The 72,089-nt window shown below is 34.4% G+C and overlaps 2 protein-coding genes and 3 pseudogenes across 6 annotated transcripts; 2 read left to right on the top strand and 3 right to left on the bottom strand.

Moving 5' to 3' along the window:
* The first annotated feature begins 7,820 nt into the window (after positions 1-7,820).
* LOC115987591 (acyl carrier protein 1, mitochondrial-like) lies at positions 7,821-20,054 on the top strand. 5 transcript variants are annotated; one of them, XM_031111174.1, is made up of 2 exons: positions 7,821-8,065; positions 20,010-20,054. In XM_031111174.1, exons 1-2 carry the CDS (start codon positions 7,859-7,861, stop codon positions 20,037-20,039), a joined length of 237 nt encoding a protein of 78 aa, XP_030967034.1. In that variant the 5' UTR covers positions 7,821-7,858; the 3' UTR covers positions 20,040-20,054. The 5 variants fall into 5 exon arrangements, with proteins under 5 accessions (XP_030967034.1, XP_030967036.1, XP_030967037.1 ...); XM_031111176.1 differs by lacking the exon at positions 20,010-20,054 and adding an exon at positions 12,824-12,850; XM_031111177.1 differs by lacking the exon at positions 20,010-20,054 and adding an exon at positions 11,670-12,027.
* An 844-nt stretch (positions 20,055-20,898) lies between these two features.
* LOC115984917 (F-box/kelch-repeat protein At3g06240-like) lies at positions 20,899-22,806 on the top strand. The gene is made up of 4 exons (XM_031107901.1): positions 20,899-20,915; positions 21,663-21,828; positions 22,120-22,413; positions 22,519-22,806. Exons 1-4 carry the CDS (start codon positions 20,899-20,901, stop codon positions 22,804-22,806), a joined length of 765 nt encoding a protein of 254 aa, XP_030963761.1.
* A 2,520-nt stretch (positions 22,807-25,326) lies between these two features.
* On the bottom strand, positions 25,327-25,958 carry LOC115984916 (annotated as a pseudogene).
* Positions 25,959-48,996: 23,038 nt separating this feature from the next.
* On the bottom strand, positions 48,997-52,879 carry LOC115983528 (annotated as a pseudogene).
* Positions 52,880-65,821: 12,942 nt separating this feature from the next.
* LOC115987673 lies at positions 65,822-66,645 on the bottom strand (annotated as a pseudogene).
* Positions 66,646-72,089: the final 5,444 nt, after the last annotated feature.

Here is a 72,089-nt window from a genome sequence, read left to right as displayed (position 1 = left end):
GGAGTTCTCCGACGGGTCCATCGCCTAGAATTTCGTGGGTTTTGATCCATTTTTGGTGGAGCTTGAAGCTAGCGGCTGTCGCAAGGAGGTGACGGTGCTGCGAGGCACTTTGGTTGAAGCCGACGGCCGTCGCGAGGAGGTGGGTTTGATCTATTTTTTCTAGTTTTTTGGTTGATTGAGGGTGTGGGTTGGTGGGTTTTGATCTTGATTGGCTTGGCTTTTTTGGTGGCGGTGCTGCGAGGCACTTTGGTTGAGGCCAACAGCCGTCACGAGGAGGTGGGTTTTGATCCATTTTTTCTAGTTTTTTGGTTGATTGTGGGTGTGGGTTGGTGGGTTTTGATCTTGATTGGCTTGGCTTTTCTGATGGCGGTGCTGCGAGGCACTTTGGTTGAGGCCGACAACCGTCGCAAGGAGGTGGGTTTTGATCCATTTTTTCTAGTTTTTTGGTTGATTGTGGGTGTGGGTTGGTGGGTTTTGATCTTGATCGGCTTGGCTTTTCTAGTTCATTGGTGGGTTTTGATGATCTTGCCACCGATTGGGTGGGTGATGATTTGATGGGTGGTGATGATGGTGGTGACGGTGGTTGGGTGGTGATGACGGTGGTGATGGTAGCTGTAGGTCTGTGAGAGAGAGAGGGGTAGTGAGGGAGTGAATAATAAAAAATTGTAAAATAATGAATATTTTATTGAATAAACGTATAGAATAGATAAACTGATGTGAGTGTTTTGTAAAAGTGAATGTGTAAAATAGAAAAAGTAGGTTTTTCCGTGTAAAATAGATAGAAAATATAAACGAACTGATGAGGATGCTCTTAGGCCAATGTCTTGGTTGCCTGTATGGTAAAACCGGCTTTATTATTTACTACTCGTTAAGGGATCCCACAATGAAGTTCTAGTGAATATTGTATACTTGTATATATAAGAGATTTTATAGGAAATTTGTATAGAATTTACTAATTTAAATTTTAGCAATTCCACAAGTTGGAGTAATCTTCTACCATCTCTATTTCAAAACTCAAGTCAAAAAAAAAAAAAAAAAAAAATCTAATGCGTTCATATTCCCTAATTTTTTTTATTTTAACTTTCTCACAGTCCAAAAAAAAAAAGAACCCAGTTTAATAGTAATGGATGAATGTGTTAGAATAGCAAGCAGTGACCACCTGATGCATTTTGATTAAAAAAAACAAAACACAAGATGAGAAATAACCTAGAAATGGGAAGAAAATGAGAAACAAAAAATAAATTGTGGGTTCTAAACAAGAGACCAAATTAGGTTGTAGTTGTCGACCATGCTTAGGCAATGCCATGGTTGTTGAAATCTCGATTTGGATCATACGCTCTTACGATTTTATGATCTTACCTGCCCAAAACGATCCGAATCTTTTAAAGATCTTTAGTAGGATCGCTACGATCATTCAGGATCATACAATTCTAAACGATCTTGATTTTTTGTAATCTTCTTTAACTTGACAAAAGGCTTAATTGAATTCAAATGAAAAATAACATCCCAATAGACTCAGTTTTGCTATTCTAAGATAAAGAGATATATATGGCTTTTCAAAAAATAAAAAATAAAATAAAATAAAATAAAGAGATATATAGAGTGTCAGTTTAAATGAGAAATAACATTCCAATAAAATGTAACGTTTTGACCTTTTTGGCATCTTTAAATGATGCTTACAAATAGATGTAATAATGTATTGTAAATACATCAAATGAATGCAAATTTTGAAACATAGAAAATACTTTTCAAAAAATAATTCATTTTCTGAAAATTATTAAAATAAGTACTTACTCTACAACATTTTCATAATAAATTATAAGTGGCTAGTTGTTATTAGTTTTAATTTAAATATATTACTTAAATTATTTTTTTGTCCCACCAATAATAATTTGTAATAACTTGCTATTTAAGATTTGTTGTGAAAGTGTTGTGTACGTAGCATTTCTCAAACATCAATGTTAAATTTCAATGAGTAATTTACCAAAGTTTTCAAATAGATGTTGTGGGGCCCAATAATCTATGGGCCAGGCCCATTTGCTCGTGGAGAGTCCGAAGGCCCAAGCCGAGGAGAGCTATGGCCCAAGCCCGATAACATAGAGCACAAGACTGTTTTGGAATACAGCCGAGGACAGTTCAGTCCTCGGCAGATCCAAAATCCCACCGGAATAAAGGGGTAAAACTGGCATAGGACTAAACTTGAAAAGAGACCTAAAATATCTTGGGAAAGTTACCCTTATGACCCTTCCCAGATAAGACTTTTCACCTAGCAGAGCCGTATTCTTCAGTTTTATCAATCATCCCCAACAATTCTGGGATTAGACTGATGGGACAAATATCAGTCTTGTAAAGATTGACCCTACACGTGGACAAAGGACAGTTAACGCAGACGAGTATAAAAGAAGAAAGTAAGTAAATCTAAAGGGGGATCCCATCCCACCTCCAAGAAAGAAAGACTACATGGGTGAGAACATCTCAACAACACCTGACTTCACCGAAAAAGTCCATCGTTGGGTAACCGGGGTAAGACCTTAATGGTCCTCGGATCAACTCCGAGGAGTCCCATCCCATAGGGTGCGACGCCGTAGGGCTTAAATGTTCAAGCCCAACTCCTTTTTTCTACATGAATTCCTCTAAAACCAAGACCGGGCATCGCCCCGTGACCAACGGCTAGTTTTTCAAGCCCACTCTCTACAAATCATATTGTGAGGGATCTTTCATGTGCGAGTCCAACATCCTTATTGGGCCTCAAAAGAACCGTGTCCCTACAATTGGCGCCGTCTGTGGGAAAAGCTTGCGCGTTGGCGCAGGTGGCGGTGGAGTCGATTCTCTAGCAAGCAGAGGTTCGTGAGGTTTCCTACGTCTCCGGCAACACACCGCTGTTGCTCCGACATAAACTTCTGCTAGGGGCTACGCCTTGCGGTGCCAACGGCGCGGGCAGCTCTAGGGGCTTTTGGCCACAAACCAGCTCTCCCCGCCTTGGTCTAGGGGCTTACATTCGAAACATAAACGAAAGTAAAGAAAAAAGAAATCCTACAAGTTTTGGACAGAACCAAGGCCTTGCATGGTCCTCGGACTCAAGCCTATGGGGAAACCAAGTACAAAAAAGAAATCCTACAAGTTTTGGACAGAACCAAGGCCTTGCATGGTCCTCGGACTCAAGCCTATGGGGAAACCAAGTACAAAAAAGAAATCCTACAAGTTTTGGACAGAACCAATGCCTTGCATGGTCCTCGGACTCAAGCCTATGGGAAAACCAAGTACAAAAAGGAAATCCTACAAGTTTTGGACAGAACCAAGGCCTTGCATGGTCCTCGGACTCAAGCCTATGGGGAAACCAAGTACAAAAAATAAAAATTACAAGTTTTGGACAGAACCAAGGCCTTGCATGGTCCTCGGACTCAAGCCTATGGGGAAACCAAGTACAAAAAAAATCCTACAAGTTTTGGACAGAACCAAGGCCTTGCATGGTCCTCGGACTCAAGCCTATGGGGAAACCAAGTACAAAAAAGAAATCCTACAAGTTTTGGACAGAACCAAGGCCTTGCATGGTCCTCGGACTCAAGCCTATGGGGAAACCAAGTACAAAAAGAAATCCTACAAGTTTTGGACAGAACCAAGGCCTTGCATGGTCCTCGGACTCAAGCCTATGGGGAAACCAAGTACAAAAAAAAATTACAAGTTTTGGACAGAACCAAGGCCTTGCATGGTCCTCGGACTCAAGCCTATGGGGAAACCAAGTACAAAAAATAAAAATTACAAGTTTTGGACAGAACCAAGGCTTTGCATGGTCCTCGGACTCAAGCCTATGGGGAAACCAAGTACCTACAAGTTTTGGACAGAACCAAGGCCTTGCATGGTCCACTCAAGCCTATGGGGAAACCAAGTCAAAAAAAAAATACCTACAAGTTTTGGACAGAACCAAGGCCTTGCATGGTCCTCGACTCAAGCCTATGGGGAAACCAAGTACAAAAAGGAAATCCTACAAGTTTTGGACAGAACCAAGGCCTTGCATGGTCCTCGGACTCAAGCCTGTGGGGAAACCAAGTACAAAAAGGAAATCCTACAAGTTTTGGACAGAACCAAGGCCTTGCATGGTCCTCGGACTCAAGCCTGTGGGGAAACCAAGTACAAAAAGGAAATCCTACAAGTTTTGGACAGAACCAAGGCCTTGCATGGTCCTCGGACTCAAGCCTATGGGGAAACCAAGTACGAAAAGGAAATCTACCCTCGGAGCCCCAGTACCAAAGGGGCTGATGTGATACGGTGCAATATATTACCCTAAAGCACAATCAAAGTCCCTCGCTACTCGGCTACCCTCTCGGACATTGGTCTAGCATGCATCGCGCAGCACTCAGCGATTATCCCGGTTAGTTCCAAGAGTTTAATTTATTGAGGATTACCATTGTTATACTTGATAATATTTGTGAGTTTAAACCAGTAGGAATCTGTGTTAAGGCATTTTTCTGCCCGGAATATCATTAAGGGCAAGCTTACATTTAATATTCATGCACAAAGTAGTTGTTACGGAGAAGAAAAGTATGTATAAAGAAATAGACACATATTTTATAAAGACAAAGGAACAGTACAGTGTACAATGAAAAGCTGAAACAAGCTTACATTGAAGCTAACTACGTAAGTAAAGAAAAATACAAGAGAGTGAAGATAAAGCCGAGGAGGTAGCACAGAGGAGAAGTTGGCTACTGCCTCGAGACCTTATTCCTCCTCAATGCTTTTGCACGCCCATAACTCAGGCAGCAAAAGAACCCGACTTAAGCCTCACACTGCTGAGGGAAAGATGCAGGGAGCCGGAAACTGAGGAGCCTTCACCAAAAATTTGCCTACGACAAGGCAGAGGCGCTGGGGGCGGAGAATCTTTCTTCTGACACACCAAAATTCTGGCATGAACAGAACCTGCTTCGGATTTTGACTTAAAGAGGGAGAAACACCCTTTCCCCTCTGTCAAACTGGAATATTCTCTTGAATTTATGCCTCCTTTGCCCGTACCTCACTATCTGGAGTCTCAAGAGGACACGACGCCTTTGTGGCGGAGAGAGTTCCTTTGCCCCAACCCTCGCCTCAAACATGATGTACTAGGAGAGGAGACTGAAGGATTTGTGCGAAAGTAAAGCAACTTTCTCTCCTATTTATTTAAAAGATAAGGTGGTGGCATTTAATTCACGCAGCGTCCCAAGGAACGCTACAGACAAAACGTCTCCGGCTCGATTTCCAATGCCGTCTGCAACCCTGAGATTAAAGGAGCCTCGTGAAGGCGCACCTCGAACACTGGGACGCCAAAAAGTACCGCGTGACCTAAGACTACGGAAATGCCCCCTAATTTGTGGGCCCAGTAAATTCGCGGCCCAGGCCCGTTCAGCATAGGGGCCCAAGGACAGAACCAAGGCCTTGCATGGGCCTCGGACTCAAGCCTATGGGGGAAACCAAGTAAAAAAAAAAAAAACAGAGAAAAATTACAAGTGTTGGACAGTACCAAGGCCTTGCATGGTCCTCAGACTCAAGCCTATGGGGAAACCAAGTACAAAAAATAAAAATTACAAGTTTTGGACAGAACCAAGGCCTTGCATGGTCCTCGGACTCAAGCCTAGGGGGAAACCAAGTACAAAAAATAAAAATTACAAGTTTTGGACAGAACCAAGGCCTTGCATAGTCCTCGGACTCAAGCCTATGGGGAAACCAAGTACAAAAAATAAAAATTACAAGTTTTGGACAGAACCAAGGCCTTGCATGGTCCTCGGACTCAAGCCTATGGGGAAACCAAGTACAAAAAATAAACCTTACAAATTTTGGACAGAACCAAGGCCTTGCATGGTCCTCGGACTCAAGCCTATGGGGGAAACCAAGTAAAAAAAAAAAAAAAAAAAACAGAGAAAAATTACAAGTGTTGGACAGTACCAAGGCCTTGCATGGTCCTCGGACTCAAGCCTATGGGGAAACCAACTGCTCGGATAGGGAAGGTCCTCGGCCCAAATACTTTAAAATTTTAAGGCCAATAAGAGTATTAGGATGATGGCGGGACGCTCCGCTATTCGGCAGCCTAAGGGGGCTGTTCATTTTTGCGGGTGATATGCCTTCGAATAATTACTTCCTACACCACGTAGAATATCCAGTTCTAATCTCGGATCTCGGAGAGGCAAAAGGGTCTCTATACGAAAGTGATGGCCTCCTACTTGCCTTCTTATAGGGAGGGCAAAATGGAAGGTATTAAATTCGTTCTGGTTTCCAAAAGAATCTGAAAAACAAAAGGTGCGTCCGTTCCACTTCCCCACCTCATCAGATGAGCCGTCGGACGTAAATAAGTCTCGTAAAGGGAAGTCATTAAAGGCGCATCTTGGACAGCCAAACGGCAGGAGCGGGTCACGAGCAAATTAAAGGGAGCGCCTTGTAAGCCGATATATCTTCTGGGCAGGTGGAGAAACCGTCAGCATTAATGGAGGGCTGAATTAAAGGAGCAGTAATAAAGGCTCAGCATTGCCAAAACCCCCCTTTCCAACCGGGAGGTTGGATAGCCGGGTTTTGAGGGGCTATTGTGGGGCCCAATAATCTATGGGTCAGGCCCATTTGCTCGTGGAGAGTTCGAAGGCCCAAGCCGAGGAGAGCTATGGCCCAAGCCCGATAACATAGAGCACAAGACTGTTTTGGAATACAGCCGAGGACAGTTCAGTCCTCGACAGATCCAAAATCCCACCGGAATAAAGGGGTAAAACTGGCATAGGACTAAACTTGAAAAGAGACCTAAAATATCTTGGGAAAGTTACCCTTATGACCCTTCCCAGATAAGACTTTTCACCTAGTAGAGCCGTATTCTTCAGCTTTATCAATCATCCCCAACAATTCTAGGATTAGACTGATGGGACAAATATCAGTCTTGTAAAGATTGACCCTACACGTGGACAAAGGACAGTTAACGCAGACGAGTATAAAAGAAGAAAGTAAGTAAATCTAAAGGGGGATCCCATCCCACCTCCAAGAAAGAAAGACTACATGGGTGAGAACATCTCAACAACACCTGACTTCACCGAAAAAGTCCATCGTTGGGTAACCGGGGTAAGACCTTAATGGTCCTCGGATCAACTCCGAGGAGTCCCATCCCATAGGGTGCGACGCCGTAGGGCTTAAATGTTCAAGCCCAACTCCTTTTTTCTACATGAATTCCTCTAAAACCAAGACCGGGCATCGCCCCGTGACCAACGGCTAGTTTTTCAAGCCCACTCTCTACAAATCATATTGTGAGGGATCTTTCATGTGCGAGTCCAACATCCTTATTGGGCCTCAAAAGAATCGTGTCCCTACAGATGTATTTTTTTTAATATAAAAAAAATAGTAATTTAGAAACAAAGTTATTTATTTATTAGATAAATTGCAAATCACACCTATAAAGTTTGGAGGTTTTTGGATTTTAGACTTTGAAATTTTAAAATTTGGATTCTACCTCCTAAAGTTTGAGATTATTTGGAATTTACACCCTAATGTCTCAGAATTTAGATTTTACCTTTTAAATTTTAGTAGTTTATGGATTTTATTCCCTAGAATTTGGGATGTTTGAATTTTATACTCTAAAGTTTCAAAATTTAAGGGAAACTTTAGGGGATAAAATCCAAATTTTGAAACATTAAAATATAAAATCTAAAAAGTCTCAAATTTCAGAGGATAAAATTCAAATTATGAAATTACAATGTATAAAATCCAAAAAATCCTAAACGTGTAATTTGTAATTTATAAACAAAGGTGTCACGTGCGTATCACGTGCTCCTAAGTTACTCTTTTTTAACAACGCTGGTTCAGAGTTCTCATCCAAGTGAGTGAGTTCAATGCTACCGAGAGAGAGAGAAAGAGAGAGATGGCACTGAGAGCAGCCATACGTCGCCACGTACGAGTCCCAGTCAAAACCCTAACCCTAACCGGACGGAAATCGCAGCCATGGGGTCCGAACGGTGCTTCTCTCCGGTTCCTCTCATCGCACGGTGACGATCATCTCTCCAAAGACGAGGTCATCGAAAGAGTCCTCTCCGTCATCAAGAGCTTCCCCAAAGTCGATCCCTCTCAGGTCAGCCCCTCATTTTCCCTTTTCCATTTTCTCGAGAAAATTCCTGTTTGGTTCGCGACCAAGCAATTTTTTTACGTGTCTGATTTTGCTCCTCAAATCAATAAACTTTTTTTTTTTTTTTTTTTTTTTGTGTATAACAAGCTGAAAAACATGTATCGATTAGCTTAATTCCTTTGCTAAAAGTGTCTGTTTGGTTGCTGAGAAAATGTGAGGAAGTGAAAATGGCTGTTGACTGAATCTAATAGTACTGTTATGGTTTAGCTGAGTTGGATTTACGGATATTAGATCAACAATTTAGACATAAATTTTTATTTATTTTCCTAGTAACCAAACATAAGTAGCATTGCTTGATGGCTGTTATATGTTTGTAATTGCATTGAGGATATTGATCTATCTAAGATCTGCTTACAAATGTTAAAAAAACAGGATCTTTTTTTTTTTTTTTGGGTGATTGTTCAGCATGTGTTTTCTTTGCCAAAATCAGTTTCTAGATGTGGTTGATATGAGACCAAGTTTTTTAGAGCCAGTGGGAGTGTCCTTTGTTCTTTCGTTTGAACTAACCAATTCGTGTTGTGTGGCTAATTATAAGCGGAACGGAGAAAAAAGAGAAAAAAAGGAAAAGTGTTTGGTTCCGGTTTTAATGTCAATGTATTTTTCTAAACAGATGTAGAAGTAAATTTTGCTTAACTGATGATATTTGTATAATGGTTCGTGTTTTATTGTTTGGAATGATGTGTCATAACTGTTTTAACATCCCATACAATGTAGAAATGCTAGGTCAGTATTTGACCAGACCAACATTTTAGTAAAGTTATGGGTTTCATTGTGGAGGAGTTGCTTCATATGGTTTTTCATTCTAAAAAGCCCAATTTTGGAGAGAGTTTACAATTTTTCTTTTTGGAGTCTGCATAAGGTTTGTATCCTGTATGGCACTGTCAAATGCGTAAGCAAAAAATATACTACTGTACGACTTTCTGATTTCTTGTTATTTTTGGGGTCCAATTGATTGAGATTTTATGGGAAGATATAAAATTCATTGGTATATATCACTGTTCTCTTTGCGTCTTTTTTTTTTTTTTTTGATGAGTAAAAAACTTCATTGAGTTATATAAGAAGAGATACAATGGAAAAAAAAGAAAAAGAAAAAAAGGCACACAGGTAGTGTGCTAAAGAATCAGTAGAAAATATAAACTAACTAGCAATGAAACCATAAAAATCATGTTAAGAATCAAAAGTAGAAACTCCTGAAGCATTTGCCCACTCAAACTGAGTCTGAAAGAAAGAAAGCTTCAAATCGTTAACGATCTTCCATTCCCTTCAAAGGTAGCATTCCTTTCCCTCCAAATACCCCAAATGAGGCAATGATGGATCATACTCCAAATCACCGTACTTCTGTGTCTGTTGAAATTATTGGACCACCTAGCTAGGAGCTCCACCTCCAGAACACCATGCAGCATGACCCAATGTACCTCAAATAGTGAACACACCATATTCCATAGCTCCTGAGCTGTAGGGCAGTGTAGGAGTAAGTGATCAATAGCCTCCCCATTCCACTTACGCATACAGCATCAATCTACCACAACCGCTTGCCGCCTCCTCAAATTATCAACAGTAAAATTTTTTCCCCAACACTGCAGTCCAAATGAAGAAACTAACCTCGGTAGGAACTTTTGTTGTCCACAATTGCTTCCATGGAAAAGATAGTGGATTAGTGGGTTGTAATGCCCTATAATAATTTAGCCACCCTATTCCATTTCAAAAGAGATGGAATTATCAGGTCCATAAAAGAGGAAACCAGCTCTAACTGTTAATCTTGAACCAGTCAAGAAACTGATGTTCCAAATGTAACTATACTCTGAATAATATAAAAGGTCAACCACTGAAGCATCCTTGTTACGAGCAATACTGTGCAATTCTGGGAGACCATTTTTCAGAGGAAGTCCCTCACACCAACAATCATGCCCAAATTTAATGAAGGAGCCATCCCCCACCTTAAAAGTAACAAAATGATGAAAATCATCTCACCCATACTCTTTGCATCTTTTAAATCTTGGAGGCTATGAATATGTGTGATCTAGATCATTCTAGCCTTTCAAGGCATATGGAAAGACAAACAAGCATAAATCTTGAACGGCATGAAGCCATGAGTGGCCAGGTTGAGATCATAGTTGGGTGCATCACATGCTAGCATTTGGGTGGTTTGGTCTCATTGCCCCTTGCATTGTAGTGCACGAATGTTGGATGCAGGGGTTGCCCTTTTTTCTCCTCTGTTTCTTTCTTTTGGCATGATATGCCAAGTTTTGTCTCCCGTTTTGCTCATCTTATTGAAAAATCTTTACCATTGCTTATTTATTTATTTATTTTCAAGTATCTTTACCATTGCTTATAGAATGGCATTCCCTAGTTAATTGAAAGAAATCCCAAACAGCACTTCATTCTTCCTGGCTTCATGGCTCTCATTAAGCCTACTGCTACTTTGCCCCCTCAATAAATTTGACAAGAACTCTTTACAGATGGCCTTTCTTCTCCCTCTTCTTTGGGTTGCTTTATTTCATAATTAAAGCCTTATTTCAGCTCATTATGCAAGATGCTTTTCATCTACTCATTGTTGACACGCTTTTTAGAGCTATCGTTATTTCCTAGAAAAATATATGTATTGCCATTAGTTGTATATTGGTTATGGGTTGTTCTGTTTTTATTTTATTTTATTTTTTTTTAATCTTATTCTCTTAGAAATTCTTTCCATTACAAAGTTTAAAACAATAAGAGAGGCAGCGAAATTACTATATAAAACTGCTTGGTAAAATAATTGTCAATTCTTCAGCACCTGATCCTTTGTACTGCCTCCTATGCCCATTTAATTTGTAAAGTAAGCCACAATATTTTGGCTTGCCTACATCATCAATTGTGAAAAATTATTTATTAAATCTTGCGACGCCAGATTTTCACACTAACATGGTTTTGAACTTGAAGATTGTGTTGCTTTAAGCATAGACTTCATTGTATTCTGTCCCAGAAAGCATGATGTCACTGTTGAAGCTACAACTAAGTGGGATTAAATTTAGAGGATATTTTAGTCAGCATTGTCCTGTCCCACACCTTAGCTACCTCCAAACCCCCCCCCCCCCCCCCCTTTTCTCTTTATTTCAAGTTTTCCTTTTTTTCTACCTACCCAAAATTCACTCTTCACAGACTACTACAATTTTTTTCATGTTTACTCTGTAAATGCTGATTCCTAGACCCAAGCAATTGACACCACTATTCATCGTTCAAACGTTGGGTTGCTTTGTCGTTATGCAATATACTTCAATGGTGTTATTCATTGGCTCGGTTTCTTTGACAACGGCCGCATAAACGAACTCGGGCAGAATTGTGATAGGGAGATAATTCTATCCTTTGACATGAGTCATGAGGTGTTTCGAATAATGAGGTTGCCAGATGAGGTGTTTCAAAAACTAAAGTACCCCGTGGACAGTGTTTCAAGTATGCGGAGGAACAAAGTTTTTTCTGTGTTCAATGATTGCCTTGCATTTGTTGTTTATGAGGAGTATACTATGACTATGACAGAGAAATACTTTGATACATGGGTGATGCGTGAATACGGGGTTGAGGATTCTTGGACCAAACAACTTGTTGTAGGACCCTTGTTAGGAATTGGCAGGCCCTTACATTTTTCCAAGAATGGAGTGCTTCTTGTTGGTGACGATGGCACAGTAGTCTTGTATAACATTGGTTCTAAAGAAATTATGAAACTTCAAATTCCAGAGTTTCCAAATTCACTCATCCCAATACAAGCTATGGTTTATGTTGAGAGCCTAGTTTCACTCACAGGTGCCTGAGGCCCTGAGCTCCTAATTATTTACATCAAATATAATTTTTCAGTGAGTTATGTGTGATTTAGAGATGATATCATATGGATGATGTATTTGTTAAATTTTAATTCTATATTCCTCTTCAATCTCTGTCATCTGTTGATGGATCCGTAAATTGTTGATTTTTTATGCATTGGAATTGTGATAGAATTTTTGGGGAGGTCTGGTTATTAATCTATGAGTAGTTTTTTCTGCAATAACATCTCAGCTATTGTTTGCTTTGGTGTCTGGTTGTTTAAGGGAAATTCACACAGACTTGGTCACTTGAGGGTCCGTACCACTTGCTAATTTGATAAATTAAGTTTCCTTTACTTTGGTGGAACCATATTTACTGTAGGTAGATGACTTTATTATAGTTTTTGTGGTCTCTTAGCATTTCAATGCTATAAAATTTCCTAGATGGGTTATTTAACCTCAGTGATTGCTAGTTTTTGTGAAATTGTTCATGTTGTTGAGCTTTTTACTTACACATTTAGAAAGATAGTTTTTCATGTTCTGGTATTCATCATGATGTGCTTCTTTTAGCCAAGCCACAGGTTTGTGTTCTGTTCAACCTTTATAGTTAGGCTGGGGATTCACTTAATGAATTGTGTGGTTATTACACTGTACCAAGAGCATTCTATCACTTTCTTGACATAATTATTTTTTCTTCTCAATCCCCTTAGCATGATGTTCCTTATTATCCTTGTCCATTGCATGCCCAAAATTCCAAATAAGAATAATCCACATTTTTCATTCCATTCCATTCTTTTCTTTCTCCTAGGAATCATATCCCAAATTTTAGGGTTTTAGGCCCGGTTGTGATTAAGTTAATCAATTCTTTTTTTGATGGGAAGTTAAACAATTATTTGGCAAGTGATTAATTAGATTTATTAATGGTGGGCAGGTTACGGGTTAATGCAAAGTGGAGGTTTTTTTACTGATTGTTTTCTGTACTCATAAGTTAGGCTATTTAGTTATTCCACTCATGTTTTGTTATACCCATCTTCCTCATCTTATAGGTTATGCCTTGCTTAGGAAGAATAATGCGGAGACAACATATTAAAATTGATGTTCGCTGTCATTGTAGTTGTTTTTTGACTTCACGTTTCAAATTCGTCTGTAATATTATTTGGCGTAATGGTTGTCATACATCTTAAAATTGTTTTATTTATTAAAAAAGAAGAAGAAGAAGTTTTTAGCATACTACTATATCGTGAGAGAGAAAAAAAATAGTTTGAAATTATCTAAAATTTGCGGTGATTCTAATAATATATATATATATATATATAAATCTAAAAAGGAACTGTTTTAGTTCTTAAAAAAATTGTTTTATTTTTAAATTTGAATTTGACAAAAAAACATCGAAAATGGAGAAATCTGCTTTTTAAAATTTAGGAATTTTTTAAAATAGTAATTTTACATGTCTAGCCTTATTATTTAAACTTCTTAAACCAGTGAATTTGAGGATATTTTAGGCATCAAAAAATAGGAATCTAAACCGGAAAAACCTCTTAAATAGTACTCATGAGCCACGTTCAAATTGTCATGATCCAACTTTTTAATGGAATATCATTGAATGCATTGTTTGTCAAGTAAAAAGATAAAAATTAAAAAAAAAATCCTCATTAAATTAAACAAATAATAACAATGACTTTTTAAATAAATGGTAAGATAATACTTTTATTTATAAATTGTGTAAAGAACTTTATTTTGGTACATTTCCAAATGGAATAGATAGATATAGAAGTATAGGTAGAAATAGATATAAATTAGATCTTTTTATTTATTTATTTTGGGTTTAGTATTATAATTTTCCATTCCTTCATTTCTTTTAACACAATGCAAAATCCATATTAACCACTGATTGCTCTTGAAAAGGAAAGAAGTGAATACACCAAACCAAATCAACAAAGAAAATTATATTTTATCACCCTAAACTATATCTTAGATTACATTTTGCACCCTTAACTTTTTGAATGCACATCTTATATCCTAAATTATGTCCCTTATTACATTTTGCACCTTAATGTTAAGTTTTCTGTTATGTTAGACAGAAATTTCAAGCATGTGACTCCACTTAGGCTTGCCTAAGTGGCACAGAAAAAAAAGACCAAATGCCCCTCTTCCCAATCATGAATCAAAGAAAAAAAAAATTTATTTCTTCACTTCTTACCCATCTCTCCTCTCTTGCGTTGCAGCTTCTCCTCTGTCTTGGCCAACAACTCTTCTCACTCTCACAAAAATAAAATAAAATAAAATAATAGAACCCTAAATAGTAAGTACCCAAAACAAAAGCATCCAGGGCACCACCTCTCTTCTCTGACAGGTTGATAAGTTTCAACCTATTTTACATGTGGGTTTAGTTTCTCTTGTCTTCTACACAAGCTTGGCTCTTTTTGGGTTATGTGTCGTTAGATCCCATAGCTTAATGGATTGAATTAGCATACTTCCGTTCATATTTTTAAACGCTAGTTTTCCATGTATTTTTTTGCTTTCTCTGTGCAAGTTCCAAGATTCTATGTGCAAGTTTTTGCTTCAAAAGATTTGAAGAAAAAAATATCAATATAAAATTTAATAACATTTGATAATATGAATTTTGGAAATTTTGGGATTGGGATGAAGAAATGAGTTGGGAATAGGGGCATTTGGTCTTTTTATTTTGTACCATTTAAAGAAGACTCACAAATCATGTGCTTCAGTGCTTGAGATTTCCATCCAACATAATAGCAAACTTAATGTTGAGGTGCAGAATGTAATAAGGGTCATAGTTTAAAGTGCAAAATGTGCATTTGAAAAGTTTAGGATGTAAAGTGTAATCTAAGGTATAGTTTAGAGTGGTAAAGTTTAATTTTCCTAAGTCAACATGTATCTAAATATAAACACAATCACATTGGTGGTAATGATTCCTCTTCTACATTTGAATTTAGAATCATCAATGTAGAAAAGAAATGTAAACTTTCAAACCAAATCAAGTAATAAGCTAAAATATAACCAAAAAAATAAAGATAACAACCTAGCCAAACGTACCCCAAACCCTCACAGTCTCATCTTTACTCCCTGAATAGCGTATTGAACTCCAATGACAACAATAATTGACTTTTTAATTTTTAACTTTTTTTTTTGACTTTTTCACATTTCTCACTTTTAGATCATACAATAATTGCAAGGGATCTAATCATCTAAATCCAAGCAAATTTAGGTTTCGTAAACTCAAAAATTAAAAAAAAAAAATGTAAAAAAATACTTTGAGTTGGTTCATTATTCTATCATATCAAAATTTCACAATATTTTTCAATAAATAAAAACTTACCATAGATTAACGATTATATTGACACTCACTATAACTAAAAAGAGCTTGTGAAAATATTGTAAAACATTGTTGTGCATATAGACTTTCTCAACTAGAATAACTTTGATTCCATAATAATATTTCCTACAAATTGAGGGTCATCAAATAGCCCATGACCCATGGGTTGGCCCAATAGCCCGCTAGCCCACCAGGCTAATGGACGGCCCGACCCGGTAATATTGAAGCCCGTGGGCAGCCCAGTAACCCAATGGGACAGGCTATGGGTTGGTTTCTTTACCCATGGGCGCCCGGTGGGCCGGCCCGTTAGCCTAGCTCGTTAGCCCAGCCCCTTAGCCCGACCCGTTGCCCAAAATTTATAACAAAATAATTTGGAGGTTGGGTGGGTGAGGGATTGAACTTTAGACATAAAAACTTTAAGACCACACATCTAACCACTAAATATTTGGAATGATTGTGATACAATATGCATAATAAATATATATATTTTGGTATTAGTCTAGTAGTTTTGATTTTTAAAACAAAGTTACTAAGATGACTATTGCCCTATCTCTATGCCTCTGGAAAGAAAGTCATTTTTTCCTTTGATAAATTCCAATTCTTTCCTTACAAGTTACAATCATAGTAGAAATTTCTTTAAAAAAAAAAAAGGCTTACCGTTGGTTGGAAGAAATTCTTTCCTTAATGAGTTGATATTTGATTCTTCATATATTTCCTTAAAGAATTGATATTTTATTCCTCAAATATTTCCTTTAAGAATTGATATTTGATTCTTTAAATATTTAAATATTTGAAGAATCAAATATTGTTCAAACGGTAATCAAATATATATATATATATATATATTTTTTTTTTGGTTCAAGTAATCCAATCTATAAATACCTAAGCCATTTCTCTCATTTTACTCACAAAAAATCTCTCAAATTCAAACTCTCCCTAGACTATTCTCAATTTTTCATCTCTTATTATTTTTGCCCTTTTATAGTTATATACTCTATAGAATAATAGTATTATATTTTTAATAGTTATATTTATACAATTACAAGTATCAAATAATCAAATTCTTCAAGTTGGAGGCTTGGAACTTGAAGGCTTGAGCATCCAATTGCATTTGAAAATCAACTTCTCCAAATTGGAGTGGAACTGTGGAAGCTATTTGTCTCAAAATTCGATTGATTGGGTAACATCTTTTCATAACTTTTATTATATACTTGCTGTCTTATTATTTGTATACATTATTTTTGTTAGTTTTCAAAATTTTAAAATGAATCATAGAAATGATCACATCATATTAGATGATTTAGATGAGCAAGGGAAACATTTTGAGTCAATTGGTTCCCCCACATCCCCAGTTTCCCCTACATCTAATGTACCAACCAATAATAATACTACACTCGGCTCAAATCCAAGTTTTACTAATAAAAAATTAAAAAGTGAAGTTTGGAAAATTTTTGATAGGGTAGAGAGGATAAAACAAGATGGAACAAAAGAAATTAAAGCTATATGTAGCAAATGTGGTGATGAGTTGGCTGGTGGCCCAAGTGCGGGGACTAACCATTTAAAACGTCATATGTTAAATAGTTGTAGGAGAAAAAATCAAATGGATATTAGAGATTTTCAACAATTAGGAAAAGATAAGGAGGGAAATTTAACTACATTTATTTACACTGATGCAAATGCACGGAATGAAGTGGTAGAATATCTTGTTAGAGCTGAACACCCATTTACATTTGTTGAAAAACATGATTTTACAGGAATGGTGCAACGTGGTTTTACTCCACAATATAAAGGATTTTCTGCATCCACCGCAAAAAGAGATATTATGAAGAGTTTTAAATTTTATAAAGAAAAATTAAAAAGTATTTTGCATGCACATAGTGGTAGATTTTGTTTAACTTCTGACCCGTGGACATCAAGAAATAAATTAGGCTTTCTCTCTTTAACTATTCATTATATTGATTCTAATTGGAATTTAAATAAAAGAATAATATCATTTAAAATGTTGGAATCTCCACACACGGGATATAACATTGCAAATCTTATTAGTGAGGAACTTCAATATTGGGGGATTACTGATAAAATATTTTCAATAACACTTGATAATGCAACAAATAATGATACGGCGGAGATGTTTTTAAAAGAAAAATTGAACTTACCTTTACATGGTACATTATTTCGAATACGTTGTTGTGCACATATTTTAAATATAATTGTTCAAGATGGTTTATCAAATTTATCCTCATCTGTTGAAAAAATAAAAGATATTGTTCGTAATATTAATAGTTCTCAAGCAAGATATGAATTGTATATAAAATGTTGTATGGAATTGAAAAGAAACAAAAAAAAATATAAATATCGATGTGCCTCATAGGTGGAATGCTACTTATCTTCTTTTAGATTCAGCAATAAAATATAAAGATGTTTTAAATTTATATTATTCTCATCTTTCTCAAAATTCACGTTGTCCTCTAGAAAAAATTGAAGAACATGATTGGATGTTAGCAGAACTTGTAAGAGACTTTTTAAAGGTTTTTGATGATTCAACAAAAATTTTTTGTGGTGTATATTATCCAACATCTTGTAGAGTTATAATTCAATTAACTAACATTTGTGCAAAATTTTCAAAATTTTATGGGCACACTTTTGGAATATTTGATGAAACGTTAGATTTAATGAGACAAAAATTTGACAAATATTGGGGAGATATTCCTTTGATTTTTGGAATGGCTATTATTCTTGATCCTAGATTTAAGATTGAAGAGTTGAATGTTTTTTTAGAAATAATTTATAATGATGAAGTTGAAAAAATTCAAAAGACCATACAATCATTTCAAAATTCAATGACACAATTATTTGATTATTATGGAAATGCGTATAAAAATTATTGGTGCCCAAACACAAAACACAAGAAGCTCTTTGTCCTCTACTAGTTTTCTAGGTGACCAAGAAGAACAAAATGCTTATCACATGGTTAAAAGAAGAAGAGAACAAGCATCTTCAGTAACATCAGGTGGGTTATCGGAATTTCAACGTTATTTAAATCAACCTTTACTTGAAATTGATGAAGAAGGATCATTTGATTTATTGGGTTGGTGGAAAACAAATCAAAGTAAGTATCCCATACTTTCCATTATGGCTCGTGAAATATTATCAGTTCCTGTTTCCACGGTAGCATCGGAAGCATCTTTTTCTGCAGGTGGTAGAGTTGTATCTGACAAGAGATGTGGTCTTAGTCCCGAGACTGTTGAGGCACTTGTGTGCTTAAAGGATTGGAACTTAGCAGACACAAGACGACAAGAAGCAGAACAAGAAGCAGAATTAGCAGAGGCATTTGAGCGATTGAAGTTAGAAAGGCCTGAGTGGATGCCAAGAAGTCCACCACATGACCAACAATCCACCACTTCAAGATAATGCTTGGCAAATAGTTATAAAATTTATGTAACAAGTTTTTCAATTTTTTTCTTAGATAAAATTTTTGATGTTTCAACACAAATAGATTGGGAATTGCAAATGATAGACAAGTGTGTGGGTGCCAACCTAGTTGGGATGTACACATTTTGTAGTGATGCAACTATTTTCAATCTAATATATTCATGAAAATTTCAATGTACTTATTTATTCTTATCCATACAAGTTAATTAATCTTATTTTAGTACCTTTTTAAGAGGTATGTCTTAGTATTTTTTTTTAATAGAATCTTTTCAGTAGATTTAATTGTTCAATTTGATAGTTTGTAATAATATATAATTATAATTATTTTGGTTAAATTTTTATGACCCCATTGAAGACCTGTTAAAAATGCCCATGGGTAGCCCATTAAACCCATCTCACTAGCCCAGCCCGTTAAAGCCCAAGTGGGCATTGCCCATGGGTAGGGCCATGGGCTAGGTTTTTCCATCCAGCCCGGCCCGACCCAGCCCATTGACTAGTCAACAGCCCATTAAGCCCAGCCCATTAGACCCATGGGCTAAGTAAAAACGGGCCGGGTCGGCCCGGCCCGGCCCATTGACGAGGCCTACTACAAATTAATCTAACTATATTCCCCCCTCCCCCCCCCCCCCCCCCCCCCCCCAACAAAAAAAAAAAAAAAACTTACTTTGTCATTATGAGGATGATTTAAGCCAAATATTTACTGGTATGTTCTGCTTGAGATAATTTATTTTACTGGTTTATATAATTTTGAAAATAAGCTAGATAAAAAGAACAATTATATATTTTTTTTAAAGGGTGAAATTTCCAAATGGTTGTCTAACAAATTAAATTTAAAAATAAGATTTAAAAATAAGGGAATAGTTTTTCCTTTATAGAAACAAAATAAGGGATTTAAATGAAAATACAACTAAAATTTTAAGTTGAATTATTCTCAAATAAATTTTGAAATGTATGGTTTAAAAAAAAAGATGAAATGGTTTTTGTGTGATGAATATGTAGAGTAAAAGATGGGTTCAAGTCACATCTAGTGTAACTTTATATAAGTTACACATTTTTTTCTAGCCATTGATTTTTATTAAATTTAATTGTAAAAAATACCAATAGCCAAAGTCATAAATTTCTAGAAATTAATGAATAAAAGCAATATCCCTCTACAGTTTTAGGGGCTATGGTCATAAAACATGCATAAATATAGATGCTCTTTTAGTATAATGCATTTTTAAATTAGGTTTACGTGGTCAAATCAAATATAGGGTAAACATAACATTAAAAATGAATCGATAGAGACCAAAGGGTGCGTAAACCTATTTTTAATGTGATGATATTAAAGAATGTTATTTGGGCCTTGCAGATCAATTATTTGGGCCATGGGCTAAACTAGGCCCAATACGTACTCCTTCAGGGTGAAAACCTCCTCGAAAGACCCATACCTCGAACAACAGACCAAAGGGCGCGTCATCATGGGTCCAATGGTAAATTACTGTGGACCCCATCCGAAGTAAATATCTACACCAAGCAAGCAAAGTCAACGTGTTTCCCGACCTTCTGAGGAAGAATTTCGAAACTTACGGGATTATCTAAGGACGCCTTCTAAAGCTTCTTGATAGATTTACAATAATTTGTCTGATACATTTGCATTTAATGTTAGATAACTAATTAGAATAAGACAAAGAGCCCCAAAAGTCTCCATTTATCATATTGTGGAGAAAGGAAGAGCCCGATGGGACAGCCCAACCATATAAGGACAGCTCATGCTAGAGCTTATGCTAAAGAAGAAAATAGGTCAAATGAAGGAAATGATAAGAATGAAGGAATTGATAAGAATGAAGGAGGAGTAGGGGGAATATAAAAGGGAGGAAACTAATATAAAGAGGGGATTTCTTGGAAAAACAAGAGGGAGAAACTTTGTAAAAAAACCGTTTCAACAAACCTTATAAATAAATATTTCTATGTTATTTTATTCTCAAAGATGCATAGTTCCTGTTCAAATTTTTCAATGTGGATTATTGTTAACCCATAATCCAAATTAATTGTGATCCTAAGCCCAGGTTGAAGCAAATTTGTGCTGCCACAGTTCCTAAAAGGACTTTTTTTTAAAAAAATATTACCATAATCAATTCTCGCTAATATGAATATTTTAAATATTACCCTATATATATATATATATATATACACGCACACAGCACACATGGAACACATATTACATGCAAGTTTTTCTTCTCTTTAAAAATATAAACATAATGACTAGAATTTTAAGGTATTGTTTTGAATATTTCTCATCATTTTTATTACTTTCTAGCACCATGTCTCTAATTTTTGATACCTATCTTATTTATATGTTTTAGCCCAAAATAAAGAGTCAATTTTTTTTTTTTTTGGTTGAGAAACAGAAACTAAAGAGTCTAACTTGACTAAATTTTACTTTTGACCCAAAAATTGAATTTTAGGGCCAAAAAAAAAAAAAACTTAAAAAAAGAACCCAATTATTCCAACTCAAATCCAACCAAAGTTAACAGCACCACACTGCGAAATCAACATGAAAAAATTTGAGAAATGATATGTTCACAATATTTTTACAACAAATCTTAAGTGATAGGTTGTTATTGTTGGAGCAAAAAAATAATCTTAGTATTAGGTTCAAATTTGAACCAATAACAACTATCCATTTATAATTTGTTGTAAAAATGTTGTGGACGTAACATCTCTCAATTTTCTCAAAAAAAAAAAAATAAAAAATAAAGAAACGTGTGCGAATAAAAATACCGAGTGCCAAACGGACTAGGAAGCAAAGGAGTATATATTAGGAATAGGGATTTCAATCAAACACTAGTAGTAGTCAATCAAAAATAATGTCGAGTTCGATGAGTTCGAAGTGGAGGTGGGGGCGAAGGTCGAGAAGGTCCAGATTAAGGTTAAGCTCCAATGATAATAATTTATATTTACCGGAGGAGTTGTTGGAAGAGATCCTGTCATGGCTTCCAGTTAAATCATTATTTCGTTTCAGGTGCGTTCAAAAGTCATGGTCTACTCTTTTCCGAAACCCAACTCTCATTGCCAAACACCTTCTTCACCATCAAACAAAAACAGAAAATCCAAGTATTTTGGTCATGAGCTCTGATTCAATAAGATATGGCTTCTCCCTGCACCCTTATCCTGATGATGATAATGCTGTACGCATTGTGGACTGTTCAAAGGACTTGGGCTTGGCCGCACTTCGTCGACCTATAGATGTCAACCTGTTTGGTTGCATCAATGGTATTATATATTTGCATTGGTGGTCCCCTGGCTTCCTACCTTACCTTCGGCGGTGGCTACTCCAGTGTATTTGCCTTATGGAATCCAGCAATCAGAGAACGTAAGATCATTCGTTGTCCCCCACTTCCTCAGCGTCCTTTTCTTCCACCATGTAACGTTACAAAGCTTTTGCATTTGGTTATGATCAATATTCTAATGACTACAAGGTGGTTAGAATTGTCACTTACAACAAGAATTCTCCACCTACCCAAAATTCACTCTTCACAGATGTTTACTCCCTAAATGCTGATTCCTGGACCCAAGTAATTGACACCACTATTCATCGTTCAAACGTTAGGTTGCTTCCTTACCGTGCAATGTACTTCAATGGTGTTACTCATTGGCTCGGTTTCTTTGACAACGGCCACATAAACGAACTCGGGCAGAATTGTGATTGTGAGATAATTCTATCCTTCGAGATGAGTCGTGAGGTGTTTCGAATAATGAAGTTGCCAGATGAGGTGTTTTGAAAACTAAAGTACCCTGTGGACAGTGTTTCAAGTATGCAGAGGAACAAAGTTTTTTCTGTGTTCAATAATTGCCTGTCTTTTGTTGTTTATGAGGAGGATACTATGACAGAGAAATACTTTGATATATGGGTGATGCGTGAATACGGGGTTGAGGATTCTTGGACCAAACAACTTGTTGTAGGACCCTTGTTAGGAATTCACAGGCCCCTACAATTTTCCAAGAATGGAATGCTTCTTCTTGTTGGTGACGATGGCGCAATAGTCTTGCATAACATTGGTTCTAAAGAAATTAGGAATCTTCAAATTCCAGAGTTTCTGAAATCATTCATCGGAAAAGAAGCTACGGTGTATGTTGAGAGCCTAGTTTCACTCAAGGGTGCCTGAGCTCCTAATTATTTATATCAAAAATAATTTTTCAATAAGTTATGTGTAATTTAGAGATGATATCATATGGATGATGTATTTGTTAAATTTTAATTCTATATTCCTCTTCAATCTCTGTAATTTGTTTATGGATCAGTAAATTGTTGATTTGTTATGCATTGGAATTGTAATAGAATTTTGGGGGAGGTCTGATTATTAATCTATGTAGAGTGAGAGCTGGTTAAGGGTTTGAGCAGATTTTTCTGCAATAACATCTCAGCTTTGGTTTGGTTTGGTGTCTATTTGTTTTAGGGAAATTCACAGACTTGGTCACTTTAGGATAGGGAGGGTCCGTACCACTGGGTAATGTGACAAACTAAGTTTCATATAATTTGATGGAAACTATGGTTATTGTAAGTAGATGAATGTTTATAGAGAAAATTTCGAGAGGGTATTTCACCTTATTCTAGGATTTGTGATATGATTTCTTCCAAGCTTCATAAAATCTTTATTTGGTCTTTATTTCTTGTACTAGTAGCAGTGATTTTGATTTGCCTGATTCTTACTATTATTAATTTTTACTTCCCATATATGATACACGCTCTCTGTTTTGCCAATGTTATTCATGGATATGAAATTCCTTGGTAATTTTTCTTTAGGTCCTAATCTTATCTTTTTTCATATACTCATCTAATCACATTTCAATTCATTTTAATTCTTAGAGGGTCAGTTGTAATAACTCAAGCTGGTAACTCCATAACCAAGAGAAATAGAGAAATATTATTGTTATTTCTTTGTCTTTGCCAACTTAATGATTGAAAATCGTTGGTTGTAAAATTGTAAAACCAGTTATAGCTTTACAGGAAGCTCACAATTTCATTTTTACTTCTTGTCGTGTCAATGGGGACATAAGGTTGTAATTAACTCAAAAAATGTGGATTTCAGCTAGCTTAACTAGTAAAGTCTCCGATGGTTGTATAAGAGATTTGGGATTCATTCCCATTTACACCAAAAACTGATTGGTGTCTTGGTCTGATGATAAGGAGCTATCAATATATTATGCACTCAATATATCCATCTTCTTTCTCACAATGAGAATACCTCGTATAACTTTGGGATCTGTACATTAAATGTTATAAGAATGAGAATCAGAGAATACATATATCCTTTTTCTCACAGTGTGCATACCCCATAAAACTTTGGGATCTATACATCAAACAATATAAGAATGAGAATACATACATCCCGTGTAGAGGAAAATCATTGCAACTTGAGGGATGACAATATCTAAAACTTTAAGCCTTGGAAGGGTGAATTGACAATGTTACAAGCTCCTCAAGTGAAGTAGTCACATGCACTTAACTGTTCTGATTTTTGAGTGAGGAAGGGCTATGCTCTTGAACTAGAAGGGGAGAGAAGATCTGTCTGAGAGGAGACAAAATTGTAAATTGGAGCAGAAAAGTCACCTTTTTAACACATACCTAACATAATGGAAATATTCTTTCAAAATAAAGGATAGACCCAAACAATTGTATTGCATATAATCACTTTTAGAACAAGAATTTGTAGTTTAGTTCATTGAGGATATGAATTTTCTAAAATTTACCAAATGGTACATAAATCCTTTAGCAACCAACCAAAAAGTGGGGCAAAGCTACAAAAGAGGACAACGAGGACCTCACAAACACGATATAATTCATAAGACATTTAATATGGGACAAAGAAGTTGGAGCTTAGGTCCACAACATGTATCAAACTGCACATCCTCCTGACTATGGTTGTGACTGTGTTGCAAATGCATTGCCAGACTTAAGATTGACATCAACCATGTCTTCTTGATTGGTCAAAAAAAGTGTTTCCATTCCAGGTAAGGCTGCTGCAATCTTTCTAAAAAGTTCCTGACAAGGGATTGATAACGAAAAATAAGTTGCATGACTATGAGGTTTTTAGAAATACAAAAACAATAAGATATTTTGCTATCATTGTGTTAATTAGATTATGGCAACATAAATAATTGATCAGACATGAAATATTTTAGGAGACCAGAAACTCAGCTAAGCATGAAATAGCTGTTGTAACCATCGAGTATGTATAACTCTTGTCATCTAGATATTCTCCTTTACTCAGAAGAGACCAATAAAAGAATTTTACCCTTTGAAAGAGAAAAATAGCAGAATCATTGATGGTCAGATCATTAGCATGATTCACTAAACCTTTTCCTTTCTAAAAATGAAGTCTGTAGTGTTTGGAGTGAGCCCAAACAAAATCATGTGCATTTACATTTTATCAACAAGCCTTTAACATTTGTATATTTTGCTATCCAAGTAGAGGAAACTAATTGCTTACCTTAATATTAAAGTTGACCTTGGTACTAGTTTCAATAGACAAAACATTCAAGTCGTGATTGGTTTGGCTTCTCCTTCCTCTATAGAAACTTGCCTGCCTATACCATTCACATGATGCCAACGTCATAAGCTCAAAAGATTGCACCAGAGATCAACATGGTGAGTCATTATGAGATTCACTAATAATGTTCTGTGATCACCTTGCCTTAGAATCATCAAGATAATTCTACTAAATATGAGATGCAAAACCCCAAATAGCCAAAAGCATAGCAATTTCCTTGATGCCATTCATCTTATCATGGAAGACTATCATGAAAGCAATAGGAGTAATAGCCAAAGAAGCAGTACTGATAGAGATGATACAATTACAAATTAAGTCCACAATAGTACAACACCAACAGAACAAACCTGCCAAGCCACAGTTGTCCAAACTAAGGTCATAACATAAGAAACTCTTCCTCCACCAAAACCTACCATTTCCATACAAAAAGTCTTCCATTTCCCACAATAGAAACACAAGTGGCAACAAGTGCCGTACAGATTTGCATTTCCAGAACCACTGAATATGTTTCCCTATTCAGAACCTTTTGGAAGGGAAAATGCATCAGGGATAGGGAAAGTGAGTGAAGTGCAAAAGCTCTAAGGGTATAAAGGAAACCAATTATATTTTTCCACTTAGAAACTCCTGATGGTCCATCAGAGTCATCATTGACTACAATAAGGGAAGATGAAAATGAGAGGACAACCAAAGTTAAGAATTAAAGCAGTGAACTTCTTAGAACTGATTAAGTATGAGAAAACTGCATTAAAAGCTGTTTGTGTTGCATATGAGGGAGTAAGTAGAGGCGGGGACAGAATACATCATGTTGTTCTATCAACAAAAACAAAACAAAAAAAAATAATAAAAATAAAAACAAAAAAGGAATACATCATGTTATCAATTGCTATGAGCACTCTAAGAGAGAAGTAGATCAAGGCAAGAATTTTAAAAGAGTGTGGGGCTGAAGAAGTTGAAGGCTCCTTGAAGGAAGGAATAAAAAAGAATGGGATCAAAAGTATTGGGAAGGCAGCAATTTGGACAAGAGTAGCCATCCATTACTATTTCCACCTTGGTCATAATTAAACCTCTGAAGAAGAACAGCAGCAGCTTGACCCACAACGAGAAAGAAAATGTTTCAACTAAAGTGGCAAATTGCACAACATGGGACTGAGTTTCAGACTTAGATTTAAGCAAGTATACCCAAGTACATCTGGAATAATCATCCACAATTGTAAGAAATAATTTTAAAACATCAGTGGTAGGAATGGAGAAGAGTCCCCACAAATCAGTGTATGAGTTCAAAACAAGCATGAGAAACACTAGTATTGGAACGAAAAGGAAGCCTTTTTTGCTTAGCAATTGGACCAATCATACAGAGATCATCTTCATTGCTATTTAAAACAGGAAGCACCTTATTAAGAAGGGCTAATTTCTCATTAGAGGGATGACCTAAACAATAGTGCCAAGCATTAAATGGACATGTATGTATAGAAGAAACAACTGATTTGAACATATCTGATTTGAAGTCTTGCTGCAGGAAGTAGAGACCACCATGTTCTTTACCCAGACCAATCATGCTCCAATAAGTAAGGTCCTGGATAAAGCACAGGTTAGAAATGAAGACGAAGCAGCAGAATAAAGATTTTAAAAGATGATTAATGGAAATCAAGTTGAAAACTAAAACAAGGTACACAAAGTACACCAGTCAAGATAAAAGTTTCACTGAGTTTAACTGTGCCTATATGAGTTACTAATGCTGTTTCCCAAATAGGTAAATGAGCAACAGTATTGATGACAAAAGTAATGGTGGTAAGATGAGGGATTGAATGGACTATATGATCAGTTGCCCGTGTCCAAGATCCAATCTTTAGATGCAAAAGCTTGTCTATCAACAATATTGGCTGAAAAAATGGAATGTTTGGAATCTATGCTAGGAGGAGTAGAAGGGGAAATGGTATTACCTGTGAAATTGTTAATGAAATGGGAAGTAGCACCACCAGACTGAAATTGAGCACCATAATTCATCATAGTAGATTCATAAGCAGAAGAAGTTTAATATGCAGAATTGGTTCAATCAGTGATTGACTAGGACTTCATAAAGCTCAAAAGTTGCTCACATTGAGCTTGTGTAATAGGACATTGAGAAAGATGAAGCCCTATCATTCACCGCTGGAACTAGAGGAGCAGATGGTGTGCTTGAAGAACCACCATTGGAGGAAGAATTGAAAGGAGGAGGTGAAGTGTAAACATTGTTAGCTGCAAGTACAAGCACACTTACAAGCTTGAAAATTGATTAACTGTTCTGAAAGAGACTTGAACCTGTAAGTCTCAATTGAGAGCTGGCCTTCTGTCAAAGATGATAATTCCCTTTGAAGCACAAAAATCCTTAGAGCATTGCCTTGAGAAAACCTATCTCACGAATTAAGCCACACTTCTTTGACATTGTTAGTGTACATTAGACTTGAAGCAATTTCTCTTGAGATGGACTAGATGATCAATGAGAGAACTGTCATATTGCATTTCGTCCAAGAGATGTACTCTATTGAAGAAGCATCAGGAATGGCTATAGTTCCATTCAGAAAACCAATCTTGTTCTTCGCTATTAGAGATAAAATCATAGCTCTTGACCAAATTTGATAATTCTCAGCACCAGTTTTTGGTTAAGAAACCAATTGACTACCTAGAACATCGCTACTGCACAGAAAGAATAGATTAAGATATGGATCTTCCATTCTTGCAGAAGCTTGACCTGTAGAAGAAGAAGAATTTGTAGTGATTGGATTGGTGGAATTTTCAGTGGAAGCCATTGATCAGCTTAGAGCTCTGATACCATGTTAAGAATTTCACTCACTCACTTGGAAGCAACAAGCTAAATAAAATGGAAGTCTTATTGATGAAAAATGAGAAAAATGAAATCAGTCCCCAAATAATTAGAGAGGCACTAGCTAACGAACTATACGTATTTACAAGAACAAATGAATTAATTACACGTGGATTATCTTAACAGCTAGTTAACAAACTGTAACTAATAGCACGTGATTCATTAAGTACATTATCATTAACTAATTGAAATGGATTCACTTCTTGTCTGGACTTCTTATAAGTCTTAGCACCAGTTTTAACAAATACATACTAAATTGTGAATACACAGACATGCACACAAATGAAATCTAGATCAATAAAAGATGACATGACAGAAACAGAAACAAAGGCACGATAAGAATTGATGGTCAAGAGATACCAAAGAGCAACAACTTTTAATATCTTGAATCATTAATTCATAAAGATTGAGAGACTGTAGAGGATGTGAATCATCAGATAAGAGAGAGAGAGAGAGGAAAAAAGAAAAAAAGATTAGTTACCATAATTAAAAAGAGTATAAGGACATTCAAACCCCTTCCCCAAGAAAAAAGGGAAAAAAAGAAATCCTAATTTTGCTTCTTTTTATTTATTATTATTTTTTTTATAGTAATGGAAATAATTAAGATGAAGACAAAGACTCTCTCTCTCTCTCTCTCTCTCTCTCTCAATAACGTACTTTATGATGGAATTAAATCAAAGAAGCATACAAGTAGTAGACTTAAAAATTACAAAAGAAAATTCATGGGATATAAAAATTCTAAAAATAGAAATTACAATAAGAAGAAGAAGAGATACAAACATCACAATAAGCTGACATCCAGTCATACAAAGTTGTCAAAAAGAGATTCTTAAGCTCAAGAGTAGAAAGATCAACAGTGTTGGAAGTCCAGTTATTCCTTACTTTCCAAATAATTGACATGAGACAAAAAGGAGTTGCAATCCACACCAGCCTACTCTTATGTCACTCAAACAATAATTTCCAATCAAAATACATGAAATTACCTTCTTATTGTTACTGCATCATGTAAAGAACTCCAAATCATGCCAAGAAAAGAAACCACAACTTGTGAGAAATGAAGTAGAACTATAGAAGGTGATCAACTATTTACTCACAAGAATCACACATACAACACAGTTCAGTAGATTAACATTTCTTTGACAATTATCCAAAGTTCAAATTTTGTCCAGTGCAACCATCCAGACCGCCATAAAAAAGGATTTCTTAGGCACTTTATTACACCACTCCACAGGAAATTACGTATCACCTAAACTCTCAAAACCTTGTAAAAAGATTAGACATCAAATGTACTATTTCGTTAGGCTTCCAAAACATTTTTTTTTTAAAATATTTTTTTTAAAAAGTGATACTTGGGGAAGGGGAGATTTGAACCCTAAATGTACAAGAGATGCCAATTGAGCTACAACAAGGCTCCAAAACAGTCTATCAACATCCTCACCCACTGTAATGTTAGAATATAATAGGCCCATCAAAGAATTGAATGACTTTAATTCCTGGTCTTGAAAATCTCTAACAAACCTAAGATTTCAAGAACAAAAGCCCGTCTTCTGAGTACTCCACATAAGAATTAACGGGAACATCCTTTCTCCTTATCCATAGCTATTAGGAGCAAATCAGGAAATGATTCTCTTCACGTTATTTCACATCACATAATATGCCAAAATTAAATGCCCCTACCATCTTTACTACAAACGTCACAAACCCAGAAAACCTCTCTAACCAGTCCTAATAACTCGCCTTTGACCAAGTTTGTTGTCTACTAGTCCTAAGAAACTCCATATTTCACTTGAATAACATGCATCTAAAAGTGGTCTCTTATGTTTATTTATTTATAATAAAGTGACTATTTTTTTGTTTTTTTTTTCATTTTTTTCTTTCCACAATCTTGTTGAAAGGGACTTTGTTGCTTGACATAACAAGTGACTAGATAAATGATTCACTTGTCCTCAAAGTTCACAGATTAAAGGATAAGACTATTTATGGATACTTTATACAAGAAGAAAATATCTACAATATTAAGAACAGGAAAAATGGTTTGTGATAGTTTTTAGACCCCTTAAAACACAATAGATTTAACCTAGGTAATTAGCCAAATTGTTACTTAGTCCAATTTAACAAATCTAGGTTATCACAATCACAAAGATCATATCATGCAAAGCAGCGGAAAGATAAATAACACATGATATGATCACCCAGGAAGCCAAACCGGTAAAAACCTGGGGAGGATTTGACCTAGCTATCTTCAAGGTAAACTTGAATCCACTATCTTGAAAGAATCGAAGTTCATACAATAAGACTTACAAGCCCCTACGCTCGACTTCTTATTGCTACCAACCAGTAGAACTTACTGACACGACCACGTGCAAGTTTCGAATCCATGGACTCCTTCTTTCTTGGATTCACCACCAGATACAAGCACACCCACTTGTGTTTTCTTTAAACTTCAATGGCAGTAACCGAGTTGATCATCAAGGTGTAGATGAAATATTCTCTTTGAAAACTCTAAGTTTGTATAAAGGAAAGCTTCTCTAGATCTCACAAAAGATTTACACAAACAACAATATGAGCAACACTAAAATGTGGTTAGGGTTTGCCTTTTATACTTAGGAAAAATTAGAAAACCCTAAAACGTTTTAAACAACTAGGGTTGAGTTGGAAATCTGCAGAAAAAACATTTTACCCGAGATTCGATCGATCGAGCCAGGCCAAAATGCATAATTCTTTCTGCATTAGTTCGATTCCAACTTTACATAAAATACATAACTTTGAGCAAGACTAAAACACTTCTAAACACATTGTTTTGATCATGGTTTACCAACAATACACATTAGAGTTCTAAATACATAAATACCTAAGTCTTTAGAACCTAACAAACTCCTCCTTTGACAATCCGTGACAAAACACAACTAGAAACTCAAAGTTTACAAAATAAAAGCCCTTTACACAAATAATGCTCATAAAAAAAATTTAATCCTAACTACTATCCATCAGTTGCAAGTGTAGACAACAGCTCAATTGAATCAACCTGTATATTTTTTGAAATACTAAACAAAATGCATAACCGCATGTGTGGAAAAAATACAAGTAAACAAATTAAATTCTTGATTTCAAACAACACACAATAAACACATATATCAATGAATAACTCATAAATATAAATTAACAAACAGTTTAAAACAAGAAACATATAAGGTAACAAAAAATAACACTCCCCCTAACATGAATATCCCATCAAAAACATGGCAAGAGCTAAAAAGATAAAATACAATGTGAAGCACCTAAATACAATCTAAACTCCACAAGCTCCAACCAACAAAATACTCTCCCCCTGAAAACAAAAACTCTACAATGTACTCCCCCTTTTTGTGACGAAATGCCAAAGGGCAAACAAAATCCATCATCAAAAGGGAGGTGGTGTGGAAGAGCGTCTAAACTGTGCCAACTCCGCATGCAAGGCACGGATCTCATCGAGCACGTCCACCAAAATTTGACCATGAGCCGCCTGAACGGTCAAGACATGATCCAACGTACGTCGAATGTCTAAATCATCCGAAGTAGTCGGTGGAGGAACATCAGCATCAGCAGCAGCAGTTCCTATGAACCTCGTTCAAAGAACGAAGGAACAGATGAGGGAAACTGATAGACGCACTAGAAATGAACGCATACAAAAACATATATCGCTCTAGAGGGATGGTGTGGAAATGAGAAATAGGCCACAATAAATGACACGCTATCCTAAAGAAAAGATAGGCAGTCTCGGTAAGCTCAGCGGATGTGATTCGAGGATCAGAACCCCACTGGATAGATGACCCAGTGATGTAAGACATGACAACATCTAAGGAAGGAGACACATCATAGGGATAGTCAGGCTCCCGAACAACCGGAACCCCCTAGAGCCTCAGCCACTACCCGAGGGGTAATGGTGAACTCAACACCTCGTATCCAACTCCTAACAAGGGTATTGGAATCATAGACGTGGCAAGAGATGTTCGAGAAGAACTCTCTAATCAGGGCGGTTAGGGGTGGATGATCTATCTCTAAGAGAGGCAATCAACCTCTAGACTCAAAGTTAGCCTTAATGGCCGGATCAATCTCATCTAAAATCACAGCATGCTTAGCCCAAATCTTATGCTTACTGTTCAAAGTCTCAAAGGCCTCTCTGCTTCTATCATTCCTAAACACCTCACTCCTAGAGGGAGACTCAGAGGAAGTGGAAGGGGTCCTATAGGCTCTAGTTTTCCTAGGCATGGTGCTAGGATAAGGACCAAAACACAAAGCAAAGGAACAAAAACAAAAAAAATACCAAGGGCAAACTGCAAGTTAGCACAAAAAAATATAGAACAAAAATCTATATGATGCATGAACAAATTAAATGGCATGATGCATGTCCTAATGTAGTGCAATTAAGTTCAAATTAGGTTCAAATTCACAAAATTGGCTTGAGCATAGAGTTTCTAACACAAAAACCCCAAAATTTTGAAAAACCACTTGATCAGTTGGAAAGAATTTGACTAATTGATCATCATACAAGATAGAGTTCAGAAAATAATGACCAATTACATCAAATCAACAAGCCAATTTCATCAATTTAACCAAATTTGAACAAAATCCCCAATTTGGGTTAATTACAAGCCCTAGAATTTTCAATTTTTCACAAAGCCTCAAATTGATCAAATTAACCAACATATATCATGAATATAACAATATAGGAGCAAAATCCAATGATCAATTTCAGAAAAAGAGGATTGATTCAACAAAAATCCCAATAGTGAAAAGTTCCGAAAATCCCCTTAAAATGCATGAGTTTATGTATGAAAACATGAAAATAAATGCAAAAGGAAGGGTATAAAGGTCTTACCGGCCTTGGAAGAGAAAAACCTTGCAAAAAGTTTGGCCGAAAACGACAAAAAATCCTCAGTGGAGCCTTGCCAAGTCGGAGAGAGAGAGAAAGGAAATTTTGAAAAAAGTAAGTTTGAAACAATCCAATCTGAGTTTTAAAAAAACCTTGATTCACGAGTTTGGATTGATCGAAAAATAGCTTCGATCGATCGAAACAGACAGAGACTTAATAAAACAATTTAAAAAAATTTCAATTGATCGAAAATCAGTTTCGATCGATCGAAACAGACAGAGGCTCTCTAAAACATATTTTAAAAAATTTCGATTGATCGAAAAATAGAATGGATCAATCAAAATGGGCAGAGGCTCACTAAATTTGAGGAAAAACACAGTTTTTGAAAAAAAATTCAGAAACAACTCAAAGCATTGAAATTGAAGAACAAAATGCATGAGTATGTGATGATGTGATTTTCAAAAACAAGAATTTAAGCCCAAAATTCCCAAAATTAAAATTTCTTGCATTCTTCATAAATTTTCAAACATCAAGTTAATTTTGCACAAAATTCAAGGTATTTGCAAAACTTCGTTGGTCAGACCATAAACACACACAATAACATGTACAATGTTTAGCAAAGAGTAACTTGTGTAGTGTGTGTAACTAGCAAAATTTTAAGATACATGTGAGGTGATATGTGAAAAGCAATCAATCACAAAGTCTACAAAATTCATCACAAAGAATTTAAAAGAGACTAACACCTAAAGAGTTACATCATATAACTCCCACATCTCCTAAATCATAAGCTTGCAATCATGTAAGTTTCTTGAATTTATGCCTCATAATATACACACCAATTTTAAGTCATGTAATTTTGGCATCAAGCCTAATAGTACACACCAATTTTAAGTATTAAGCAATTTAAACTGAGACTTTACCTTATGTTCTTTTTGTACATGTGCTACATTTTCTCGAGCACGAAATCTTACGATATGCACTAAGATGTTCATGATTGGCTAGAGAACAATGGTGAGATGGTTATTTATGCCTTTCTCTAAAAGTTCAAGTCCGACAGTCAAAAACATGTGACATCAAGATTAAGACAGAGTAATCAAAAACCATAAACATCTTTCACACACAATATGCACTACAAAGCTTTAACTAGTAAAGTGCAAAAAGTAAGCTCATCAAAGCTAAACAAGGTACAAACGACATGTTATGTGAAAATAAATTGACCAACCTTATTCTCAAAAACCAAGAAGCATAGTACAAAACACACTTTGCTTCCTTTTTCTTCCCTTTTTCCCTTTTTCTTTTTTTTTTTTTTTTTTTTTTTTTTTTTTTATAAAAAAGAATGAAATGCATGAATGTTATGCAATGAAAAACCTAGAAAAAAAAAAAAAAAAAAAAAAAAAAAAAAACCAAAGAACCATGGTCACAAAGGGTAGAGCAATGAAGCACAAGGACCATATCAGAAAGACTCAATTAGTTTGAGTCTTTTGCATCCAAAACCTTTTAGATGCTCCATGAGCATTGGAGTTCTTATTCACATGGGAATGATTACCAACTCCAGGATTGGAATAAAGGTTTAAAGCCTTTACCAATTTACCAATAAGTACCATAGGATCTTGTGCTTGAGGCACAGGTACTTTTGGTTTGTTTGCTCTCTTTGCAGCTTGCAGCTTGTAACAGTTTGGACGTATGTGTCCAGACTTTCCACAAAAGTGACAAACCCATGCAGGCTTATCATGTGTTTTGTCCTTAGATAGGGTAGGCTTCTTAGTTTTAGACTTTTTCAGATCAACCCTAATCTTCCTAGACGATGAAACTTCTATGGGTTTGACAATCTCACTCACAGGGGGTTTCATAGTTTCACTCACAATCTCACTCACAGAAGGTTCAGAAGAAGATGAAGGGACAAAGGTTGTGGAATGGGGAGCAAACACAGAGATGCTTTCAACATAACCTAAACCAGATTTGTCAGAAGGAGACTTTTGAACACTCAACATTTGATCAAGTTTAGAACTAGCAGATCTAGCAACAGATAAATCAAGTTCCAAAGATTTAACTTTATCAAGCAAACGCATATTCTTAGTTTTCATATTGTTCAAAAGTTCATTAGCATCAAACAATTTTACAAGCAAATTCTTCTTATCAAGCTCAAGAGATTCAATTTTCTTCAGGCCAAGTTCAACATTCATAGCGTCCTTTACAGCAACTTTGCAAAATTTATTATAGGCCTCTTGAAGATTTGCATTCTCAGAGTGTTCCCCATCAAAAGGGTTCTCTTCAAAAAAGATGCTCTCATTGACTACAGCAGTAGCAGTGAAAGCAATGAAGTTTCCATCTTCATCACAATCAGACTCATTATCAGAAACTTCACCATCACTAAGGGTTACAGCCATAACTTTACCCTTAGACTTCAAATAGGTAGGACATTTAGATTTCATGTGAACATACTCTTAACATCCAAAACACTGAGAACCCAAAGAATTATTAGAAGATTGACCTACTTTTTCTCTAGGTTTATCATTATTGTTAACCTTAGTGGGATCATGCTTCCTAAAGTTTCTAGATTCAACAGTGTTCGTGCCTCTTGCCTTTCTGTTACTATTCCCGAGAAAGTTTCTAAAGTTCTTCGCAAGGTAAGCAATCTTTGTAGCAGAGAGCTCATCATCAAATCCACCACCTTCAACATCATCAACTGACTTAAGAGCCATTAATTTGGATTTGGTAGTTTTGGGTAGATCCAACTCATAAGATTGAAGAGATCCTACAAGTTCATCAACAGGGATGGAGTCTACATCCTTGCTTTCAGTAATGGCAGTCACCTTGGGTCTAAAGTCTTCAGTTAAAAATCTAAGAATCTTCCTAACAATTTTAGGTTGATCATAGATTTCAACCAAGTTAAAAGCAGAATTAACAATATCATTCAATTTAGCATAGAATTTATCAAAAGATTCATCATCAGATATCCTAATGTTTTCAAATTTAGAAGTCAATTGCTACAATTTATTGATTTTGACAGCCTTTGTGCCTTCATGCACAGTCTGGAGGATATTTAAAGCAGTATGAGCAACTTCAACATTATAGATTCTCTTAAATTCCTCCATAGAAACAACATTAAAGATAGCATTCATAGCCTTGCTATTGAACGCAACTGCTTCTTTTTGAGAAATTTCCCACTCACTAACAGGAGTAGTGGGCTTTTCCCATCCGTATTCAACGGAGTTCCAGACTCTCTCATCAATCGATTTCAGGAATGCTTTCATCTTTACTTTCCAATAAGCATAATTATTCCCATCAAAGTGTGGAGGAATAACTAGAGAGTGTCCGTGTTCCATGACAACAGCGGTTAAGGATCAGCTCAGTGATCAAAAGATCAACAACAAGAGAGCAACCCAATCTGATACCACTTGATAGTTTTTAGACCCCTTAAAACACAATAGATTTAACCTAGGTAATTAACTAAGTTGTTTCTTAGTCCAATTTAACAAATCTAGGTTATCACAATCACAAAGATCATATCATGCAAAGTAGCGGAAAGATAAATAACACAAGATATGATCACCCATGAAACCAAACCGGTAAAAACTTGGGGAGGATTTGACCTAGCTATCCTCAAGGTAAACTTGAATCCACTATCTTGAAAGAATCGAAATTCATAAAATAAGACTTACAAACCCCCACGCTCGACTTCTTATTGCTACTAACCAGTAGAACTTACTGACACGACCACATGCAAGCTTCGAATCTACGGGCTCCTTCTTTCTTGGATTCACTACCAGATACAAGCACAGCCGCTTGTGTTTTCTTTAAGTTTCAATGGCAGCAACCAAGTTGATCATTAAGGTGTAGATAAAATCTTCTCCTTGAAAACCCTAAGTTTGTGCAAAGGAAAACTCCTCTAGATCTCACAAGAGATTTACACAAATAGCAATATGAGCAACACTAAAACGTGACTAGGATTTGCCTTTTATACTTAAGACAAATTAGAAAACCCTAAAACGTTTTAAACAACTAGGGCTGAGTTGAAAATCTGCAGAAAAAAACATTCTGTCCGAGATTCGATTGTTCGAGCCTAAGCTTTGATCGATCGAGCCAGGTCGAAATGCATAATTCTTTCTGCATTAGCTCGATTCCAACTTTACATAAAATACACAACTTTGAGCAAGACTAAAACACTTCTAAACACATTATTTTGATCATGGTTTGCCAACAATACACATTAGAGTTCTAAATACATAAATACCTAAGTCTTTAGAACCTAACAGTTTGCAATGTGTAATTAATGGAGTTCATGTATATGAGATTATAACAATATTGGTAATGGCAAGGAAAAAATAGGACAGTAGTGATAAACAAGATCAAATGTCGTGTTTTTTACTTTGGGGGTTTGAAAGACTCCCACTTGCTAATACAACTTACAAGAGGTCACCTAACCATAAAGAGAAGACAAAAATGTACCATTGTTAGCAACTGCCTAAAGAATCAGGAAAACTGCAATAATGGCTCATAAGTCATAATTCAATAGCAGTGTGGAAAATTAACTCGTAGCACATAATTCTATAGGCATCAGAACATGCCAAGAAACAAACCCCAACTTAAATTTGTGTCCTTGGACCTTGTTTTAGTGAACTTTACTTGCATTGAATTTTTACACTAATAATGGATAATTGGAAATAATGCATCCACCTTTCTTGCATATTTTCTTAGTTTTAACCTTTTTATTTGATAATATATAGCTCGTTTCTTTCATTTTTGGGCAAGTAATGTAATATAAAGTTCACCATAAGGGTGTGCAACGCAATTACTCATGGAGTATGTGAAAGGGCACACCTAAAATGGAAAGAATGTGAAGAAAAAGTAAAAATCAAATTCTGAAGTTCAATGATTGATTGATTGATAGATATTTGGAAGCACCCTACACAGACACACACTAAAAATGGTACCTACAGGTTGAAAAAGGTATATAGTTAATTACTCAGAAAACAACTAAAATAAAAACATATTGTCATGATTGTACTATTTTAGAGCATCAGTTCACTTATTTCTGTAAATGTCCTCTTCATTATGATATTATATGTAAACCATTATACTATTTTTATTTACAAAGAATGGGACGTGACAATACCTCTGCTACATGTTGGCCAAGTAATCAGGAATAAAAAAGTATGTAAAGCATGCTAAATGTAGCAAGGAGGGTCAAAGAAGTTTTCCAACATAGGTCCTGTGACAAATGGCACCCAGAAGACATCATCACCTGAGTGTACTTAACACATTTGAATTGCTTTCATTGCCAATGCTATGACTTCTTGAAATCAAAAGAACTACTAATGCATCCAATAATCCGAGCTACTCTTTGACGACAAAAGTTGAGGAAAAAGCCATTTCCAAAATTACTAGTAGGTTGGCATTTTTTTAATAAGTTACTATAATTGGCATTGACAATTGCTCTGGTGTGATTAGCTTCACCAAACAAAAAAAAAAATGGTAATTCAAATTAAGGCACTGGATTAATAATGCATGTGAACTAAAAATGTGTTCCAACATATATACTAATTATGAAGAAAATAATATGAATGTAATTGATCAAAAAAACTTACTTGAGGCAATTCAAACCATCCACATAAAACTTAGGAGGTTGTAATTCCATGCTTCTCTCTACATAAATTCGCAAGCTCCTTCATCAAAAGCCGATCGCTTTTCTTCTGTTCTTGATTCAGTACCTTGGGACATATGGTCATCGTCCAAAAGGCACGAAGGCTTTGAGTTTGAGTTTCCATTTTTTACAGGTGTAGTAACATATTTTTAATTCACCTTAACATCAGATTCTCTCTCATTGAGAATTTGAGATTTTACATCAAAAGGTTGAGCACACGGTGTAGCAGGTTCATTATGAGTTGTAGTTGTAGGTAGGGTGTCAGAATCAAAAGCAGTTTTGGCATCAGGCATCAGGCACTACTTGACAACATTTAGTTTTGGAAACTGCAAAATCTGGTTCAGTGGTCTCAAGATGACATGTGGAAGATATTCTTGTTGTCATTGCTGCAATCACTGCCTGTATTACTCTTCTGAGGCAAGTCATCGAATCGGAGTACCTTCCACTGGCACAGAATGACAAGGAGACTCAGCCTTTTTTAATTGGTAAGTTACTAATGCATCCAGTGGATCTTGAACCGATGACCTCACCCTCCACCTTACAAGGGGAGGAGGTTCCAGTTGAGCTATAGTTCATTGGCAGCCTCGTGGGATTCATGTTCATCAATTTGTACATTGGGATTGGGCAGAAGCTTCCCCTCATCTGAAGCAATGCCACTACCACGGCTTCATTTCCACTCTCCTCATTCTGCTTCACCTTTTCCTTGGTATCACTCACCTCCGCTTTTAAGCACACCACTAACAATAAAACCACATGTATTTCTATTCTATCTAAAATTATACTCTTTGTTACTTCCTTGACTGAAGTGCACTTTAAGCAAAAATACACTTTGCTCTTTATAACTTTGATTAATTGTCATTTTTGTCCATTAACTTTGAAAATTTGTCATTTTAGTCCATTAAGTTAAAAAAAAGTCTTTTTAAGAGATTTAGAGTCCGTTTGGGAAGTGACGAAAACTTTTAGCTTATTTGATTTTGTAGCTACTTTTTGGTACTATTTATGGATTTCATTGTACTATTTAGCTAACTTTTAACTTTTTTTTTCTACACTACTATTTATGGATTTCATTGTACTATTTAGCTAGTTTTTAACTTTTTTTTTTCTATACTTTCAGCTAAATAAACTGTTCCCAAACGGACCTTAATTGAAACTTTTTAATCACAATGTACGAAAGGACTAAAATGACTGTATTATCAAAGTTAATGGACTAAAATGGTAATTTTAGAACTTCATGGAATAAAATGACAATTGATCAAAGTTATTGGGAGTAAAGTGGAAATTTTTTTTTTTTGGCCTATTTTTACTACTTTCTATTATTTTGTAAAATAAAATAAACAGGAAAACAGAACAAGAAAAGTAAGGGTATGTTATTTACATTTTTTCACATAGCAGTTTGTTGAATTTTGACCAAACTACACAATAGTCTACTACGACGGTGAAGCAGATTGCAAATGCACAATAAATCTTAACCTATCAATTTGCAATTACATCAATTTTCTGAATTTTTATCTTTCAAATAAAACCCTACAATTTTTTTCGTATATTTAAAAATAAAAATAAAACGTTATACATAGCAATTGAAGAAGGATACTTCCAGTTCTGAGTGTATATCCTAAGTTCAACAAATTGTCAATTGTGAAAGGGCGTTTACTTGTCTCTTTTTTTTTTTTTTTTCAGTCCCAAAAAAATAATAATAATAACAACAACAACAACAACATTGTAAATACAAAAAATAACAGAACAAATTCAGAGTTTACTTACGAGCAACAACACGCACTCCTCGTAGACCCCTTTTTTTGGTTCATCAAAACAAATCAACACGAACTCCGTGAAAGTCTCGAAGACGAAGACCCCTTTTTTATTTATCTATATATATCTAAAAGATGAACTGTATATTTATTGTTGCTACGCTCTGATTGAGCCACCTCAACAGTGACGTCATTATCTTTTATTTATTTCTAATTTTTCCTATATATTTTTTAAAACAATTTTTCATTTAATAAGGTGACTTAAAAAATCCAATATTTAAAAATTAAAATATTTTTAATCATTATTTTTACTATTAATTTTCCAAAACTCTCCCTCCCTTTTATCTCTTCATCTCCCCACTACTTTCTATCTTAATATCATTCATTCTCTACCCTTTTATCTTCCTTTATTTTGACTCTTCTTATTCTTAACATATTACTATAAATTTGACGTTATCTTTTTCATTCTATACATAGTTTTCTCACACAAAAAAAATTACTTCTCTCTCTCTCTCTCTCTCTCTCTCTCTCTCAATTTGTTTTTCATTTTTTTTATTGCATTCATACTTAAGTTGATGAATTTTTGTGTTAATTAGAATTCTACTTTAGGTTGATGCAATTTAGTTTTATGTTTTAAGTTGTTATCTTTTCTATTCTCTTTGATTATTAAATATTATCCTACTGCATTATACATATAGTCTATAATAATATAATGTTATTATATTACTTAAAATGACTTGGATAATTTAATGTTTATTGTTATATATATATATATATATATATATATTATTTTTACCCTTTTTACTTCTTATCTTATTTTATTCAACATTTAAATTCAGTCACATCCTCCATACTTATGCAACACAAATCAAGAAAATGGCTAGACACACACTTTCCTTCCTTTACTATACATTAGGAGAATCAAAATACTTGTGTGATAAAAGGTCATATAATTTATAATTTAGATAGCACTCTTTGAATGTGTCTAGGCCTATAGATTGAGCAATTTGTAGTCTTATAAGGCTATTGAGAATGGGATTTTTGAATCAAGACTAAAAAAATATGGACTACTAGATATCATTCAGATAAAAACCTTTATCATGACTATATTAATTTTTTTTCCCACAAATTTAAATCACGCAAACTTTATAATTTTATATTATGTGTTATCATCACGTCTGCTTCTTCTTCTTCTTCTCAAAAATATTATGTATTATTTTTAAAGGATGCCAACAATATTGAACTTATGAGAAAAGTTATATAAAGTATTGAGAAAAAAAAAGTTTTATATTACAATCTACTAAAAATGCTTTTTTTTTTTTTAAATTTAAACCTTTCTATTTTTCATATCACTAACATGTTTTTACAGTTACCACATATGATAACTTAAGTTTAAATATTCTTATGCTGTTTCGGCAAAAAGAAAGAAAAAAAAAAGTTGTCACAAAACATGAGTTCATGTAAGGCCACCAAACTGGATAATTTGCAAATGATGGAACCATTTATGACAATATTTGCATAGTTATATAGTTCCAGGTAAAGCAATCAAGCAAATTTTTAGTCTTCAAAAAACACATATCTACCAGTGGTTAAACGTTCACTTTGAGTAGTTTTAACTTTTCATATAGTTTTATCTCTACATATTCATCTATTTTAATTTATATTTTTTTAAAAAAATTTAATTTAGATATTTATAAGTAAACAATGAAATAATGATTCATGAATAATAAATAATAAGAAAAAAAAAATCATCTATACATGTTTATCTTGTGCGGTCTACTATAATTTAGATGATTATAACTTAATAATGAAGTCTATAAACAAGGTAATTAAAAAAATCATATTTCTACAATTCAAAAAGTTCCCATCTATTTTTTTCAAAAAAAGACCTTTTACATTTCCTTGGAAATTTTTTTAATATTTTTTTAAATTTTGACATACCACTAACCTAACTGCTTCATACATTAAAAAAAAAAAATATTTAATGCTCATTATTACTTCCGTTAAGATATTATAGATGTCTTAATTGATTGAGACCAAACTAGAAAAATGCCTTTCATATTTCCTTGAAAAAAAAAAAAAAAAAAAACCTTTGATATACCATTAACGTAAATACATCTATAACTATTTAACTTATCAATAACCATAAAATACAACTAGAGAGGGAACATACAAAGTAATCAAGAATAAATGACAGAAGAAAAAATGAAATGAAATCAAACATCAATAGTAACCATTATTTGGAAAATAAAAAAGTGGCCAAAAGGAGTAAGAAATAAAATAAAAATGACTGACTATACGGAGGACATTAAAAACTTTATAGTGCAATAAAATCAACCACTGCATTCACTTAATTAAATCAATAATCAATAATTAAATATAATAATACTAAATTTAAACTTAAAACTAATCAAACTCTAACTAGGGAAATTATATTTCCCTTCATAACTAAAAATGAGATGTTCTTTGGCAACTTAGAAATTATATTAGAAATAAAGTTGAAAATTTTTATAACCTCATTTTTTGACATTTCATTTAACCTTTTATATATACACACACACACACACACACACACCATGAATTAAAAAAATTTAATGAACAAATTTCCCTCCTATTTAATGTCTATGTTGTGCAAATTATTAACCAATAAATATATAATAATGGTAATAAACGATATAAACAAGATTATAAAAAATATGATAAAACTATTTTTTTTAAATTATTTACAAAGTCTAGGAACTAAAAATTTTTAGTTCCTAAAAATTATCACGTGCAACACGCGGGTCTATGACTAGTATATATTAATAGCCAAAGTTAAGAGAAAATCCAATTAAATTCTAAATTGGAGTCTAATTTTGTGCCATGTGTCTCATCTAATTTTTAAATTTGTGTGTCAAGTGAATTATTAGATGCAAAAATTAAAGAGTCTAAGTTCAATTAGATTCTAAATTGAATTTTAATTGGTGTTTAATTTTACGTATGTGTTCCATCTAATTTTTTAGTTTTTGTAGCAAGTAAATTATTGAATGCAAAAATAGAAGAGTCTAGATCTAATTAGATTCTAAATTATATATATGTAATTGTGATTGTTTTTAAATGTATCCGTACATATGCACGGGGTTACACACTAAAAGTAGAAACCTCATGTTGGAGAGCATGGAGTTGTGCCAAGTGGCGCATTCCTTGTAGTTTTTTTTTTTTTTTTTTTTAGGCTTCTACGTCAAAGAGTTTGCATTTATATCAAATTACTACTTCATTGAATCAGCTAATAGAGTAAATGTATATACTAGATATCTATAGTTGTGCATTAATTATTTATATTAAATGAATTTATAAGATTATTTTTATAAACTTTATTTAAGAAATAATTTTTAGTTGGAATAATAATACTAGATTTACAACATTGACATTATTCCTCATGTTTAGTTGTTTTGACAAAAATTAACACAAAAACTAAAAACTAAAAAATAAAATTTGTGAATTCACTAAAAATTAATCTTAACCCTTTAAATTTCTTGATTCCTTTCAGTGACATGTGATATATATATATATATATATATATATATATATAGACACACACACACACACATACTTATATGTATGTATGTATGTGGAACTAACATTGTAGTATTTATTCTATGTAAATAGAAAGATAATTAATAGAATGAATATGTTTATTTTGTTATATTAATTATTTTAAGCATAATGAAATTTTAATATCATTTTTCTAAGATTTATATGAGAAAAAATTGATTTTTTTTTTATGTGATGAACAATTGATTTGAAATATGATATTCTTACTAAAATTTTAGTTGTCTTTGCAACTATTGAAACAATGTCCAACAAAAAGGGGGAAAAAAAAAAAAAAAAACTTTACTAGCACAAAATCCAAAATGTAAAAGAAATAATTTGAAGGATATTTGCATTTTTGTTAAGCATGAAACATGCCTATTTATATGACCCAATATATCATACAATTTTCAATTTAAAAACGCATATATATACTATGATCAAATCACTACACTATTCTTAGTGTCTTTCTATCTTGTCTATAAAATAACTAAAGATTACCTTTTTTTTTACAAAGAAAGTTATTGAAATTTTTTTATATACATCGATAGTTGAGTGTGAGGGATCTGAATTTGAATGTTTCTATTAGAAATTGAGATGTCAACCAGTTAAACTAAATCTTATTGAAATATTGGCGAAAACTAATAATGAGTTGCACCACACATCGTGCGGGAACTCATGAGCTAGTTTATTCATAATAACAGAACACTTACAGAAATAGCATTAAAGTAGATACTATTTAATTGGGCCAACCAAATAGGGAGGCCCAATCACAAATTGTTTTTCTTTTGAAAGCCCAATAACAACCCCATGTCACTGCTAATCACCGTTGTTCTTAAAGTCCAACATTATTTGCGCAGCCACCAGTACTTCATCGATTTCCCTCCGCAGCTTTTCTAACTTCGGCTTCACCTCTGTTTCCACCCACTCCATTCCTTGTTCATTTTTTATTTTAACAATTATTTCTTTTGCCTCAGGTGAGAATAAATCTACAAATAAACAAGTGTCTTTGCATCCTAGTTCGTTTGACAAGGCTACTTGACATTTTGAAGCTTGCAATTCTTTCTTTTCATTCTTTGAAGAGGATGACCCTGATTGCTTTTCTTCTCCTATAGCATTGATGAAGTCACACCACTTTTGTACATGCTGTTTCTTTGCTTCCTTGGTAGTATTAGCATTACTCAACATTGCTCTCATCACTTTGACTGGGAAATGGAGTTTGAGTTTCTGAAACATCTCTGTATCTTGAGGTGGAAAAAATTCTGTGAAACAACAATCATCTTTGCATCCCTTTTTCATGATCTTGCATGTAGCACACGTCATAATATCTGTTTCAGAAGCACAGAAAGACAAATACAAAGTCATTAGTGTCCATTTGCTAATCAAAATTGAGAATCTATATATTGTGTATGGAAACCTCTGCTCGATAATATTTCACTAAGCACTCTTGTATGTAAAAGAGACAACCTAAGAAAATATCACAAACAACTAAGAGAGTAGGAAAACAAAAGTGATCCAGTTTGTGAGTGAAATCCCACATTGGCTAATGATGATAAAAACAAGGTTAATATAATGTTGGAGAAGACAAAGAGAAACACACGGAATAAGAGTTGAAAGACTTTGAAACGTGAGAAGAGTCTACACTACCACCATGAGAACCACCAAAGGGAAAAATATGAGAGGAATATGTAAGAAAGGGAAAAATATGAGAATATGAAGATTAGGACTGAAATGAAGAAAGGGAAAAATATGAGAATATGGACTTTGGAACCTCATACAAGATATGGACTTCGGAAAATACATAATAATACTGAGAGGAATATGTATGAAAGGGAAAAATATGAGAATATGGACTTCGGAACCTCATACAAAACTTTTTAAATAGGAGGTTGGCAAAATCTAACACTACCCACAAACCCAATATGACTAGTGGAAAAAATTCTGCGAAACAACAATTATCTTTGCATAAATTGATTAACTATCCAGTGCATTAACTATCAAGTGCATTCTCACATAAAAAAATGAAAGAGTTTGATCAAGTTTGACTTCGGTACATATAGAAAATTCCTGCCACAAAACTCTTTAAATAGGAGATTATTTTTTAAATGTGAGAAAGAGTACACATATAATCAAATAGTTTGTTCAAGTGATTTCTCACTATTTCAGAGAAAGAGTACACATTGACTAGGAGTTTACATGTATAATCAAATAGTTTGTTCACAGGAGAAAGTTTAGTGAGTGAAGGAGGTAAAATTCCCATTTCAAGTGATTTCTAGGAGAAAGAGTACACATTGATTGGGATTTTACAAATATAATCAAATAGTTAGGTAAGATTCTCATATTTAAATATGAGAAAACTCATTCTACACATATAGAAAACTCATGCCTGTAAATCTGACATAAAAAAATCTGACATGACCCACAAACTTGATACGACTAACCTGTTTATAAATAGGTCATGAGAGAGTTCGAGTCATACTCGGGTCAACACGATTGACCCATTTAATAAACGGGTCGTGTTCGAGTTCAACATGCGAACCTGTCTTACCTATTTTGCTTATAAAGATATTAGCTTTTGTTATTACTATTGCTTAGTTTTTTGTTGTAATTATATGTTTATTACTATATTTATGGTTGTAATTGTATTTTTAATTTTAGATATATAAGAATTGATAACATGTTATTCAAGTCTGGTATGACTTATTAATCAAACTGGTTATTAAATGAGTAATTTGTATTGACCTTTACATGACTTGTGAATTAAATAGGTTAACCATGCCATGTCGGGTCAACCTGTTTAATAATCAGGTTGTTTTAGGGTTGAGGTTCTTGACATGCTTACTAAACAGGTTGGATTCGGGTCAACCCATATAGCCGAATACTTATAGCTCAACACGACACAAACCTGACTCGCAAACATGAATTGCGAACCCTAATAGTACTCATAGGAGAAGAGTGAATATCCACAAGCGTGTGAAGAGTATAGGAGAATAAATAGGAGAAAAATCATTGAAAAAGAGTGAAGAGTTTAGAAGAAAATTAGGAGAAAATTGAGAAGTGAGTCATCAGTTAGTGTCACTTTCTCATCAGTTAATGTGATATACATTTAAAAGTTGTTTAAATTTCTCAAGATATTATTTTTTTTAGTCAACATTTCTAATTTTATAATTTTAATTAATTTATTTGTAACTCAAATAATTATCAAATTAATTATGATATTATTATAGACTGAACTCAAAAATCTTGAACCACTCATTTTTCTATTTCATTGAACAATTTTGTTTTTAAAACCATGCTCAAAAAGTTTTTATTTTTTTTTTGGTATAAGCCTAATGATAGATTGAATTTTAGACCTCCAACTTTGTGGCACATCTTTTAAGTCAATTGAACTCATCATTATCTTTGAATGAATTTATTTATAACAATTTCAAGCACTTTTATTGTTAAAGTCTATGTCTAACTTTTATCTTCTGGTCATCATTAGAGGGATGAGTATCCACCATCCTAAAGCCTTGGTAAAAATTGTAAAAGCTATTACAACCTTAAAGGAACCTCACAATTTTATTTTAACTTCTTATCATGCCAGTGGAGGGCATAAGGTATTTTATGAGCTCATCATGAATTTTTTTGGCTTTGCATATCTCTCTTAATCTCTCCAAAAGTCAATTTTAAGAATGAACTTATCCAAAAGAAACCATTTCATGCATCTAATTTATACATCTTCCTCCTCACAACATGTGCATCTCATATAGCTTTCGAATTTGTACATTAAACATTATGAGAGTGAGAATACATACATCTTGTGCATAGGACAATCAGTGCAACTAGAGGGATGACAATAGCTAAAACTTTAAGCCTTGGAAGGGTGAATGGGTAATCAACAATGTTACAAGCTCCTCAAGTGAAGTAGTCACATGTAGTTAACGGTTGTGAGGGCGAGGAAGGGCTACGCTCAAGAACTAGGTGACAGAATTGTATATTGGAGTAGGAAAAGTCACCTTTTTAACACATGCCTAACATAACATAAAGATTCTTTCAGAATAAAGGATAGACCCAAACATTTATATTGCATATAATTACTTTTAGAATAAAAGTTTGTAGTTTAGTTCACTGAAAATGCGTATTTTCAAAAAATTTGCCAAATGGCAACTAAATCCTTTAGCAACCAAAAAAAGGGACAAAGCTACAAAAAGAGGACAATGAGGACTTTACAGACACATGATATGATTCATAAGACATTATGGACGGGGCAAAGAACTTGTGTTAGGTTCTAAAGTGTGGGACTTTATGTATTTAGAACTCTAATTTGTATTGTTGGCAAACCATGATCAAAACAATGTGTTTAGAAGTGTTTAAAGCTAGCTCAAAGTTGTATGTCAATGTAAAGTTGGAATCGAGTGTAAAGCAGAAAGCACTGTGGCTTTCGGCCTGGCTCGATCGATCGAAGCTTAGGCTCGACCGATCGAAGCTCGGGCAAATTGCTTTTCTGCAGAATTTTCCAACTCAGCCCTAGTTGTTTTAAAACACTTTTAGGGTTTCTTATTTGTTCTAAGTATAAAAGGCAAACCCTAGCCACGTTTTAGTGTTGCTCATATTGCGGTTTGTGTAAATCTCTTGTGAGATTTAGAGGAGCTTTCCTTTACACAAGGGTTTTCAAGGAGGAGATATTCTCTACACCTTGATGACCAAAACAGTTGCTGCCATTAAAGCTTAAAGAATACACAAGCGGGGGTGCTTGTAGCTGGTGAGAATCCAAGAAAGAAGGAGTTCGTGGATTCGGAGCTTGCACGTGGTCGTGTCAGTAAGTTCTACTAGTTGGTAGCATTAGGAAGTCAAGCGGGGCTGCTTGTAAGTCCTTTTGTATGAACTTCGATTCTTTCTAATAGTGGATTCAAGTTTACCTTGAGGATAGCTAGGTCAAATCCTCCCCAGGTTTTTACCGGTTTGGTTTCCTGGGTGATCATATCATTGTCTTATTTATTTTCCACTGCTATGCATGATATGATTATTTGATTGTGATAACCTAGACTTGTAATTGGACTAAGTAATAACTTGGCTAATTAATTAGGTTTAATCAATTGTTTAAGGGGTCTAAAAACTGTCAAATTAGATCATAGGTCCATAGCATGTATCAACATGCACATCCTCCTGACTATGGTTGGGACTGCGTTGCAGTTGCATTGCTAGACTTAAGATTGACATCAACCAGGTCTTCTTGCTTGGTCGAAGAAAGTGTTTCCATTCCAGGTAAGGCTGCTACAATCTTCCGAAACAGTGCCTGAGAACAAGAAAGAAGCTTACATAAGAAGGTTTTTATTTATTTATTTATTTATTTGTTTATTTATTTATTTTGCTGGGAAAGAAATAATCATATGTTGTCATTGTGTTCATTAGATTATAACATAAATGATTGGTCAAACATGAAATATTTTAGGAGACCTGAAATTCGGCTAAAGCATGAAACAGCTGCTGTAACCATCAAGTATGTATGAACTTTATCTAGAATATTTGCCTTATTGAAAAGAGACCAACAAATGAATTTCACAGTTTGAAAGAGCAAATAGCAGAACCTTTGATGGTCAGATCATTAGCATAATTCACTAAAACCCATTTCTTTCCAAAAATGAAGTCTGCAGTGAATTTGAAGTGCACCCAACCAAAATAATGTGTATTTAATTTCTTGCATCAAGCCATTAACATTTGTATAAATTAGCTATCGAAAGTGGAGGAAACTAATTGCTTACCTTAATATTAAAGCCGGCCTTGGGCCTTGGCACTGGTTTCAATAAACATAACATTCAAGTCACGAGCTTTGGCTTCTCCTTCCTCTATAGAAACTTGCCTGTCCAACCATTCACAAGATGCCCAGGTCATAAGCACAAAATAATGCAACAGACATTAACCACAATAAGCATAACTAACATTGAAAAAATATCCATTAGGAAACTTTGAACTGTTAAGTGATCTCTTTAGCATCCATGTACATGAAAAAGATATTCTCCATTACCAACTTTGTAAATTGTGTATGTATGTTGTTTGCCAATAGTAGTTAAGAGTTAAAAATGTAGGAATTAAGGTAGACCTCAATTTGGTCAGGCAAGGATATAAAAAATGTAAGAGCAAAAATTAAACAGGCATACATATCAAGACATTCTAGAGCATAATTGCAGTAAATGTAGAGCTCAAAGTTAGCATAAAACCGTCATTTTTCCCCCTCACTTTTTGCCAGTGAAAGACTTTTATATTTTTGTCTTTCTAGTTGGCTTCACTTCTAACTCAACTGATTCTGCTACTGTTCACAATGAATAACGTAAGAAGTAACCATAAATATAGCAGAGGAATTGAAGTGTCATTTCTATAGTCAGCATTTGATCATGGAACAGTCTGACCAACTGAAATCGAAAATAACACAAGAAATCAATTTTATCCAAAACAAACTGCAACCAAGGTAATAATCAATACCTTTTCTCCACTAGATCTGTTTTGTTGCCAACAAGTACAATGATGACATCACTGCCTCGCTTTGTACGAACCTCTTCAATCCATTTGGAAGTATTTAAGAACTGTTTGCCTAAAGAAAAAATGTGCCTAAAATCATTACAAAATTTACTAAACATATAAAACTCAATTAATCAATTTAAAAACATTAGGCGCAAAACTATTAAGCTTTTGAATGAGCAGCTATGAATTACGGGTGCGTTTTCAGATTCGGGTACGGGTGCAGGTGTGGATGCGGGACTTGGCAATTTTTGAAAAAAATAAGGTGCAGGTGCAGCGGGGTGCAGCGATTAAAAAATTATTAAAAATATTTTTATTTATATATTTTATATATTGCTAAGCATGTTTTTTTATATAATAATAATAGAAAACTCATATAATTATAAAATAAATAGATATTAATAAGTACACAAAATAGTTTGACACTTGAATTATTGATAGAGGTATTAAAATAGATGAGGCTTCCCATAAATAAATAATAGAAAAAAGATGTGGCTTAGTGGCTCACGTATTTGGTCAGCCCAAAAAGAAAATAAAGGATATATGTGGCAGTATTAATAGGTGTAACTTCCCATTAAAAAAGAAAAGAAAAAGGGAAGATGTGGCTCACGTGTTTGGTCAGGCATAAAAAAAAAAAAATAAAAATAAAGCTAGCCTTTTATGTTAAGGCATTTAACAAAACTTATTCAAAAAAGAAACAGGCTGCGGCTCAGGCGAAAAAAAAAAACCGAAGAAGCAATGAAGAAGAAGAAGAAGAAAGGGGTTAAGGCCGGTGAAATTGTGACGATGACAGCGGCTATTTCCATCGATATTTTCAGTTTTTTTTTTCTTACTGCCGATTTCCTTTTTCCGGCCGAAACACAACGATATTTGGCCAATAGGATCCGATTCGGCCCAAATCGGAGCGAATCCCCCCCCCCCCCCAAAAAAAAAAACTCAGATACGGCACCGACGCGCGGGCAGCAGCGTCGGTGGCCGCACCCCGCATCGGGCGCTAGTGTGGCACCCTCCCAGCCGCGTTAGTGCTTCCCAGATGAGCAGCCTCATAAGCTTGATATGAGCTATTATACTTGTCAAGAAAAAAAAGGGAGTTTGATATGAACCAGTGCCTTTGTGCAAGACGCTACAATTAACTTCAATCATTTTTTAGGATGCATGAACAGAACAAGGATATGCAAATGGATGATTGAGACCTCAAAATACAAAAAAATTTTCCATAACATAAAAAGAAATGAGTCAAAGAACATACTTGCAACATCGTACACAATAATTGCCACAGAGGAATCCCTAATATAGCTCGCAATGAGACTCCTGAATCTTTCCTGTCTAGCTGTATCCCTATCAAACATTTCAAAATTTGATGTTTAATATGTGGAAATAAAGAAAACATTTCGAAAATGCAATTCAAATATGTTCAACAATGAAAAAAATGAATGAAATAGTAATACCTCACAATCCCTTTAAATTAAGAATCTTACCAAAGCTGCAATCGGACTGTTCGATCTTCAAGGTACATAGTCTTTGAAAGGAAATCGATACCAATGGTAGCCTGGTTATCAATTAATAACACATATAAGATAACAAACAATAAACAAGTCTAACTTGTTTGGATGGAGGGGGGAAGGAGGGAGAGTAGAGGGGAGTAGAGTAGACTTGGTTAAAAATAAGCTAATTTTGTGCTAAATATACTCTACTCTACACTACTCCCCTTTCCTCCCCCTCAATCCAAATGGACCATGATGAAACTCATTATCCTTTCTTGAATGATATTATTTTTCCTTAAATAAAACAATTAATAGCAAAATTAGGATCGCAAGAGACGTGTCATCTCGCAATTCTTAAAGCAAGTTTTGAAAAGCTAAAGTCTGCTAAATTCACTCACAAATGTCCAAAGACCACAAATCTTACATTAATTTCAAAATCATTATATGATTCAAGCTATTGAGATGGCCCCCTCACTTTGTACTACATCGTCCTCTCACATAAGGATGCACCCCAATTATAGATCCCACATTTTTGGCAGAAAATTATTTGATGCTCTAGGAGCAATGCTCCCTCCTCCCACATGAATTAAATTAGTCGAACCCTCTATTACGCAAGAAGAGGAAGCATCAAAATACTCATTTCTAGTTTAAGTATTTAGCATCATTTAAATTCTAATTTGAATTTTGAACAAGTCAAGTAAAAATCTCAATGCCAATGCAATTTTGCTCAATGAATTTGATTTGTAGCATTGCCCTCACAACACCACCTAGATCATAGCATCATACATAACACACACAAAATTGTAACATCACGAAGAATCTAAAAATTCAATTCAACCACTATTACATCACATTCATTCAAACAAAAAAAAAAAAAAAAAAAAAAAAAAAAAAAAAAAAAAATGCCAAATGGACCAGATAGGTGTTGTCGAACTTGTCGTACATGAAGCGAGTGATGATACTGGTTTTGCCGACAGACTTGTCTCCCAAAAACACCAGCTTGTATTTCGCTAAAGCCAATACCGGAACCATCTTTTTCGTTTTGATTTCCGATCTACCTATATTACTGTTATTCTACTACCACTCCGAGATTTTTCGAATTTCGGTCTTCAAAATCGGGGATCTCATATCGTATCGCTGCGATGAGCTGAGCTGAGTATTCATATTGAAAAATTCGAGTGTGTTGTTTTGCGCGTGAAATGGTTATATATGGTCTCTTCTCTTGGTTGCGAATTTGCGATCGCAACGATGCTATCTGTTCCAGACTTTCCTTTTTGGTTTTTATAATTTTATCTGAGGGACCTCCACTTTTGGCAATAGTGATTTTGTTTGGGTTCAATTGAATGCGCGGTTTGATCAATGCATGAATCTAGTGATTATTTGATTTGATTTTACTAATTTAATTCTGGAGATTTGTTAAAAAAAAATGGTGGGTTTTTATTTTTTATTTTATAAATTTTTATACGAAAATAAAAAAATAATTGCCTTTTTTTTTTTTTACACATTTTTTATATTTTGCATGAATGTGATATTAAATTTTTTTTAAATAGTTAATTACAAAATGATCTAATGGCACCCATCAATAAATATATATTTTTAAAATAATTCATTAGGTAAAAGTTACGATATTGGAAAATGAGGGATATATATGTGCGTGTCAATGTTTGGCAACACGAAACAAATACGATTTAGGTTTTTATGAGCTAGGATTGGGTTTTAACAGGTTTGGATCATAAACGGATTGACCTAAAAGTAATATGAGAAGAATCGTGTCATAAGTAGGTCAATTCACATGACCTGCAATTTTGTTAACACCCAATTTTGTAACTCGTATTTGACTTCATAGAAGGACAAAACAGTAATTTTACACCCAGAAATAGCATCTTAATTCAAGCTGTTAGATCATTAATGTCATACCATCAAAGTGATCATGATGTCGTAACAATCCAAACGACTAGTCATGAGCCTTAATCGTACCATCGGATTAAAAGTTATTGTCATATTAAGTTTTAATGGCCAAGATGTACTCTCACAAATTAAGTTCGACTATATGTGATTATAAATAATTAATTCTGATTTGGTTATAATTATAATCAATTTGAAATTAATGATATGTTATAATTCGATTGGCTAAGACTACAACTTATGATAAGGTTGCACACATTTGATTAATTAGATCGTTAAATATTAATTATTCAATGAGTAATTTGTGTAATTATTCAATACTAATTTAAATTATTTGATCTAACAATATTCCTCAATGAAAATAACAAGTTAGTAATATATAAATAGAAAAACTTAATCAGTAATTTTGTATATTTAGAAAGAAAAAAAAAAACAAGTATTTAAATAATGTAATGAGACATAATATTATTAATTAAATATTTTTTAATTAATTAGTCCTTTTTTAAAATTATTTCTTTAAACTTCAAATTATATTGGGTCAATCTTATTTTTCTTTTACAAAAAAAAGACATTCACACTAACAATGAATTTATAGAATCTTATTGAATTAATTAACCTACATCTATGTAGTGCATTCAATAGCATATTGAATTAATTACTCGTTAATTCTACCAACCCAATTTACGAAAATATTGAAATTTTTTACACATATTGACTTCGCTACACATTTTGAAGGCAGGAGAAAAGTGAGATTCTCATATTTAAATATGAGAAAACTCATTATGTGTGGTTTAGAGATGATGTCATATGGATAATGTATTTGTTAAATTTTAACTCTATATTTCTCTTCGATCTCTGTCATTTGTTGATGGATCAGTAAATCGTTGATTTGTTATGCATTGGAATTGTAATAGAATTTTTGGGGAGGTTTGGTTATTAATCTGTGAGTAGTTTTTTCTGCAATAACATCTCAGCTATTGTTTGCTTTGGTGTCTATTTGTTTTAGGGAAATTCACACAGACTTGGTCACTTGAGGGTCCGTACCACTTGCTAATTTGATAAATTAAGTTTCCTTTACTTTGGTGGAAACCATATTTACTGTAGCTAGATGACTTTATTATAGTTTTTGTGGTCTCTTAGCATTTCAATGTTGTAAAAGTTCCTAGATGGGTTGGTTTAACCTCAGTGATTGCTAGATTTCTGTGAAATTGTTCATGTTGAACTTTTTACTTACACATTTAGAAAGATAGTTTTTCATGTTCTGGTATTCATCATGATGTGCTTCTTTTAGCCAAGCCACAGGTTTGTGTTCTGTTCAACCTTTATATTTTGGCTGGGGATTCACCTAATGAATTGTGTGGTTAGTACACTGTACCAAGAGCATTCTATCACTTTCTTGACATAATTTATTTTTTCTTCTCAATCCCCTTAGCATGATGTTCCTTATTATCCTTGTCCATTGCATGCCCAAAATTCCGAATAAGAATAATCCGCTTCTTTCATTCCATTCCATTCTTTTCTTTCTCCTAGGAATCATATCCCAAATTTTAGGGTTTTAGGCCTGGTTGTGATTAAGGTTTTTTTTTTTTTGAGAAATAATTACAACATGTTGCTAACCCCGCAGCTCCAACCCTTTTCCCCCTAGAACCCGCCAATTCAGCTATATGGCCTTTGGTCGGTTGTGATTAATTTAATCAATTCTTTTTTTGATGGGAATTTAATCAATTATTTGGCAAGTGATTAATTAGATTTATTAATGGTGGGCAGGTTACGGCTTAATGCAATGTGGAGGTTTTTTTACTGATTGTTTTCTGTAGTCATACGTTAGGCTATTTAGTTATTCCACTCATGTTTTGTTACCCATCTTCCTCATCCTATAGGTTATGCCTTGCTTAGGAAGAATAATGCAGAGACAATATATTAAAATTGATTTTCGCTGTCATTGTAGTTGTTTTTTGACTTCATGTTTTAAATTCTTCTGTAATATTATCTGGCATAATGGTTGTCCTACATCTTAAAATTGTTTTATTTATTAAAAGAGGAAGAAAAAGAAGTTTTTAGTATACTACCATATAGTGAGAGAGAAAAAAATAGTTTGAAACTATCTAAAATTTGAGGTGATTCTAAATAATAATATAAAAAAAATCTAAAAAAGAACTGTTTTAGTTCTTAAAAAAAATGTTTTATTTTTAAATTTGAATTTGACAAGAAAAATGAAAAATGGAGAAATCTGCTTTTTAAAATTTAGGAATTTTTAAAATAGTAATTTTATATGTCTAACCCTATTATTTAAACTTCTTAAACCAGTCAATTTGAGGGTATTTTGGGCATTCAAAAGTAGGAATCTAAATTGGGAAAGCCTCTTAAATAGTACTCACAAGCCACGTCCAAATTGTCATGATCCAATTTTTTAAGGGAATATCATTTAATACATTGTTAGTCAAGTAAAAAGATAAAAATTAAAAAAAATATATATATCCTCATCAATTTAAACAAATAATAACATTGACTTTTTAAATAAAATAAATGGTAAGATAATACTTTTATTTATAAATTTTGATTAAAGAACTTTATTTTGGGACATTTCCGAATGGTACAAATAGATATAGAAGTATAGATATAAATAGATATAAATTAGATCTTTTTATTTATTTATTTATTTATTTATTTTGGGTTTAGTATTATAATTTTCCATTCCTTCATTTCTTTTAACACAACGCAAAATCCATATTAACCATTGATTGCTCTTGAAAAGGAAAGAAGTGAATACACCAAACCAAATCAACAAGGAAAATTACATTTTATCACCCTAAATTATACCTTAGATTACACTTTGCACCCTTAACTTTTCGAATACACATTTTGTACCCTAAATTCTATCCCTTATTACACTTTGCACATTGATATTAAGTTTTCTGTTATGTTAGATAGAAATTTCAAGCATGTGACTCCACCTAGTCTTGCCTTAGTGGCAAAGAATAAAAAGGCCAAATGCCCCTCTTCCCAATCATGAATCAAAGAAAAAAAAATTATTTCTTCACTTCTTACCCATCTCTCCTCTCTTGTGATGCAGCTTCTCCTCTGTCTTGGTCAACAACTCTTCTCACTCTCACAAAAATAAAATAAAATAAAATAATAAAACCCTAAATAGTAAGTACCCAAAACAAAACCATCTAGGGCACCACCTCTCTTCTCCGACAGGTTGGTGAGTTTCAACCTATTTTACATGTGGGTTTAGTTTCTCTTCTCTTCTACACAAGCTTGGGTCTTTTTGGATTACGTGTTGTTAGATCCCACAGCTTAATGGATTGAATTAGCATTAGGCCCACCAATTTTGCAAACCACCTCTTTCATTCATATTTTTAAACACAGTTTTCCATGTATTTTTTTGCTTTCTCTGTGCAAGTTCCAAGATTCTATGCACAAGTTTTTGCTTCAAAACATTTGAAGAAAAAATATCAATATAAAATTTAATAACATCTGATAATATGAATTTTGGAAATTTTGGGATTGGGATGAAGAAATGAGTTGGGAATGGGGACATTTGGTCTTTTTATTTTGTACCATATAAGGAAGACTCACAAGTCACATGCTTCAGTGCTTGAAATTTCCATCCAACATAACAGCAAACTTAATGTCAAGGTGTAGAATGTAACAAGGGTCATAATTTAGAGTGCAAAATGTGCATTTAAAAAGTCTAGGGTGCAAAGTGTAATCTAGGGTATAGTTTAGGGTGGTAAAGTTTAATTTTTCCAAATCAACATGTACCTAAATATAAACACAATCACATTGGTGGTAATGATTCCTCTTCTACATTTGAATTTATAATCATCAATGTAGAAGAGAAATGTAAACTTTCAAACCAAATCAAGTAATAAAATAAAAATATAATTAAAAAAAGAAAAAAGAAAAAAGAAGAAGATAACAACCTACCCAAACGTACCCCAAACCCTCACAGTCTCATTTTTACTCCCTGAGTAGCGTGACTCCAATGACAACAATAATTGACTTTTTAATTTTTAACTTTTTTGACTTTTTTCACATTTCTAACTTTTAGATCATACAATAATTGCAATGGATCTAATCATCTAAATCCAAGCAAATTTAGGTTTTGTAAACTCTAAAATAAATATATAAAAAATGTAAAAAAAAATACTTTGAGTTGGTTCATTATTCTATCATATCAAAATTTCACAATATTTTTCAATAGATAAAAGCTTACCATAGATTAACAATTATATTGACACTCACCATAACTCAAAAGAGCTTGTGAAAATATTGTAAAACTTTGTTGTGCATATAGACTTTCTCAATTAGAATATCTTTGATTCCATAATAATATTTCCTATAAATTAACCTGACTATATTCCCCCCCAAAAAAAGCTTACTTTGTCATTATGAGAATGATTTAAGTCAAATATTTACTGGGGATGTTCTGCTTGAGATAATTTATTTTATTGGTTTATATAATTTTGAAAATAAGCTAGATAAAAAGAACAATTATATTTTTTTTAAAAGCATAAAATTTCCAAAAGGTTGTCTAACAAATTAAATTTAAAAATAAGGGAATAGTTTTTCCTTTTTAGAAACAAAATAAGGGATTTAAATGAAAATACAACTAAAATTTTAAGTTGAATTATTCTCAAATAAATTTTGAAATGTATGGTTAAAAAAAAAAAGATGAAATGGTTTTTGTGTGATGAATATGTAGAGTAAAAGATGAGTTCAAGTCACATCTAGTATAACTTTATATAAGTTACATATTTTTTCTAGCCATTGATTTTTATTAAATTTAATTGTAAAAAAATACCAATAGCCAAAGTCATAAATTTATAGAAATTAATGAATAAAAGCAATATTTCTCTACAGTTTTAGGGGCCATGGTCATACAACATGCATAAATAGAGATGCTCTACTAGTGTAATTCATTTTAAAAATAGGTTTACCTGGTCAAAAAAAATATAGGGTAAACATAACATTAAAGAATGAATCAATAGAGACCAAAGGGCGTGTAAACCTATTTAGTTTGACCACGTAAACCTATTTTTAAACCTATTTAGTTTGACCACGTAAACCTATTTTTAATGTGATGACATTAAAGAATGTTATTTGGGCCTTGTAGATCAATTATTTGGGTCATTGGCTAAACTAGGCCCAATACGTACTCCTTTAGGGTGAAAACCTCCTCAAAGGACCCATACCTCGGAGCACAGACCAAAGGGCGCGTCATCATGGGTCCAATGGTAAATTACCATGGAACCCATTCAAAGTAAATATCTACACTAAGCAAGCAAAGTCAACGTGTTTCCTGACCTTTTAAGGAAGAATTTCAGAACTTACGGGATTATCCGAGGATGCCTTCTAAAGCTTCCTGATAGATCTACAATAATTTGTCTGATACATTTGCATTATGTTGGACAACTGATTAGAATAGATGAAGAGCCCCAAAAGTCTCCATTCATCATAATGTTGAGGAAAGAAGAGCCCGATGGGACAGAAGGTTGCCAAACTATATAAGGATAGCTCATGTTGGAGAAAAAAACAGGTCAAATGAAGGAAATGATAAGAATGAAGGAGAAGTAGGGGGAATATAAAAGGGAGGAAACTGATATAAAGAGGGGGATTTTTTGGAAAAACAAGAGGGAGAAACTCTATAAAAAAATCGTTCCAACAAACCTGATGAATAAATATTTCTATGTTATTTTATTCTCAAAGATGCATAGTTCTTGTTCAAATTTCCCACTGTGGAATATTGTTAACCTATAATACAAATTAATTGTGATCATAAGCTCAGGTTGAACCAAATTTGTGCTTCCACAGTTCCTAAAAGGACTTAAAAAAAAAAAATTATCATAATCAATTCTTGCTAATTTGAATATTTTAAATATTACCCCCCTCTCCCCCCCCCCCCCCCCCCACCACACACACACATACATATATATATATAGACACACATGGAATACATATTACATGTTCTATTAAGTTTAAATATTATATAAGTTTTGAATTGTAGCAAGTTTTTCTTCTCTTTAAAAATATAAGCATAATGACTAGAATTTTAAGGTGCTGTTTTGAATATTTCTCTTCATTTTTATTACTTTCTAGCACCATGTCTCTAATTTCCTATGCTTATCTTATTTATATGTTTTAGCCCAAAACTAAAGGGTCAAATTTTTTTTTTTTTTTTTTTTTGGTTGAGAAACAGAAACTAAAGTCTAACTTGAATAAATTTTACTTTTTGACCCAAAAATTGAATTTTTGAGCTAAAAAAAAAAAAAAAAAAAAACACTTAAAAAAAGAACCCAATTATTCCAACTCAAATCCAACCAAAGTTAACAGCACCACACTGCCAAATCAACATGAAAAAATTTTCTCCAAAAAAAAAAAGGAAAAAAAGAAACGTGTGCGAATAAAAATACCGAGTACCAAACGGACTAGGGAGTAATAAAGGAGTATATATTAGGAATAGTGATTTCAATCAAACACTAGCAGTAGTCAATCGACAATAATGTCGAGTTCGATGAGTTCGAAGTGGAGGTGTGGGCGAAGGTATTCGACGTGGGCGTCGAGGTGGGGGCGAAGGTCGAGAAGGTCCAAATTAAGGTTAAGCTCCAATAATAATTTATACTTACCGGAAGAGATCCTATCATGGCTTCCAGTTTAATCATTATTTCGTTTCAGGTGCGTTCAAAAGTCATGGTCTACTCTTTTCCGAAACATAACTTTCATTGCCAAACACCTTCTTCACCATCAAACAAAAATAGAAAATCCAAGTATTTTGGTCGAGAGCTCTGGTTTATTAGAACATGTCTTCTCCCTGCACCCTTATCTTGATGCTTGGCCGTACTTCGTCGACCTATAGATATCAACCTGTTTGGTTGCATCAATGGTATTATTTGCATTGGTGGTCCCTTGGCTCCCTACCTTAGCGTTGGCAGTGGCTGCTCCGGTGTATTTGTCTTATGGAATCTAGCAATCAGAGAACGTAAGATCATTCGTTGTCCCCCACTTCCTCAGCGTCCTTTTCTTCCACCATATAAGGTTACAACACTTTATGCATTTGGTTATGATCAATATTCTAGTGATTACAAGGTGGTTAGAATTGTCACTTACAACAAGAATTCTCCACCTACCCAGAATTCACTCTTCACATACTACTACAATTTTTTTCATGTTTACTCCCTAAATGCTGATTCCTGGACCCTAGTAATTGACACCACTATTCATCGTTCAAACCTTAGGTTGCTTTCTTATTATGCAATGTACTTCAATTGTGTCAATCATTGGCTCGGTTTCTTTGACAACGGCCACATAAATGAACTCGGGTAGAATTGTGATTGTGAGATGTTAGGTTCTAAAGACTTAGAATCTTATGTATTTAAAACTCTAATGTGTATTGTTGGCAAATTATGATCAAAACAAGTTGTTTAGTTGTGTTTAGACTTGCTCAAAGTTGTGTCATTTATGTAAAGTTGGATTTAAGTTGTTGAATTAAAAGTGCAATTTGGCCTAGTTCGATCGATCGAAGCTTAGACTCGATCAATCAAAATTCGGACAGAATGTGTTTTTCTGCAGAATTCCAACTCAGCTCTAGTTTATTTAAAACGTTTAGGGTTTTGTGTTTTTGCCCTAGGTATATAAGACAAATCCTAGCCACATCTTAATGTTGCTCATATTGCTGTTTGTGTAAATCTCTTGTGAGATCTATGAGGAGCTTTCCTTTACACAAACTTAAGATTATCAAGAAGGAGATTCGTTCAAGAACTTGATGATTATTCAGTTGCTGCCATAAGAACTTAGAGAAACACAAGTTGGTGTGCTTGTACTAACTAGAGAATCCAAGAAAGAAGGAGTCCGTGGTCTCGGAGCTTACACGTGGTCGTGTCAGTAAGTTTCTACTGCTAGGTAGTAATAGGATGTTAGTGGTCTAAGTCCTATTGTAAAACTTCGATTCTTTCATAGTGGATTCAGGTTTACCTTGAGGATAGCTAGGTTAAATCATTCCCAGGTTTTTACCGGTTTGGTTTCCTAGGTGATCATATCATTGTGTTATTTATCTTTTCGCCGCTATGCATGACATGATTGGTTAATTGTGATAACCTAGATTTGAAATTTGGACTAAGTAATCACTTGGCTAATTTACTAGGTTAATCCAATTGTGGTTTTAAGGGGTCTAAAAACATACATGAGATAATTCTATCCTTCGACATGAGTTGTGAGGTGTTTCGAATAATGAGGTGTTTCAAAAACTAAAGTACCCTGTGGACAGTGTTTCAAGTATGCAGAGGAACAAAGTTTTTTCTATGTTCAATGATTGCCTTGCTTTTGTTGTTTATAAGAAGTATACTATGACAGAGAAATACTTCGATATATGGGTGATGTGTGAATATGGGGTTGAGGATTCTTGGACCAAACAACTTGTTGTAGGACCCTTGTTAGGAATTCACAGGCCCCTGAAATTTTCCAAGAATGGAATGCTTCTTCTTGGTGATGATGGAGCAATAGTCTTGTATAACATTGGTTCTAAAGAAATTAGGAATCTTCAAATTCCAGAGTTTCCGAGATCATTCATCCCTAAAGAAACTATGGTGTATGTTGAGAGCCAAGTTTCACTCAAGGGTGCCTGAGTTCCTAATTATTTATATCAAAAGTAATTTTTCAATAAGTTATGTGTGATTTAGAGATAGGGGTGTCAAATGGGTGGATTTGGGGTGGACATAATTGGGTTGGGTATATAAAACCTATTCACCTATTAAAACCCATTTAACTAATTACTTCTAATTCAAACCCAACCCTTCCCAATTATTATAGGTAAACTCCAACTCACCCAATTATCAAAATTACCAAAATGCCCTTAAAGTGAAAATGACCAAAGTACACAAACACACTGTTACTTTCCGTTTGGTTGGTGAGAAATGTAAGAACACAAAGGAAATGAAAAATTCGACCTAAATTTCCATTAGTCAGGCTTAAGAATCATACTGCAACTGCATCTATTTTAATTTTATGAATGCCCAACTCTAGGGCTGTGACTTAGAGCGTTGGGTCTAACAGCCCTAGTTTTCAATGGAATGCCCAGCAACTGCCAGCGCTCTGACCAGTTGTAGTGGGATGTTTGAAGTCATCAAAGCCATGATTTGGAGGAGGAGGCAGCTGAGATACACTCACAATTGGGGGTGTAGGAGGACACACGCTTGTAATCTCTACGTTTGATTTGTCATCACCATGAAACACAACACCATGTATGATAGTTTCTGTTTCATAGATTCTAGTTTGAGTTTGGAGGGTTTTGGATTCATAACTCTTCTTCCCTTCAGGCAAATACCTTCCCTCGATGGACTGAATTTCTTGGGAGAGAATGAAAAGATCAAATCTACGAGGTTGAGAAGAGCTTACGGAGAAAAGTCGGATCGAGAATGCGAGAACACCGATCAAAGGAGGATGAAGAAGGAGAGAACATTTCCAAAAACGTATCTTAAGGCGGCTTCATTTGAGGTCTCTAAGGCCGCCATTGACGGCTAATCGAGCTCTAAGTTAAGTGTGAGAGAAAGAGAGGAGCTGGTTTTTTTTTTTTTTAATTTTATTTTTTATGTGAAGGTTGAGTTGAATTTGGGTTTATTGTTTTTGGGTTAAATGGGTTTTTAGTTAAAACCCAATAATTACTAGGTCTAATTGGGTTGATGCCCATTTAACCCAAATAATAACTAGGTGGGTTTGGGTTTAATTAAAGTGGGTGGGTTTGGGTGGGCAAGTGGGTTTGGGCGGGCAAGTGGGTTTGGGCTTATTTTGCCACCCCTATCTAGAGATTATATCATATGGATGATGTTTTTTTAAATTTTAATTCTATCTTCCTCTTCAATCTCTATCATTTGTTGATGGATCAGTAAATTGTTGATTTGTTATGCATTGGAATTGTGATAGAATTTTGGGGGAGGTCTAGTTATTAATCTATGTAGAGTGAGAGCTGGTTAAGGGTTTGAGCAGATTTTTCTGCAATAACATCTCAGCTATTGTTTGCTTTGGTGTCTATTTGTTTTAGGGAAATTCATAGATTTGATCACTTTAGGACAGGGAGGGTCCGTTCCACTGGGTAATGTGACAAACTAAGTTTCATAAAATTTGATGGAAACTATGGTTATTGTAAGTAGATGAATATTTATAGAGAAAATTTCAAGAGGGTATTTCACCTTATTCTAGGATTTGTGGTATGATTTCTTCCAAGCTTTGCAAAATCTTTATCTAGTCTTTATTTCTTATACTAGTAGCAGTGATTTTGATTTTTCTGATTCTTACTATTATTAATTTTTACTTCCCATATATGATACATGCTCACTGTTTCGCCAATGTTATTCATGGATATGAAATTCCTTGGTGATTTTTCTTTTAGGTCCTAATCTTATCTTTTTTCATATACTCATCTAATCGCATTTGAATTCTTAGAGGGTCAGCTATAATAACTCAAGCTAGAGTAACTCCATAACCAAGAGAAATAGAGAAATATTATTGTTTTTTCTTCGTCTTTGCCAACTTGATGATTGAAAATCATTGGTTGTAAAATTGTAAAACTAGTTATAGCTTTACAGGAGGCTCACAGTTTCATTTTAACTTCTGTCATGTCAATGGGGGCATAAGTTGTCTCTCTTAGTCTCTCCAGTAGTCAATTTTAAGATTGTTATTAACTTAGAAAATATATTATGCATTCAATATATCCATCTTCTTTCTCACAATGAGAATACCCCATATAACTTTCGAATCTGTACATTAAACATTATAAGAATGAGAATCAGAGAATGCTTATATCCTTTTTTCTCACAATGTGCATACCCCGTATAACTTTGGGATCTGTACATTAAACAATATAAGAATGAGAATACATACATCCCGTGCAGAGGAAAATCAGTGCAACTAGAGGGATGACAATATCTAAAACTTTAAGCCTTGGAAGGGTGAATCGACAATGTTACAAGCTCCTCAAGTGAAGTAGTCACATGCATTTAACTGTTTTGATTTTTGAGTGAGGAAGGGCTATGCTCTTGAACTAGAAGGGGAGAGGAGATCTGTCTGACAAGACAAAGAATTGTAAATTGGAGCAGAAAAGTCACCTTTTAAACACAACCTAACATAACACAAAGATTCTTTAAAAATAAAGGATAGACCCAAACAATTGTATTGCATATAATCACTTTTAGAATAGGAACTTGTAGTTTAGTTCACTAAAGACACGAATTTTCTAAAAATTTACCAAATGTTACATAAATCCTTTAGCAACCAACCAAAAGAGGGGCAAAGCTACAAAAGAGGACAACGAGAACTTTACAAATGCGATATAATTCATAAGACATTTAGGATGGGACAATGAAGTTGGAGCTTAGGTCCACAACATGTATCAAAATGCACATCCTCCTGACTGTGGTTGTGACTACGTTGCAAATGCATTGCTAGACTAAGGATTGACATCAACCATGTCTTCTTGATTGGTCAAAAAGAGTGTTTCCATTCTAGGTAAGGCTGCTGCAATCTTTCTAAAAAGTTCTTGACAAGGGATTTATAATGAAAACTAAGTTGTATGACATGAGGTTTTTAGCAATACAAAAACAATAAGAAGCTTACATAAGAGGGTTTTTTTCTTTTTTTTGTTGCTGTGAAAGAAATAATCATATGCTGTCATTGTGTTAATCAGATTATGGCAACATAAATGATTGATCAGACATGAAATATTTTAGGAGATCAGAAATTCAGCTAAGCATGAAATAACTGTTGTAACCATTAAGTATGTATGAACTCTTGTCATCTAGATATTCTCCTTTATTCAAAAGAGACCAAAGAATTTTACCCTTTGAAAGAGAAATATAGCAGAATCATTGATGGTCAGATCATTAGCAATATTCACTTAAACCTTTTTCTGTCTGAAAATGAAGTCTCTAGTGTTTGGAGTGAGCCCAAACAAAATCATGTGCGTTTACATTTTATCAACAAGCCTTTAACATTTGTATAATTAGCTATCCAAGTAGAGGAAACTAATTGCTTGGCACTGGTTTCAATAAACAAAACATCCAGGTCATTATCACTTTGGCTTCTCCTTCCCCTATAGAAACTTGCCTGCCCAAACCATTCACATGATGCCAAGGTCATAAGCACAAAAGATTGCACCAGAAATCAACATGGTGAGTCATTATGAGACTCACTAACAATGTTCTACAATCACCTTGCCTTAGAATCATCAAGATAATTCTACTAAATATGAGATGCAAAACCCCAAATAGCTAAAAGCATAGCAATTTCCTTGATGCCATTCATCTTATCATGGAAGACTATCATGGAAGCAATAGGAGTAATAGCCAAAGAAGCAGTACTAATAGAGATGATACAAGTACAAATTAAGTCCACAACAGTACAACACCAACAGAACAAACTTGCCAAGCCACAGCTATCCAAACTAAGGTCATAACATAAGAAACTCTTCCTCCAGCAAAACCTACCATTTCCATACAAAAAGTCTTTTATTTCCCACAATAGAAACATAGGTGGCAACAAGTGCTGTACAGATTTGAATTTCTAGAACCACTGAATATGTTTCCCTTTGTAGAACTTTTTGGAAGGGAAGATGCATCAGGGATAGGCAAAGAGAGTGAAGTGCAAAAGCTCTAAGGGTATAAAGGAAACCAATTATATATTGCCACCTAGAAACTCCTGATGGTCCATTAGAGTCATCATTGACTAAAATCAGGAAAGATGAAAATGAGAGGACAGCCATCAGTTAAGAATTAAAGTAGTGAACTTCTTAGAACTGATTAAGTATGAGAAAACTACATTAAAAGCTGTTTGTGTTGCACATATGAGGGAGTAAGTAGAGGCAGGGAGGTATAAGAGTCCAATAGAAAACATCATGTTGTGTTATCAACCAAAAATAAAAAAGACTCAAACAAAAACAAACCAAAAAAATGAATACATCATTTTGTCACTTGCTTTGAGCACTCTAAGAGAGAAGTAGATCAAGGCAAGAATTTTAAAAGAGTGTGGGGCTGAAGAAGTTGAAGGCTCCTTGAAGGAAGGAATAAGAAAGAATGGGATTAAAAGGATTGGGAAGGCAGCAATTTGGACAAGAGTAGCCATCCATTTACTATTTCCACCCTAGTCATAATTAAACCTCTGAAGAAGCACAACAGCAGCTTGATCCACAATGAGAAAGAAAATGTTTCAACTGAAGTGTTAAATTGCACAACATGGGACTTAGTTTCAGACTTAGATTTAAGCAAGTATACCCAAGTACATCAAGAATAATCATCCATAATTGTAAGAAAGAATTTGAAAACATCAGTGGTAGGAATGGAGAAGAGTCCCCACAAATCAGGGTATGAGTTCAAAACAAGCATGAGAAACATTAGTACAGGAATGAAAAGGAAGCCTTTTTTGCTTAGACAATTTGACCAATCATACGAAGATCATCTTTGATGTTATTTACGACAGGAAGCACCTAATTAAGAAGGGCTAATTTCTCATTAAAGGGATGTCCTAAACAATAGTGCCAAGCATTTAAGGGACATGTATGTATGGAAGAAACAACTGATTTGAACATATCTGACTTGAAGTCTTGCTGTAGGAAGTAGAGACTACCATGTTCTTTACCTAAACCAATCATGATCCAATGAGCAAGGTCCTAAATAAAGCACAAGTTAGAAATGAAGAAAAAGCAGCAAAATAAAAATTTTGTAAGATAACTGATGGAAATTGAGTTGAAACTAAAGAAGGTACACAAAGTACACCAGTCAAGATAAGAGTTTCACTGAGTTTAACTATGCCTATTTGAGTTACAAATGTTGTTTTTCCAATAGATAAATGAACAACAGTATTGATGACAAGAGTAATGGTGGTAAGATGAGTTATTGAATGGACTATATCATTAGTTACCCATGTCCAAGATCCAATCTTTAGATGCAAAAGCTTGTCTATCAACAATACTGGCTCAAAAAATGGAATGTTTGGAATCTATGCTAGGAGTAGAAGGGGAAATGCACCTGTGAAATTGTTAATGAAGAACTAGCACCACCAGACTGAAATTGAGCACCAATATTCAATTCACCATAGCAGATTCATAAGCAGAAGAAATTTGAGATGTCGAATTGGTTCAATCAGTGATTGGCTGAAACTTCAGAAAGCTTAGAAATTACTCACATTGAGCTTGTGTAATAGGACATTGAAAAATAATAATAATAGTAGTAGTAGTAAGGGTTTGTTAATATATGCTCTAATAATCTATTTTAGGAAACTTTGTATGAGAAATTGAAAAGGCTTTAAAAAAAGCAATTACTTTTTCATTTTTGCATAAAATATTTCTTAAAAAGTTTATTAATATATGTTAGAATTCAAGCACATACACCTTCAACAATGGTGGAACTCATGGAGACCAAAAAGAGTGAGAGAAAGAGAGAAAAGTTTGTATGTGAATGAATCTGTGTATTAAATAAAATGAACTCTGTTCCTTAGATGCAATGAGAATAGGCGTGAGAAACTGACTATTAACAACCTAGGAGATTCTGGCATTTTACCCCTAATTTTTTAAAAAAATTGGTAATATGCCCCTGTTTGCAAACTATATAGGATCGTGCCCCTGTTTCGATACTCGATTTGTAGAAAATCGAGTTATGCCTGATCAAACTTTAAAAAAAAAAAAAAAAAAAAAAAAGTGCATGGAACTCGAGTTTTAGAAAATCGAGTTCCATTTGCCCCATTTTCAGGGAGCCCTATAGTAGTGGCGTTTTTAGGCCCTATAGTGACGTTTTAAAGCCCTATAACGGCGTTTTCCTGCAAATTTTTTTATAAGTGTGATTGGCCCATATTCAGGGTGCCCTATAGTGGCGTTTTTAAGCCCTATAGTGACGTTTTAGAGCCCTATAATGGTATTTTCCTACAAAAATTTTTTTATAAGTCCTCATACCAGGTTCAAGGGGCCCTATAGTGGCGTTTTTAAGCCCTATAGTGACGTTTTGAAGCCCTATAACGGCGTTTTGGAACTCGATTTCCCTAAAATCGAGTTCCATGTTTTTTTTTTTTTTTTTATTCGGCATAACTCGATTTTTTACTAATCGAGTATTTCATTGAAACTCGATTTTAAGGTAATCGAGTATTGAAACAGGGGCATATCCCTATATAGTTTCGAAATAGGGGCATATTGCTAAATTTTTTAAAAATTAAGGGCAAAAGGCTAGAATCTCCAAACAACCTAACTAATTAACAATCTACCAATACAGAACTAACACGTGTCCACCACTAACCAACTAATTACATCAAGGTTAAACTACTTGTAACTCTAGAACTATTTATACAATACGACTTGTAGCTTCTCTGTTTTTCCTTTTCTATCTGCTGCTACTGCAATCTGCTCTGTAGCCTGAAGCCTCAAATGTCATCCCGTAACAATATATGTCCCAAGGTAACTTAGTTAAACTCTAATAGTAATAATTAATATTTCGTAAACACAAAATATAACAGAACAATTTCATTACAAATTCAGAGTTTACAATACATACAAGCAACAACACGCACTCCTCGGAAAATTTTTTTATTCATAAGAAAAAAACACGCACTCCGTGAAAGTCTTTTCCGAAAGACAAGTAAAGAACACAAATTTGACAAATGCACATGAGAGAACAATTTCACAAACTAAAATAGCATTAAAGCAGAAACTATCAAACTGGGCGGACCAACCAGGTGGCCCAATTACAAATGATTTTTCCTCTAAAAGCCCAATAACAAGCCCATGTAATTACTGAACTCCCATTTTCATCTTTGACAAAAATTTTCGCAGCCAAATGTACTTCAGGCAGGGCTTTGTATGTCTCGCATGGCACTGTCTGGGAACCTTCTTTATTGACGCAGCCATACCACCCTTCTATAACCCGTTCCTTGATTTCATCAGTAGGATAATCATCAGTCAAAAATTCTCTCATCAATTTGAGTGTGCAATGGTCTCTGATTTTCCGTAACGTCTCTTTATTTTGATCTCCAAAATATTTTTTGAAAGGACAATCAATTACGCATGTCTTTTTTATGATTTGGCTGCACATAGTACACCTCATAATATCTGTTTCAGAAGCACAGGAAGACAAACATAAAGTCATAAGTGTCAATTTCCTGATCAAAATGGAGCTTTTCAAGAATTTTCATTAGTTCCACTTTGAATGATAATAAGAAGAACAAGGGTTAATATAACATAGTTGAGCTACAAACAGAAACACATCAAGAAGAAGAGGAACAAGAGAGACAGCATCTTCTGCAAATCAAAATTAAAATAAAATACAGAAAGGTGCGGTGAAGAAGAGGTAGGAGATGAACAGTAATTTGTGGAGACGTTGCGTTGGGGACCAAATGAACAGAGTCAAATGGTTAGGGCCCTGTATTTCAAAAAATAAATGGAAGGTCATGTTGCTACTGAGGTGAAGAAGAGGTTTTGAGATTTTAGGAGTAAAGAAACGAAGAAGAAACCTCACTGTTTGAGGCTCAAAGGTAGGAGATGAACAGTATTTGTTGTGAACTTTGGTGACCAAATGAACAGAGTCAAATGGTTAGAGCCCTGTATTTCAAAAAATAAATGGAAGGTCATGTTGCTACTGAGGTGAAGAAGAGCTTTTGAGATTTTAGGAGTAAAGAAACGAAGAAGAAACCTCACTGTTTGAGGATCAAAGGTAGGAGATGAACAGTATTTGTGGACTTTGAGGCCAAATGAACAGAGTCAAATGGTTAGAGCCCCGTATTTCAAAAAATAAATGGAAGGCCATGTTGCTACTGAGGTGAAGAAGAGGTTTTGAGATTTTAGGATTAAAGAAACGAAGAAGAAACCTCACTGTTTGAGGCTCAAAGGTAGGAGATGAACAGTATTTGTTGTGAACTTTGGTGACCAAATGATTAGAGCCCTGTATTTCAAAAAATAAATGGAAGGTCATGTTGCTACTGAGGTGAAGAAGAGGTATTGAGATTTTAGGAGTAAAGAAACGAAGAAGAAACCTCACTGTTTGAGGCTCAAAGGTAGGAGATGAAATGTATTGGTTGTGGACTTTGGTGACCAAATGAACAGAGTCAAATGGTTAGAGCCCTGTATTTCAAAAAATAAATGGAAGGTCATGTTGCTACTGAGGTGAAGAAGAGGTTTTGAGATTTTAGGAGTAAAGAAACGAAGAAGAAACCTCATTGTTTGAGGATTAAAGGTAGGAGATGAACAGTATTTGCGGACACTGCGTTGATGCAATTGCATTGCTTGTTCTTCTTCGATTAGATAAAAAAACTGAAAAAACAGCAATTACAAGAAAATTAAAACCTAAAGCAAAAAGAAGCTTACCAAAATAGTATTTGCAACAATTTCTTGTTCTTCCTATGGGCAATTGGTTGTCTTTCTTCTGGTCTCAAAAAAGTGTGAAGGAGCTCTGTTTAAATATATATATATATATATATATAATCGTTCATTTAAAAGAGAGTGGGAGTTGGCGCTAAAGGAGCATACTGAAACATTTGGGCTAACAAACGGGGTTTTTTTTTAAAAATAACTATAACTATATTATAAAACACTTACTACTTTAACAATTCGCCCAGTAAAGTCGATGCCCAAAGTTGGCCCAGAAATCGAGATTTGAACTCGATTTCTATACATAGAAAATCGAGTTCAGTAAACTCAATTTCTATGTATAGAAACTGAGTTTAATAAACTCGGTTTGTGTACATAGAAATCAAGTTTAATAAACTCGATTTCTATGTGTAAAAACCAATCAATAAAACTAAGAATCTGCTCATCATTTTGCTCAAAAAATCTCAACTCAATTCACATTACACCCAAAAAAAAAAAAAAAAGAACATAAGAAACAGAAAAAAAAAGATTACAACATCGGAGCGGAGGGGCGACAGCATCGGAGCGGAGGGACGGCGACGGCGACGGAGTCTCAGCTCCGGTCATTCTCGCTCTGTCGCCGTCCGTCTCTCTCACTCTCATTCCCTCTTCTTTCGTGTAAAACGTCATCGTCTTTGGCGCCCCAGATGTTGAAACGGGAAGCTTTGATAGAAAGAAGATGAGGGAGTTGGAAAGTGAGTGGCGAAGGAAGGAGAGGAGGTTGTGGGTTTGGAGGAAAGGTGGCGTTTGGCAGAGAGGAGAAAGAGAATAGAAAGGGTTTTGGGTTTTGGGTTGAAGAAGAGAGGACCCAATGGGTTTTGATGATGAGTCTGTGAGGAGAAGTGGAGGTTTGAAAACTGATGATACTTGGTCGAAGAAGCTGGAGCTGATGGAGGTGATGAGCAGAACTGGGTTTTTATACATAGAAATCGAGTTTATTAAACTCAATTTCTATGTACACAA

The sequence above is a fragment of the Quercus lobata genome, chromosome 4 (genome assembly GCF_001633185.2).
Source record: "Quercus lobata isolate SW786 chromosome 4, ValleyOak3.0 Primary Assembly, whole genome shotgun sequence".
NCBI lineage: Eukaryota > Viridiplantae > Streptophyta > Magnoliopsida > Fagales > Fagaceae > Quercus > Quercus lobata.
The sequence above is the reverse complement of the archived record's forward strand: the minus strand, read 5'-3'. Positions and strand labels throughout refer to the sequence as shown.

Excerpts from the sequence above, each read along its gene's own strand:
- LOC115984917 (XM_031107901.1), top strand. Across the intron at positions 21,829-22,119 it reads ATCCTGATGATGATAATGCT|GTGGTTAGAATTGTCACTTA; the intron begins GTACGCATTGTG and ends AATGACTACAAG. Across the intron at positions 22,414-22,518 it reads TAATGAAGTTGCCAGATGAG|GATACTATGACAGAGAAATA; the intron begins GTGTTTTGAAAA and ends GTTTATGAGGAG.
- LOC115987591 (XM_031111174.1), top strand. The coding sequence starts at position 7,859 with ATGGCACTGAGAGCAGCCATACGTCGCCACGTACGAGTCCCAGTCAAA. Across the intron at positions 8,066-20,009 it reads CCAAAGTCGATCCCTCTCAG|ATCAATTATTTGGGCCATGG; the intron begins GTCAGCCCCTCA and ends TGGGCCTTGCAG.